Source organism: Ceratotherium simum, chromosome X, assembly GCF_057802395.1.
Source record: "Ceratotherium simum simum isolate JZ-2026a chromosome X, ASM5780239v1, whole genome shotgun sequence".
NCBI lineage: Eukaryota > Metazoa > Chordata > Mammalia > Perissodactyla > Rhinocerotidae > Ceratotherium > Ceratotherium simum.
Window position 1 is genome coordinate 122,303 of NC_141940.1, and position 72,089 is coordinate 194,391.

The 72,089-nt window shown below is 37.4% G+C and overlaps 1 protein-coding gene across 2 annotated transcripts; it reads right to left on the bottom strand.

Moving 5' to 3' along the window:
• Positions 1-661: 661 nt before the first annotated feature.
• Positions 662-43,764, bottom strand: VAMP7 (vesicle associated membrane protein 7). 2 transcript variants are annotated; one of them, XM_087427159.1, is made up of 9 exons: positions 43,643-43,741; positions 43,125-43,178; positions 36,570-36,724; positions 31,330-31,387; positions 28,983-29,120; positions 26,720-26,810; positions 11,885-11,952; positions 4,345-4,437; positions 662-875 (listed from the first exon to the last, which is right to left on the bottom strand). In XM_087427159.1, exons 3-9 carry the CDS (start codon positions 36,713-36,715, stop codon positions 807-809), a joined length of 663 nt encoding a protein of 220 aa, XP_087283285.1. In that variant the 5' UTR covers positions 36,716-36,724; positions 43,125-43,178; positions 43,643-43,741; the 3' UTR covers positions 662-806. The 2 variants fall into 2 exon arrangements, with proteins under 2 accessions (XP_087283285.1, XP_004443629.1); XM_004443572.3 differs by lacking the exon at positions 43,125-43,178 and having other exon boundaries at positions 43,643-43,764.
• Positions 43,765-72,089: the final 28,325 nt, after the last annotated feature.

Consider the following 72,089-nt stretch of genomic DNA (forward strand, 5'->3'; position numbering starts at 1 on the left):
CCCATTCTATTAACTATACATTTGTCCTAAATATCCACTGAAGAAAAAGGAATATTTAAAAAATCACAACCTTCAACGATATTTAAACCAGCATCTTCTCAAATCAACTGCAATGGGGCAACAGAGGACATCAAGCTCTGCGAGGTTTGTAAATGGTCAAACTTTCTTCCTGAAAGTGAATACTAGGAGGACAAGGATAATCCCAAGTGCTTCTAATGGGCTAGCAAAATGTTCCCCATCTGACTTAGATAAAATGTTTAATACTTTACCTGCTTGGGTTCCTAGAAACAAGCAGCACCAACAATTTAATTACAATTCCCCAAATAACAACAATTCTCCATTTATATTGTTTACAAGCACCTAAAACTCTTCAATGACAAAAGACATTAAAATGAGATGTTAGCAATACTATCTGTCTCTTGAATACTTTTGTGTGCACAAAGTTCACCCACAGTTTTAGGAGACAGCTCATAAGACTGGCAGTTTCCACCCTGGTAATAGCTTTCTGCAATTACAAACAAAAATGTTTCTCTAAGTAGATGACACTAGTTAAACCAAAGAAACAAAAAGCCTTTTTAAGGCTACTGCTGCAATAAATGGTTCAATCTGAAGTGCACTGGAATAAAGTGGTTGACAGGACAAAGATAAATCTGGTGGCACAGAACAAGATTAAAACAAGAAAAAGCAAGAAGAGGGTTGAAGAGACCGGCAGACATCATCTGTCTGAATTAAAAGGCTTGAATCACATGGATTGCTTTTAACTTCTTGTTCTCCGATATCCTTGGTTAATGACAACTTTTTCTTTTTTATTTCTTCACACAGCTTGGCCATGTAAATCCACCACAGAGAGGTGACACAATGATATAGATGAACACCTGGAGGGAGGGAGGGAGAAGGCCATTTTATTTTCTTGAATGTATCATAGGCTCCTACATAATATATAAAGCAATTCAAGACCTATTAACAAATATTGGTTCCATTAGAGTAGCAGTTACGTAATAATGCAATGCACTAATCAAGTATTTTTAAAGATAGAAGTGGAATTAAAATTATTCTTTCTGATATAACTCTCACCCACTTGAATTCCACTATGCTTTCTTAAGTGGAAGAGAAAGCAGTGAAGTCATTTCTCTTCACTGGGAGCTAGGCAGAATCCAGCTATATGAGAACCTCTTACTGAAACATCATTAATAGTCATAAAGATAAATTACCATAATTCCCTTTAAGTATGATTTTATTATTAAGTATATTTTTAGGTTTTACATGTGAATTAATTTTTCATTATTAGGATGATAAAAAAAATTAAGAAGCATGAGTAGAGACTACATCTATATCACCTATGAGCAAGAATGTTGCTATGAACCTTTCAGTGGATAATGACACAATAATTATAATTATCAAATCAAAGGAAAGCTGATGACACAAGTAACAAAGCAAAAAGGCTAGTCCTATTATAGATGTATTAGCCTTTTATTTATAGTATTGTAATTTTAAATTATGATATTTTAATAGTATATGCTTGCTCATATTATGATATTCCAAAAATTAGATTTATTTTAAACATTAGCATCACTGCACTAAATTAGTCATTTTCTTTTGCTTTAAATTATAACTTTTTGAGATATTTAAGTGACTGATTTCATTACTTACATGCTTGGGAAAAAATACATTTATGAATTCTATGCCCCCTCCCAAAAGTCAGCAAAGCGTTTTGCCTTACTTCTCTACAAATGTTGGGGGGTGGTCCCAGCAAACTCTGGTTAGTAATGAATAAGTTAAACTACTCACATCATATTCACACACACACAAACACAGATATTTCAGTTTAATATAAAGTTGACTATTTGCCACAGCAGAAACATAAGATTTTTTAAAGCTGAAGCATAATATATCAGGTTAACAACACCTTTTAGCAAAGAATGATATTGCATTTAGAGCAGTGCTCTGCATGTGCAATAAGTAATCAATATAATATGAATTTAACAATAATGCAGCTTCATAAATCAATCTAAATTCATAGATCAAAGCAAGAAGGAAGAAGCTAAGCTGAGAAGCCTCAATGGGCCACCTGAGGATCCTGAGCAAGGAGACATTCAAGGCCATGGCACAATTTCCACTATAACTTTGACAGATCTATGGCTACCCTTCTCTCTGTTAGGTAGGTCCAGCTGTCTAAGGTGGAGGACCTTTGACAGGGGTTGAGAAGTGAAGCCAAGTCAGAGGTATCTGCTTGGAGTTAACTTTGGGCTTCCGCAAATAACAAGAGGATGGGGAGGAAAGGCTTCTTTGACAGGCCACGAACTACCCCCAAAGTAAAGCATCCCCCTCCCCCTGCATAGAACGGTGGCTCTCAAACTTTTGGCTCGGGACCTCTTTACACTCTTAAAAATTAGTGAGGACTCCAAAGAGCTCTTGTTTAGGGGGGTTATAACTATCAACACTTACCATATTAGAAATGAAATTTTTAAAAAATACCTATATAATTCATTTAAAAACAAAAATAATAAACCCATTATATATAGACATAACTATATTTCTATGAGATCAGTTATGTGTCAACTAGCCTAGGCGACAGTGCACAGCAATTTAATCAAACGCTAATCAAGGTGTGGCTGTATTTTGTAGATCTGATTAAAGCTCATAATCAGTTGACTTTAAATAAGGCAGATTATCCCACATAATCTGAATGAGCCTGATTCAATCAGTTAAACGGCCTTAAGAACAGAGCTGAGGTTTCATTGATAAAGAAAAAAATTCTGCCTGTGATTTAGAGCTTTGCTCCTGCTCCAGAGGTCCAGCCTGCCCTTCCTGACAGCCTGCCATTCCGATTTTGGACTTGCCTAGCCAGCTCCTGCCATTGCATAAGCTAACTCCTTGTGATATATCTCTTAATATATATCCACAGAAATTCAAGGAGTCTCTCTGTTAACAAGTACAAATTCCATGAAAAACAAGGTTAAACTAAGAATAATAAGACTTAGAAATTTAAAACATGGCTCTGAAAAATAAATAAATAGAAGAGCTGGATAGCAGAATGAAAAGAGCTGAAAATAAAATTAGTTTGCTGGAAGAGTTAGCTGAATGATTCTCCCAGAATACAATGCGAAAAGAGTTTAAACATATTAAAAAGGTTACTAGACATGCAGGATAGTTCAAAGAGGTCCAATACCTGTTTACATAGGGGTTCCAAAAGGAGAACAGCATATAGACTAATTTATATTTATAAACAACAGAACTACTAAATAAATATTAGAAAATTGATCTCATCATGCATTAATACTACATAATGACCTCTTAATATTTACCCTAGAAATGAAAGAATAATTATAAGTGTATTTATTAATGTAGTTCAATACATTAACATTAAATCAAAATAGTCACATTATCAATTCATTAGGTAGAGAAATATCATTTCCTAAAATTAAATGTCTATTCCTGATAAAACTTTTAGCAATCTAGAAATACAAGTTCTTTAATTTAATAATAAATATCTAACAAGAATTCATAGTAAATATTACTCTTATAAATGAAATATTAGAAGCATTCCAATTAAAAGCAGGAACTAAATAAAGATGCCCACTGACATCACAATTATTCAACATTGCTAGTAAATACAAAAAATATATATACAATTACATAAAATTGTGTAAATGTGTGTATGTGTGTATATATATATAAATATAAATTTGATGAAGTTAAAATTATTAACAGATGGTATCATAATTCACCTATAGCAGCTCACAGCCCCTGGACTGTGAGCTAAGAGTGGTTTTTATATTTTCAAAGGGTTGTTTAAAAAAATGAATGTGACAGAGACTGTATGTGGCCCACGAAGCCTAAAATATTTACTATCTGGCACTTGACAGAATGTTTGCTGATTCCTGACCTACAGCATACAGAAGAATCAACTGACAAACTATTACAACTAATAGGAGATATACAAGGTCACCAGACACAAAATAAATCAACTAGAAAAGAGAAAACAGAAATAAAGAAATAGAATCAACTAGAAAATAGAAATATAATTAGAAAATACGGAATCAATTAGAAGATGTAATTTTAGAAGAATCCCATTTCAGTATCGACAAAAATGTTAAATATCCAAGAATATTTGGAATGCCATGCATGACTACTTAAACTAGAAATTCTCAATAGGGAGATGGGGTTTAAGTAGAGTTAATATTTCATAGTGACTTTATAGGAAAGCCACTTCTTGGTCACGTGTTTCACCATTAAAAGTTATATGCAGCTCATTTCAGAGTGCTGATCATTGAGAAAGAATTCCAGCACCTAATTTCTTAGAGATTGAAGAATAAAATCACACACTAAAAAGACAAAACTTACGATTGATACAATGATGATGATGACAGTGAGCTTGAGATTCTTCATACACATGGCTCGGGCAAGATTTCTGCTGGTTGTTTTGAAGGTGACAGACTAGAAAAAAAGCACAAATTGCTTGATCACTGGCATCGACTACATGATTGATTTGCAGTAATACCTGCAAAATTTTTACTTTCATTAATTCTGTTGAAGTACCAATGTTCTTTACCCCTTCCCTCTCTTCACAGGGAGAGGCTAGCCATTCATAAGCACTAGTTCTCAAAAGCAGGACTCTGCCAGGTCTGTGGTAAGCAGTATGAGCCCTCTGGAATGGTTCCCTCCTTTTTCTTCTACACTGTAGCAATGCATATGATGTCAAGCACCAGAAGTGGTTCTTCCCACTAGTGGAAAAGCCTTTTCCTCTTTATGCTTCCAATAAGAAGGGCTCCTTTTAAGCCAGTTGGCTGCAAACACACTTGCTTATTCTGCCCAGGATAATCCTGGGGTTTTGAGCCATAAAAGCCTGTTCAATTTCCATAGGAAGGTATGTATTTACTTTTATGAGGGCCAAAAGAACTTCACTCCTTCAGTTATCCATTTGCTTTTGCAACATCAATTTCTCAATATCTACTTAACCATTCCCACTAGGATACAAGCAGTTTAAAACAAACAACAAAATTCCCTAATAGCCCAGCAATTCCACTCCTAGGTATATACCCAACAGAGATGTATGCACAAGTTCACCAAGATATAACCCAAAAATGTTTCTAACTGCACTATTTGTCTTATCCCCAAACTGGAAATGATCCAAATGCCCATAAATTATACTGTGTAGTAAAGAACTTAACCTTGCCCAAAAAGGGGTCTGACCTTTGTCCTCAGCTCTTGGGAGGTAACCTTTGCTTGCCTGGGAGCCACGGCTAGCCAAATAGTAACAATGCGATTTAGGGTAGGGACTACTCACTTAATAAAGACCAACTATATGATTTAGGGTAGGGGCTTTGGGTCACACCTAGAGGAACCAGAGACTAGCAACTGAGATCAAGCAAGTGGACAGTCAATAAAAACTGAACACTGAGGCTTGGGCAAGCTTCCCTGTTGGACAAAACTCCATGCATGTTGTCACACATCTATGCTGGGAGAGTAACATGTCCTTTCTATGGGGAGAGGACAACAGAAGCTCTGGGTTTGGTACCTCCCCAAACTCCACCCTATGTGCTTCTTCCCTTGGTTGAGCTTAATCTGTATCGTTTGTCTGTAATACAACATAACTGTGAGTACAATAGCTTTCATTCAAGCTCAGAATGAAAGTCCTTCTAGTGAATTATCAAGCCTGACGGTGGTTTTGGGAACAAACCAACCTGCACCTGGAGTCAGAACTGAAGGTGGTCTTGGGGACTGTGCCCTCTAAACTGTATAGTTGGTGAACTTCTCAGCTGCCTAAACTCTTTGCAGTTACTCACAAACTAAGTCACAATAAAGAATCCAAGAAAGAAGTAGTGAGCAATGAAACCAATAAACCTAAATATAGTTATGTGATTCAATAGGTTGGGGTAGAGATTCGTCCACAATCTTCAGGTCAATATTTGAACACTGACATATCACCTACTCAAAACCAGTTCAGCTCTAAAGAATAATTGTTACACCTTACTAAAGCTTCCCTTGGGGATGACGGGGTGTAGGTAGAAGAGAACAAGAAGATATAAAAATCCCCGTGAGAATGACAAGGGCAAGCTGACCAGCCTAATGACCTCTTCACTCCATGCAGATGGTTTCAGTAGTAACTGATAATGCCTTATTAAAAAATGAGCAAAGGACTTGAATAACTCCTCCAAAGAACATATATGAATGGCCAATAAGCACATTGGAAAGATGCTCAACATCATTAGTCATTAGGGAAATGCAAATCAAAACTACAATGAGATACGACTTCATACCCGTCAGAATGGCTATAATAAAAAGACTGAAAATAACAAGGGTTGGTGGGGATGTAGAAAAACTGGTACCTTGCTGGTGGGAAGGTAAAATGGTACAGCAGCTATGGAAAACACTTTGGCGGTCTCTCAAAAAGCTAAACATAGAATTACCATATGACCCAGCAATTCTACTCCCAAGTATACCCCCAAAGGAATTGAAAGCAAGGACTTGAATAGATACTTGTATGCCAATGTTTATAGTAGCATTATTCACAATAGATAAAAGATGGAAACAACCCAAAGGTCCATCAACAGATAAATGGATAAATAAAATGTGGTATATAAATACAATGGAATATTATTCAGTCATAAAAAGAAATGAAGTTCAGATACATGCTACCACATGGATGAAACTTGAAAACATTACGCTAAGTGAAATAAGCCAGATGCAAAAGGACAAATATTGTAGGATTCCACTTATATGAGGTACCTAGACTAGGCAAATTCATAGACACAAAGTAGATTAGAGGTTACTGGGGACTGTGGGTAGGGGGAATGGAGAATTATTGATTAATGGTTACAGAATTTCTGTTTGGGATGATGACAAAGTTTTGGAAACAGTGGTGATGGTTGCACAACATTGTGAATGTAATGAATGTCACTGAATTATACACTTAAAAATGGTTAAAATGACAAATTTTATGTTATATATATTTTACCACAACTTAAAAATTTATAATGTAATATACCAAAATCCATTGAACTGTACACTTTAAATGGGTCAATTGTATGGTCTGTGAATTATTTACCAATAAAGAAATAATTCAATAAAGCTGTTAAAAAACCAAGAGGTGATAAAATGAAACAATTTTTAAAATACCCGAGTAAACAGAACACAAAAGAAAGAAAAAAAGGAACAGCGAGGATGGGACAAATAAAAACCAAGGAGCAACATACCTTACTTAAACCCAGCTCTATCAATATTTACATTATGTGTAAGTGTAATAAACACTGCAATTATAAATATACTTCATATATTCAAGAAGGTAGATGAAAGGATGCACATGTTAAGTAGACACATGGAAGATATAAAAAAGATCCAAATCAAACTTGCAGAGATGAAAAATACACAAGATGGGAATAAGAGCAAATTACAAACTGCACAAGAAAAGCTAAGTAAACTTGAAGACATAGCAATAGAAACTATCCTAAATGAAACAAAGAAAAAAAGACTGAAAAAAATGAACAGAGCATCAGTGAGTTGTGGGACAACTTCAAGTGACTTAATGTACATGTAATTGGAATCCTAGAAGGAGAGGAGAGGAGAGGAATAGAAAAATCTTTGAAAAAATAATGGCTGAATGTTTTCATAATTTGATGAAGACTACAAACCCACAGATCAACAAACCCAAAGCTGAAGAAACATGAAGAAAACTACACTAAGGCATATTATAATCAAATTTCTTAAAACCAATCATAAAATCTTAAAAATGCCCAGAGGAAAAAAAGATACATTATGTATATAAGAATGACAGTAGAATTTTTGTCAGACATGATGTAAAAGACAGTGACGAAACATCTTTAAAATATTGAAAAAAATATTAACCTAGAATTCTATACTGTGAAAATATCTTTTAAAAAAGGAAGTGAAATAGGGGCCTGTCCGGTGGTGTTAGGTTTGCATGCTCTGCTTCGGTGGCCCAGGGTTCGCGGGTTTGGATCCCGGGCGTGGACTGATGCACCGCTTATCAAGCCATACTGTGGCGGCGTCCCATATAAAGTAGAGGAAGATTGGCATGAAAGGTAGCCCAGGGCCAATCTTCCTCAGCAAAAAGAGGAGGATTGGCAACGGATGTTAGCTTAAGGGCTGATCTTCCTCACAAAAAAAAAGGAAGTGAAATACTTTTCAGACATATAAACACTGAAAGAATTCATTACTAGCAGACATGCACTACAAGAAATGTTAAAAGACATCCTATAGGCAAAAAAGAAAATGACACCAGATGGAAATCTGGATCTACACAAAAGAATGAAGAGGGTTATCAGAAATGGTAACTACATGGGTAAATATAAAAGACGTTTTTCTTATTATTTAAATCTCTTTAAAAGATAACTGTTTAACCAAAAAAAGTAACAACGTATTGTGAGGTTTATAATATATGTGTAAATAAAAGTATGACAAAAATAGAATCAAGGCCAGGAAGGTAAAATGGAAGTATACTATTGTAAGGTTCTTATACTATCTGTGAAGTAGAATAAAACCACTTAGAGGTAGACTATGATAAGTTAAAGACTTATACTGTAAACCCAAAGCAATCACAAAGTAACAAAACAAAGAGTTATAGCTAATAAGCCAACAAGGGAGGTAAAAATGAAATTTAAAAAGTACTCAATTAATTGAACAAAAGGCAGAAAAAGAAGGAGAAGGGAACAAAGAACAGATGATACAAATAGGAAACAAATAGCAAAATGGTAGATTTTTTTTTTTTTAAAGATTTTATTTATTTATTTTTCCCCAAAGCCCCAGTAGATAGTTGTGTGTCATAGCTGCACATCCTTCTAGTTGCTGTATGTGGGACGCGGCCTCAGCATGGCTGGAGAAGCAGCGCGTCGGTGCGAGCCCGGGATCCGAACCCGGGTCGCCAGCAGTGGAGCGCGCTCACTTAACCACCAAGCCACGGGGCCGGCCCAAAATGGTAGATTTAAAACCTTCCCACAAAGAAAACTCCAGGTTGAGGCTGCTTCCCTGGTGAATTCTTCCAAACAGCTAAGGAACAGATAATACCGATAGTACCTAAACTCTTTCGGAGGATAAAGAGTAACACTTCCCAATTTGTCTGATGAGGCCAGCATATCCCTGATACCAAAGCCTAAAAAGAAAAATAAATTACAGACCAACATCCCTTATGAACACAGATGCAAATGCAAAATTCCTGAACAAACCAATAATAAATCCAATAAGGAATTATATAAAAAGGACAATATATCATGACTTTGTAGGAATGCTAGGTTGGTTTAACATTCAAAGCTAAATATTAACTGAATAAAGGAGAAAAACTATGTAATTCTCTCAATAGATGGAGAAAAAACATCTAATAAAATTCATGAATAAAACTCAAATGAGGAATTGAAGGGAACTTCTTCCACCTGATAAAGGGTAACCTATAAAAAATCTACAGCTAACAACATAATTAGTGAAAATATTGAATTTTTCCCCGTAAGATATGTTACATGCAAGAATGTCCACTGTCATCACTTGTATTCACTATTGTGTAGAAGGTTCTAGTCAGTGCAGTACGGCAAGGAAAAGAAATAAAAGGCAGGAATGTACAAAAAAGCTACTAGAACTAAAAAGTGAATTTTGCAAAGTTGCAGGATACAAACCAGGTTAATACATAAAAATCAATTTCATTTCTATATATTAGCTATAAAAATTGGAAAATGAAATTTAAAAATTTGCAATAGAACACAAAAGCATGAAATTCTCAAGGGTCAATTTCACAAACTATGTGTGAGACCTGTACACCAAAAAATACAAAATACTACTGAGAAAAATTAAATCCTATAAAAAAGCAGAGGTATGACACATTTATGGATAGGAAGACTCAGTGCTGTCAAGATGCCAATTCTCCCTAAATTGACCTATTGATTAAATGCAATCAGAATCAAAGATACAAGTTTTTTTAAAGGATGGAAAATAACAAGCTTATTCTGAAACAGAAATGGAAATGTAAAGGATCTAAAATAGTGATGACAATCCTGAATAAGAAAATGTCTTCCAATAATAGTTGGAAGATATGGGGAATTCTATAAAGCTATAGTTATCAATACAGTGTGGTACTGGCATATAGGTAGACAAAATGATCAATGAACAAAATATAGAATCCAGAATTAAAGCACCACAGAGGAGAATGGATAAACAAATTGTGGTAGGTAGATTTATACAATTGAGTAGTACAAAATAATAAAAAAAGAATAAACTATTACTACATTGAACAACATGAATAAATCTCATAAGCATATTGGTGAATTAAAGAGGCCAGATACACATAACATGATTCCATTTCTATACATTTTAAGAACAGGCAGAACATTATCTAGGGTGATTTAAGTCAGAAAAATGGTTACCTCTGTTGGGAAATATCAACTGGAAGGGCATGAGGCAGCCTTCAGAGGTGTTGGAAATGTTTTATATCTTGATCTAGGTGGTTGTTACATGGGTATAAACATATGTAAAAAATAACTGAGCTTTACACTTATTAAAAGTAGTACACTTACTGCACTTTATTGTATGTATGTTATTCCTCCATCAAGATACTTGTTAGTTAATTAACACTTTCTGCTATTTTGGATCATGTAGTCAACAAAATTAAGAAGACTTTTATTTGGAAAGTACAGACTATACTAATACTTACTGGTCAAACACAGACCATTCCAGCTAAATAGGGTAATCTTCAAGGATTAAGAATAGCTAAGAAAAGGCCTAGAAGTACCAAAGAAATTAGCCAGCTGATCTGGGATCATATACATCCCTGCTCTGTTTGCCCTCCAGCAATGGGTTACAAAGTGAGCCATTATAGAACCCCAGTGTTTTGACTTCCTGTATGGTGGCCACTCTTCGTCCAATTACCTTGTGCTTTGATGAAAAAACTGTTATGCTCCTATGACCTACTGTTAATAGATGTCCCTTTAAAACTAACAATAACAATAAACATTTAAATAGCTCTTACTATGTACCAGACAGTGTTAGGTACTTTGCATGCATTATCTGATTTAACCCTCGAAACACTATGAAGTATGTAATCTTCATTTTACAGATGATGACAACTGAGGCAGAGAGGTTAACTTGCCTAAGGTCACACAACTAGTAAGTGGCAGAGATGGGATTCAATCCCAGGCAGCCTAACTCTAGAACTTGTGCTCTTAACCACTAGAATCTAGCTGCCAGTAAGAATGACCATGATCACTCACTGATCCATTTCAAGGTGTAAACTTCCACTGTGCATTTAAATTTGTAATTGTGTGGACCCAAATTGTAAGCGATCTCTGCCCTCCCTCTAATTCACTGTATATCTTATCATCCCACCTCAAAACTTTCATCTACTAACCAGATGGAAAATGCAAAGACACAAGTAATTATAGCATAAGTAGGTCACAGGGACATACTGACTCCTTTAAGGCTCACTGGCCCTTCCCAATCCTTCCTTCTTGCTTGATACAAGGAAAGCTCGAGCTGTCAAAGGTAAGCAAGAAAGTGACTGAATTGTCCAATTTTGAGGATTCATACTGGGTCACAACTGGCCTGCTCATTTATTTGTTCCATGTTTTACAAAATGTACAGAGAACAGACTGGTATATGCAGCTGAGATGCTAAATTATGTAGGCATCAATCCAAAGCTTTAAAAGAATTGTTTCTGTATATTAAGTATGTTTTCCAAACCAAAGCTTCCTTAATGGCTATTAATGGTTCATGGTTTTATTTCTATGCCTCATTATTATCCTCATTACCACCATGGAATCAGATAATGGAGGTTAGAAAGGAAAAAAAACACTAAAGTATTGAATTGAAGACATTTCTCTATTCTGTCAGCCATCAACCAGTTTCTCTACTTTACATCCCGAAAATTATCATATCCCATACTTACCGAATCCACGAGATTTTCTGTTTTATCTATCAATAATTCCAATCTTTCTCCTCGCTGAGCTACCAGATCTGAAAATATTGGGGAAAAAGAAAATACCATGTTTATATTACAAATCTGCTATTTTTGTCTTTGTTTTAAGCAAAATCTAATTTTAATTATAGATGGTATTCTTGACAACTCATATTTACTACAGAAGCGCATATATCTTTAAGACTTTAGTAAAGCTTATCAACCAAAGTGGGGGTTGGCAGTTTTTTCTATAAAGGGCCAGATACTGAATACTTTAGGCTTTGTGGGCCAAATGGTCTCAGTTGCAATTACTCGACTCTGTCAGACATAGACAATATGTAAACGAATGGGCATGACTGTGTTCCAGTGAAAATTTATGTAGAAAAACAGGCCAGATTTACTCCAAGAGCTATAGTTTGCAAACCCCTAAATTAAGGGTATGATCTGAGAGTAAAAAAAAAAAACAGAACTCTTAAAATGAGTGCAGGTTGGACACTTCCAGAATTGTGGTGTAAGGAGCTCCACAGACCCTCTCCAACAAAACAACCGTAACTGGTAAAAATTATAAACACAAACAAACAATAAACACCATTTAAAGTCTCTGAAAACTGTGAATGTCCTAAGGGCATACAGCAAATAGAGAAACAGTTATCCAAGAAAATCAACTAATTCTCAGCAAGAACAGTGAGAGTCTACGGCATTTGAGCCATGACCTACTCCATCCCTCAGCTCAGTGAGATGGAAGCCCTTACTCCTGGCAACTACAGCCTGGGAGCTGTCTTTCTCCCAAGGTCCCAGTCAAAGGCTATGCTTTCTCCCCAGGAGGGGCAAGACATCAGCATTTCTCCTCCCACTCCACCTCACCCCCAGCTCCATGATGCAGAAACTCTATTCCAGCATGGCTAATAGGTCTGGGGCTCCCTTCCTCCACCTAGCCCCCACACATAGGGCAGAAGCTCTACCTCAGGTGGCAGGCTAAGAATACTGGGCCCTGGGTGCTCCTGGCCCGACTTACTCATAGAGTGGAGGTTCCAGAATGGGACAGGCAAACCAAGAAGACCACTCCACTGGTAGAGCAAGGGTGTCACTCTAAGAGAAGCAGTCCACTGTCGCTATCCATAGGTCCAGAGCAGTGGCTCAGAGATTGTTCCCAGGGGGAGAGGCAGGCCTTAAGAATAGAGAGCTTTCCCTAAGAGGACAGACTTTATTTGGAACAGAGTATGGGGAAGTTCAAGCCTCAGGGTGCTGTCAAAAACAATGGAGATTTTGGACGTAAGCAATTAAGATGAGGCTGGTAGCTTCATGAGAACAAGATAAACCATAGGCCAGCTAGAAGTTTAATAGAAAGTATCAGGGGAAGACAGCTAAGAAGAACCCTCCTGAGGTCAGAACAAGCATCTAAGACTGGCCTCAAAGACAAAGGAGCACAAAACTAATTGAATCAGACTGCAGCAATTTATGTTGGGGAAACTGTTGGAAAAAAATAGAGCAATTAGCCTGAAATTAGTGGAAGCTAACAGCTGGGTGAGACACCAATAGAGGCAGACCAGCCAGAAGCTTAACAGGGAGATTAGGAAAAGAGACACTCAAAGAAAGCCGTGTCATTCCAGGGTGACGGTGCGCATGCCCAAGGCTGTTCCCTTTGAGAAGCGACAACAGAGGCTGCACACTGTGGGAGAAACAGACTTCAAAGAAAACGCCCAACTAAACAAACAAGCAAACAACAATCCCTGGGGGTTAGGAATCAGTACCCAGAGTTGTCACAATACATTGTCCAAAATGTCCAGTTTTCAACAAAAAATAATGAGTTATGAAAAGAATCAGGAAAGTGTGACCCACACACAGGAAAAAGAGCCGAGATTAGAAACTTACTTTGAGGGGGCTCAGCTGTTGGACTTAGCAATGGAATGAAATTAGAAATCAGTAGAAGGAAAATTTATGGGATGAAGTGAAAGAAGTCCATAGAAGGAAATTTATAGCAGTAAACGCTTACATTAAAGAGAAGAAAGATGTTCTAAGACTGAATTGTGTCCTCCTAAATTCATATATTGAGGCCCTAAGCCTCTCTCTTTGGGAGATCATTAGGTTTAGATGAGGCCATGAGGGCTTATAATGGGATTAGTGCCCTTATAAGAAGAGACATCAGAGAGCTTGCTCTCTGTCTTACTTTCTGCCATGTGAGGACACAGTGAGAAGGTGCCATCTGCAAGCTGGGAAGAACTTTCACCAGAACCTGACCATGCAGGAACCCTGATCTTGGACTTCCAGCCTCCAGAACTGTGAGAAAATAAATTTCTGTTGTTAAAGCCACCCAGTCTATGGTAATTTTTTATGGTAGTCTGAGCAGACTAAGACAAAAGATTTCAAATTAATAACCTAAATTTCCACCTTAAGGAACTAGAAAAAGAAGAGTAAATTAAAACCAAAGCTAACAGAGGGAAGGAAACAATAAAGATTAGAGCAGAAAAAATTAAATACAGAATAGAAAAACAATACAGAGAATCAATGAAACCAAAAGTAGGTTTTTTAAAAAGATCAACAAAATTGACAAACCTTTGCATAAAGTGACCAAGAAAATACTAAAATAATCACTTTCAACTTTACAGAAATGAAAGGGATTCTAAGGGAACACTATGAACAAGACTATGTCAATACATTAGACAACTTAGATGAAACGGATAAATTCTCAGAAAGACACAAACCACAAAAACAGACTCAAGAAGAAATAGAAAACCTGAATAGAGCTTCAACAAATAAAGAGATTGAATCAGTAATTTTTAAACTTTGCACAAAGAAAAGCCCAGGCCCAGATGGCTTCAAAGGTGAATTCTACCAAACATTTCAAGAAGGATTAACACCAATTTTTCACAAACTCTTCCAAAAATAGAAGAGGAAGGAACACCTCAACTCATCCTATGAGGCCAGTATTGCTCTGGTATTAAAACCAGACAAAGATATCACAAGAAAAGAAAACAACAGATCAATGTCTCTTATGAACATAAACATAAAAAAATACTCAATAAAATAGTAGCAGAATAAATCTAGCAATATATAAAAAGGATTATACATCATGATGAAGTGGCATTTATTTCAGAAATGCAAGGTTGATTTAATATTCAAAAATCAATTGTTATAATATACTGTAGTAATGGAATAAAGGACAAAAACCATATGATCATTTCAATAGATGCAAAAAAGCACTTGACAAAATCCAACACCTTTTCATGATAAAACCACTCAACAAACAAGAGGTGGAAGGGAACTTCCTGAACCTGATAAAGGGTATCTATGAAAGACCCACACATAACATCATACTTAATTGTGAAAGACTCCCTAAGATCAGGAATAAGACAAGGATGTCCATTCTTGCCACTTTTATTCAACAACATATTAAAGGTTCAAGCCAGGGCAATTAGGCAGGAGAAAGAAATGAAAGGCATCCAGATTGGAAAGGAAGAATTAAAATTATCTCTTTTCAGACAGGATGATCCAGTATATAGAAAATCATAAGGAACCCAATAAAAAGAACAGGCAAGAAGGATACTGGAAGAGAGATACTATTAAAGGGAAATTATTCTGACACTTGTCAAAAATAGTAAGAAAGACTTTATTCAACACTATTGCAATAGGGGTCAAGACTATCACAACAGGGGAGAGAAATTGAGATCAACTCAATATAACAAGGACAAGAGGGGTGATGTCAGCATCATGGCAGCATAAGACATCCCTCCTTTTTGTTCCCCCTTTTTTAACAACTAATTAGGCATCCATTCACAAACAAAAGTGACCCTGTGGGAGTTGTAGGATCCAGCACCATATCCCAAGGGACCTGGGAGGAGTCTTGTCTACCTGTGCATCAGTAATAGGCAGACAGATCTCAGTATGGGCTGTGGAACCAGCAGGACCAGTGAACCTGCCCCAAACCCTCTTGGCCACAGTCGGGGAAAACCTGAAGAGCGCTGACTTGGGCAGGCACTCACAGATGAGAGAGAATTCGTAGAAGTCCAGCCTTGCCAAGGGGAGATTCCAGCAAGCCATTGGAAAAAACAAAAACACAAAAAAAGGAGTTTTGACGCATTAGAGAGAGTAAAAGGAACTTTGTCAGCACCAAGCTTCCCCCAAGGCAAAACAGTGCAGGGTTGACCTAGTGGTGGCGACCTTTCCCCCAGGGAAGAGGGAGAACGGTGAGGGAGTGCCTGGCTACCTCAGCTGTGTGACAAACCACTGGAGAAGTCCATTTCTCTCCAGCAGCACCCAGAGTACTGAGGCGGGACCTCCATGAATGGGGGGAGGGGAGGGAGGAGATCAGGAAAGAGGTAGATAAAAATATTAAAGGACATTAAAAGGATGCAGTTTCTGATGACTGCATGCAGGACTTCAGCAGGAAGGCCGTCCACAAGCCTCTGGGAGACCCTCACCTGATGATCCTCTCACTGGTCCCACAGTCACCCCACTGCCCAGAGTGCTAAACCCACACCTTCCCCAACTCTGCAGTCAGTTCCTTATGCATGCTCCTGACTGCAGTGGCAAGAGCAAGCTCCAATAAAAGCTGTGCTCTCAGAATATCAGACCAGGGTCTGTGGGCAAGAAAGAAACCATAAACTTGACCTGTAGTGTCACCTTCTGGAAAACAGAACAGAGGTTTCCAGCAGACAGCCTGGTGAGTTTAAAAATTATACCACATAAGGAAGCAAGAAGCACGGAGCAGGTGTATCCACACAAGGTCAGAGAAAACCCCAGGTATAACAGGACCAACAAACACTATTTCCCATCTGAAGGCAACTAGTAATGTTTGGGGCAGTGTCTGCTACTTCAACGCAAAAGCAGCAACACAAAACTCCAAGGAACATGAAGAATCAAGGAAACATGTCATTACCAAAAGATAACAATCATCCTCCAATAACCAAAATCAAAGACATGGAATTTACAATCTAGCTGATAAAAAATTCAAAATAGCTGTTTTGAGGAAATTCAATGAACTGCAAGAAAATACAGAAAGATAATTCAATGAAATCAGGAAAACAATACATGAACAAAATATGAAATTTAACAGATAGACATCATCAAAAGGATCAAACAAAAATTCTGAAGCTGACAAATTCAATGAATGAAATGAAAAATGCAATAGAGAACATCTACCTTAGAGTAGACCAAATGGAGGACAGAATAAGTGAGCTAGAGGATAGGAGCTTGGAAATAAACCAATTAGAGGATAATAAAGAAAAAATAATTAAAAAGAGTGAAGAAATCCTATGTGATCTAGGGGACTCCATCAAATGTACAAATATCAGAATAACTGAGGTTCCAGAAGGAGAAGAGAGGGAGAACAGGGCAGAAAGCTTAAATAAATAATAGCTGAGAACTTCCGAAACCTGATGACAGACTTGGACATCCAAGTTCATGAAGCTAATAGATCAGCCTACTATCTCAATGCAAAAAGATCTTAAGATACATTATAATGAAACTGTCAAAAGTCAAAGATAAAGAGGGATTTGTAAAAGCAGCGAGAGGAAAAAAACAGATTGTAACCTACAAAGGAACCCCCAATAGGCTATCAGCGAATTTCTCAGCAGAAGCCCTACAGGCCAGGAGAGTGGAATGATATATTCAAAGTGTTGAAAGAAAAAAATTGCCAGTGAAGAATACTCTATACATCAAAGTTATCCTTCAGATATCAAGAAGAAATCAAGACGTTCCCAGACAAACAAAAGCTGAAAGAGTTCCTCACCACTAGACCTGCCACGCAAGAGATGCTGAAAGGAAAAGATGCTAATTAATGACACGAAAACACACGAATGTTATATAATACACTGGTAAAGGTAAATATACAGATTTAGAAAATCCTAATTCTGTAATAGGATGGTGTGTTAAACACTTAACTATAGTATAAAGGTTAAAGAAAAAGCACATTAAAAATAATTCCAGCTACTATAATTTGTTAATGATACACAATATAAAAAGAGGTAAATTGTGACATCAAAAATATAAAAGAGGAGGCATAAATGGGTGGAGCTTTTGCATGTGATTGAAGTTAAGTTGCTATCAGTTTAAAATGAACTATTTTATCTATAAGATGTTTCATGTAAGCCCCATTGGAACCACAAAGCAAAAACCTAGAGTAGATTCACAAAAGATAAAGAAAGGGGAAATAGAACACACAAATACAGAAAATCACCAATTTAAAAACGTAGGCAGAAACAGAGGAAAAAAAGAACAACGAAATTACCAAGCAGCCAGAAAGCAATGATTAAGATGGAATTAGTAAGTCCTTACATATCAATAATTTATCTAACTGTAAATGGATTGAATTCACCAATCAAAAGGCACAGAGTGGCTGGATGGATAAAACGCAAGACCCAACTATATGCTGCCTATAAGAGAATCACTTCAGATTTAAGTACACACATAGGCTCAAAGTAAAGGGATGGAAAAAGATATTTCATGCAAATGGAAACCAAAAGAAAGTGGGGATAGCTAGACTTAAATCAAACAAAATAAGACCACATGCCAAAAATGGTAACAAGAGACAAACGAGGTCATTATATAAGAATAAAGTGGCCAATTCATCAATAAGATATAATAATCATAAATATATACGCATACAGCATCAGAGCACCTAAACATCTTAAGCAAATACTGACAGATCTGAAGGGAGAAACAGACAACAATACAATAATAGTAGGAGACATAAATACTCCCCTTTCAGCAATGGAGAAATCATCCAGACAGAAAATCAATAAAGAAAGGTTGTACTTGAACCATACATTAAACAAAGTGGACCTACCAGACATATAGAGAACATTCCATCAACAACAGCAGAATACACATTCTTCTCAAGTGCACATGGAATATTCTCCAGGATAGAGCACATGATAAGACACAAAACAAGTCTTAACAAATTTAAGAAGATGGAAATCATACCAAGTATCTTCTCTGACCACAATGGTATGAAACTAGAAATCAACAAGAGGAAAGCTGGAAAATCTACAGGTATGTGGAAAATAAACAACACACTCCTCAACAACCAATGGGTCAAAGAAGAAACCAAAAGGGAAATCAAACAGCATGTAGAAACAAATGAACATGGAAACACAACATGCTGAAACCTATGGAATGGTGCAAAAGCAGTTCTGAAGCTCTGAAAGGGAAGTTTATAGAGATAAATGCACGCACGAAGAAAATAGAAAGATCTCAAATAAACAGCCTAACTTTACACCTCAAGGAACTAGAAAAAGAAGAACAAACTAAGCCCAAAGTTAGCAGAAGGAAAAAAATAACAAAGATCAGAGTGGAAATAAATGAAATAGGGCTCAGAAAAACTACAGAAAAGATCAACAAAACTAAGAGCTGGTTTTTGGAAAAGATAAAACAAAATTGTCAAACCTTTAGCTAGACTAAGAAAAAAAGAGAGAAGACTCAAAATCAGAAATGAAAGAGGAGACATTACAACTGATACTACAGAAATGCATAGAATCATAAGAAGCTACTATGAACAATTATATGCCAACAAATTGGGTAACTCAGAAGAAATGAATGTATTCCTAGAAACATACAACCTACCAAGACTGAATCAGGAAGAAATAGAAACTGGATATTCTAATAACAAGTAAGGAGATTGAATCAGTAATCAAAAACCTCCCAACACAGAAAAGCACAGGACCAGATGGCTTCACTGGTGAGTTCTACCAAACGTTTAAAGAAAAATTAACATCAATCTTTCTCAAACTCTTCCAAAAAACTCAAGAGGAGGAAATACTTCCAAACTCATTTTACAAGGCCAGCATTACCCTGATACCAAAACCAGATAAGGACACTATGAGAAAACAAAACTATAGACAAATATCCCTGATAAATAAAGGTGCAAAAAATCTCAAAAAAATATTAGCAAATTGAATTCAACAACACATTAAATGATCATACACCATGATCAAGTGGGATTTATCCCTGGGATGCAAGGATGATTCAACATACACAAATCAATATGTGTGATACACCACATTAACAGAATGAAAGATAAAAATTTATGATCATCTCAAAAGATGCAGAAAAATCATTTAACAAAATACAACATCATTTTGTGATAAAAAACCCTCAACAAATTGAGTATAGAAGGAACTTACTTCAACATAATAAAGGCCATATATGACAAACCCATAGCTAACATCACATGCAATGGTGAAAGGTTGAAAGCTTTTCATCTAAGATCAGGAACAAGATAAGGGTCCCTACTCTCACCACCATTATTCATATAGTACTGAAGTCCCAGGTAGAGCAATCAGGCAAGAAAAAGAAATAAAACGCATCCAAATTGGAAAGGAAGAAGTAAAACTGTCATCATTTGCAGATGATATATTATATACAGAAAATCCTAAAGACTCAACCAAAACACTGTCGAACTAATCAATGAATTCAGTAAACTTGCAGGACATAAAATCAACATATAGAAATCACTGCATTTCTATATACTAACAACAAAATGCCCAAAAAAGTAATAAAGAAAACTATCCCAATCATGATACTATCGAAAATAATAAAATGCTTGGGAATAAATTTATCCAAGGAAGTGAAAGATCTGTGCAATAAAACTACAAGACTTTGATGAAAGAAACTGAAGAAGACACAAACAAATGGAAATATATCCCATGTTCATGGAGCAGAAGAATTAATATTGTTAAAAACGTCCATACTACCCAAAGCCATTTACAGATCCAATGCAATCTCTATCAAAATTCCAATGGGTCTTTTCAGAGAAATAGAAAAAACAATCCTAAAATTTGTATAGAACCACAAAAGACCCCGAAGAACCAAAGCAATCCTGAGAAAGAAGAACAAAGCCAGAGGCATCACACTTCCTGATTTCAAACTATACCACAAAGCTGTAGTAATTAAAACAGTATGGTACTGGCATAAAAATAGACACATGGAGCAATGGAACAGAATAGAGAGCCCAGAAATAAACCCCCACATATATGGTCAACTAAGATTTGACAAGGGAGCCAAAAACGCTCAATGGGGAGAGGATAGTCTCTTCAACAAATGGTGTTGGGAAAACATGATAACCACATAAAGAAAACTGAGGTTGGATCCCTATATACACCACTCAAAAAATGAACTCAAAATGGATTAAAGACTTAAATGTAAGACCTGAAACCACAAAACTCCTAGAAGAAAACATACGGAAAAGGTCCTTGACATTAGTCTTTGCAGCGATTTTTAGGATCTGACACTAAAAGCACAAGCGACAAAAGCAAAAATCAACAAGCGGGACTATATCAAACTAAAAAGCTTCTGCACAGCAAAAGAAACAATCAACAAAAAGAAAAGGCAAACTACAGAATGGCAGAAAATATTTTGGATAAGGGGTTAATATACAAAATATATAAAGAATTCATACAACTCAATAACAAAAAATCAATCTGATTAAAAATGGGCAGAGGAACTGAAGAGACATTTTCCCAAGGAAGACATACAAATGGCCAACATGAAAAGATGCTCAGCATCACTAATCATTATGGACATGCAAATCAAAACCACAATGAGATATCAACCTCATACCTGTTAGCACTTGGCTATCATCAAGAAGACAAGAGATAACAAGTATTTGCGACCACGTGGAGAAAAGGGAACTCTTATGCACTGTTGGTGGGAATGTAAATTGGTTCAGCTACCATGGAAAACAGTATGGAGGTTCCTCAAAAAATTAAAAATACAACTACCATATATGATCTAGCAATTCCGCTTCTGCGTATATATGCAAAGGATATGAAAACAGGATATTAAAAAGATATCTGCACTCCCATGTTCATTGCAGCATTATTCACAATAGCCAAGAAATGGAAACAACATAAGTGTCTATCAATGGATGAATGGATAAAGATGTAGTATATATATACAATGGAATATTATTGAGCCATGAGAATGAAGGAAATTCTGCCATTTGCAACACATGGATGGATCTTGAGGGCATTATGCTTAGTGAGATAAGCTGGACAGAGAAAGACAAATATTGTATGATATTACTTATATGTGGAATCTAAAAATGCTGAACTTATAGAAACAGAGTAGAATAGTGATTACCAGGGGATAGCGGGTGGAGGAATTGGGGAGATGTTAAAGGGTACCAACTTGCAACTAAAAGAAGAATAAGGTCTGGAACTCTAGTGCATAGCACACTGGTTATAGTTAATAATACTGTAATATATACTGCAAAATTGCTAAGAGACTCGTTCTTAAATGTTCTCAGGACAAAAAAGAAATGATAATTTATGTGATGTGGTGGAGCAATTTGCTAAAGCTACGGTGGTAATCATATCGCAATATATAAATGTATCAAATCAACATGTTGTACACCTTAAACTCACACGATGTTGTATGTAAATTACATCTCTAAAAAAAAAAGGACAAGTGGAGATTTATAGCCAACAAGCAGAGTGAAAGAGTGGTCAGCGGATGGAAAATTACTAAGAGGAGACATCAAGGGTACGGGATTCTTGCTAAACTGGCCTAAAAGGATCTCTTTACAGGCAGGCCAATGACTTTTACATCAAAGGTAGGGGATGAGGAACTTGATCATCTATCAAGGGTGATCAGATATCAAGGGTACGGGATTGACTTACCAGAATTCTTGGCTAAGGCCAGCTTAGGCAGGCCAAGGACAAAGCCCAAGATGAGGCCTAGTCAAATAGAGGGCTCAGACAGGCCTGTCTAATGTTTGGTCAAGCAGAGAGTCTTCGTCATGTAAGACTTGTACACTGAAAACTACAAAACATTGTTGAAAAAAATTTAAAAAGACCTAAATAAATGGAAAGACATCTCATGTTCATGGATCAGAAGTTTAATATTGTTAAACTGGCAATACTCCCCAAACTGATCTACAGATTCAACACAATCCCTATCAAAATCCTAGCTACCTTTTTTGCAGAAACTGACAAGCTCATCCAAAAATTCTTATGGAAATAAAAGGTACCCAGAATAGACAAAGCAATCTTGAAAAAGAAGAACAAAGTTGGAAGACTCATACTACCTGATTTTAAAACTTACTACAAATCTACAATAATTATGTCAGTGCGGTACTGGCATAAGGACAGACATATAGATAAATGGCACAGAACAGAGAATCCAGAAATAATAAACCCATACACCTATGAATAATTCATTTTTGATAAGGGTGTTGCTAAGACTATTCACAATGGAGAAAGAAAAGTCTTTTCAACAAATGGTGCTGGGACAACTGGATATACATGTTTGAGAGAATTAAGTTGGATTCCTTTCTTACCTTATACACAAACATTAACTCAAAATAGATCATAGACCTAAATGTAAGAGCTAAAACTATAAAATTATTAGAAGAAAACACAGGAGTAAATTTCTGTGACTTTGGGTTAGGCAATGGTTTCTTAAATATGACATCCAAAGGACAAGTAACAAAAGGAAAAAATCAATTGGACTTCATCGAAATTAAAAACCTTTCTGCTTCAAAGGTCGCTATCAAAAAAGTGAAAAGACAACCCATAGAATACAAGAAAATATTTGCAAATTATATATCTGATAAGGGTCTAGTATCCAGAATATACAAAGAACACAATAAAAGACAACCCATTTAAAAAATGACAGTGGATTTTGAATAGACATTTCTCCAAAGATATACAAATGGCCCGTAAGCACATGAAAAGATGCTCAATACCATTAGTCATTAGGGAAATGAAAATCAAAACCACAATAAGATACCATTTCACACATACTAGATTGGCTATAATAAACAAGACACAATAAATTTTGGTGAGGATATGAAGAAACTGGAATCTTCATATATTGCTGTTGGGAACATACAATGGTGCAGCCACTTTAAGAAAGTTTGGCATTACTCAAAGGGTTAAACATGGAGTTCCCATGTGACTCAGCAATTCTACTCCTAGGTATATACCCAAGAGAACTGAAAACATAGGCTCACACAAAAACTCGTACACAAATGTTCAGAGAAGCTTTATTCATAATAATCAAAAAGTGGAAACCACCAAAATGTTCATCAACTGATGAATGGATAAATAAAATGTATCCATACAATGGAGTACTACTCAGCCATAACAAGGAATGAATTACTGATACATGCTACAACATCAATGAACCTCAAAATCATTATGCCATGTGAAAGAAGCCAAGATATAAAAGGCCACATGTTATATGATTCCATTTATATGAAATGTCCAGAATAGGCAAATCTATAGAGACAGAAAGGAGATTAATTGTTGCTTAGGTCTGGAGGTTGAGGGGGAAAGAGAAGTGACTGTAAATGGGTACAGGATTTCTTTTTGGGGTGATGAAAATGTTCTAAAATTGATTGTTGGAATGGTTGCACAACTCTGTGAATATAATAAAAACCATTAGATTGTATACTTTAAATGGGTGAATTGTATGATATGTGAATTATATCTCAATAAAGCTGTTAAAAAATCAAAGGGAGATGATTAGAAATGTTTTTGCTATATTTTTAATTTGCTGTTTCTGTAATTCTAAAGATAAGTAAGTCGTTTAAAAGGACTTGATTAAAACAGTTCATTTTCTGGGAACTTTATGCATCTGCAATAAATAATACCGTAGCGTTGCCTGCTTCTACTTTCAGGCAAAATAAATACATTTGGTGACCAAAAAAGAGGGAAAATAAATAGTTTTTTTTCCTTTTTTTTTTTTTTTTTGTGAGGAAGATCAGCCCTGAGCTAACATCCATGCTAATCCTCCTCTTTCTTTTGCTGAGGAAGACCGGCTCTGAGCTAACATCTACTGCCAAGCCTCCTGCTTTTTTTTTCCCCCAAAGCCCCAGTAGATAGCTGTATATCATAGTTGCACATCCTTCTAGTTGCTGTATGTAGGATGCGGCCTCAGCATGGCTGGAGAAGTGGTGCCTCGGTGCGCGCCCGGGATCCGAACCCGGGCTGCCAGTAGCAGAGCACACACACTTAACCGCTAAGCCACGGGGCCGGCCCAAGGGAAAATAAATATTAGTAGTTTTTTTTCAATAGGTTCTCTAGTCTGCATCTAGGCATATAATTAAAACTAAAATCAATGAAAGGAAATCACTTCAAATAGCCAATAGACATACATATCAAGAACCGCAAAATGTTTCTGCCGTTTGATTATTAATCCCATTCCTGGGAATTAATCTCAAGAAAATAAGAAAAATATAATAGACACAAAAACATTTATAACAGTACTGTTATCGTAATACAAACCTCTAAATCAGTGCCACCTAAGAGTGTTTGCTACTGCTTCAACTAAGTCTCTAAGCACATTGTTCAGTTTAATTGACATTTTCATAGCAAGACGTTCTCAATGAAGGAAGCACAGCATTGACTTACATTCTGGAGCAAGCTCCTTATCTGGTTATAAAACAGCATTCTGAGTAACAGCACTCTAAAGAACCCAAGTGTCCAAAATAAGGACACAATTGGTAACCTATGATGTAACTCAACGAAATACTGTTTGAGAAGAAAGTAGACTAACAATAGCTAACAATCATTCAGCTCTTACTATGTGCCAGGCACCATACCAAGTGCTTTACATACGTTACTTCTTTTATCCTGGTCACTGTAGGTTCTATTAGCAACTTTTTGCAGATTAGGAAATAAAGCTCAGAGACGTTAGAGGATTGATGGAGGGCTAACAGCAGGTAGAAAGTGAAATCAGCACTCAAACTCAGGCACGTATGACTCCCAGTCTCGATCACTATATTATACTGCCTCCACAAAACTGAATATAAACTATAATTATAACTATGTATACATGTGGATAAAAATTTAAAAGAAAGAAAATGGAGATGAATCTTTAGGATGGTGAGACCAACAACAAATTTTTAAAAATGTCTTTTCATAATTTGTAACTGTTTTAAGAATAAATGTCAAAGTAATTCAAATAGTAAATTCAAGATTATAAGTAAATGGACATTTATTAAATTTGACAATGTCTCAATTAAATATCTTATAAAGCAATTATATAATCATTTTTGTTCAATTTTATAAAAGTTGCCTGTGAGATATTCCCCTTAGAAGATATATTTAAGAGGATATCTTCTAAACTTGAGTATGCATTAGAATCACCTGCAGGGCTTGTGAAAACACAGATTACTGGGCCCCACTCCCAGATTTTCTGATTCAATAAGTCTGGGGTGGGGCCCAAAAATCTGCATTTCTAACAGGTTCCCAGGGGATGCTGATGCTGCTGACCCAGGGATTACACTGTGAGAACCAGTGCTTTAAAAAAATCAGCATCACCCTAAATCTAAATACCATTGCACAATCAATTAAAAAATAAACATGATGCATTTCTCTGGGTTATTTTAATGTGCTAAATAGGTTCCTGACAAAACATAGGCCAATGGAATTTATATCCCAGTTTTCTTCTAAAGAATACAGAAGTTTTTAGTTTCAGTTTTTGATCCAATTCTTTCTTTCTCTCAATCCAGAGCTACAAACTTTCTAAGGAGGTCAAATAGTTATACTTTAAGTATCTACTGATAATATCAGCTATCTGGGTATCTTCAGTCAAAACTGACTAAATTATTCTAAATTGCTGAACTGTTGTAAGAGTTTCAGAAATTAGTCTTGCTAAGCAAACTAACAAATTTAGAATGAAGAACAGTCATAAGTACTAAGAAGAAACCATTGATACAGTAAACAGTATCATAGGTAAGTAATCTCCATATCTCAGCTGACAATTAGCTTTCAATAATAAGAATAAGGAAGTGCTGTTTCAGCCTCTTCAGAATAATTTGACCCCAATCAAGTAATCTATTATCATTTCCCACATGCATGAGGACTATGCCATAAAACATACCTATGTTTCTGACCATGATTCCTTTCAGTTCATCCACTTGGGCTTGAGTCTCTATCACTTTGTCTAGGCCCTTATTCTCAGAGTGATGCTTCTATAAGAAAATAAGATTTGACTTATGGTACACAGACATTATTTACAATAGGAAAACAAAAGAAGAGGAATGACATTAAGGAGTGCTATAAAATCATGTCTCTATTGATACAAAGGATATAAGTCACTTCATTCAAAAATTGTTGCCAGACCTAGGAAAAAATATAGGCAGCATAAAAAATTCTACATATGAAATGTAAGCGTTATACTATAAAAATATCACCTTATTTTAAATAAAATAAAGCTAAATGTATTATAATATAGCAAATATACATCTGAGACTCTTGGGGCAGAAGTAGGGGGTAATATAATCTGTGCTCAGACAAGAAAGAAAGGAGAAAAGAAGACTGCAGTTGGGGCAGGGGGAACAGGACAGGGAAAGGGCACCCTAAATTGTTCCCCACTTCTTGGGTATGATGAGGTAGAGGCTGGCCCAGCTTCTGATCATCTGTTCTTATATCTGCTGAGATCAGAGTGTGTGTCCTATTTTTATCGGCTTCTTACAGGATCTAAAAATCTAAGACATTGATAATAGTGTGTATTTTGAAATTATTACACATAGCTAACATTTATGGAGTCCTTAATAAACGATATTCCAGTCACTTCACTGTGCTAAATGCTTCAAATAGGGGATGTTATCTAAGCCACCCAGAAACTCTATGATGAAGATGCTATTATTATCTCCATTTATAGACAAGGATCCTGGCACAGATTCAGAGGGTCATGCACATATCTGGAGCTAATGACAAACCAGCTAAGTTGAAAGTTCTGCTGCCAGAGTGCATTAGTATATCTTTGTTGGTGATGTTTTACACAGCTGCACATATATGAATGTTTCCTAGTGAAAAGTATGAAAGAAACCAACTGACTGAATAATAAAGATTTATAACTATTTACAAGAACTCCATCCCCAGAGGAATGCATATTTAGAAGCATAATATAGAAGTGAAAAGGAAAGCATTCAGTCACAATAAATCTTTTTTTTTCTGACTCACAACACAATCATAGATAGAACTTACATCTTTGCAGTCAAAACAGTTTCATGGATAAAAGGTAAGCGTTTTTAAAGGTCTCAACATCATCAGTTGTCAGGGAAATGCAAATTAAAACCACAATGAGATACCACTACACACCCACTAGGACGACTAAAATTAAACAGACAGACCATAACAAGTGTTGGCAGAGATGCAGAAACACTGGAACTGCCGGTGGGAATGTAAATGGTACAACTACTTTGGAAAAAAGTTTGATAATTTATAAAATTAAACATTACTCACCATATGACCCAGCAATTCCATTCCTAGGTATTTACCAAAGAGAAATAAATACATATATCCACACAAAGACTTGTACATGGATGTTCATAACAGCTTTATTCATGATAGCTGAAAACTGGAAGCAACTCAAATATCCTTCAACAGATGAATGGATAAACAAGTTGTGGAACATGCATAGAATACTACTTGGCAAAAAAAGGAAACTACTGACTTACATAGCATGGATGAATAGCAAAAGCCTTACACTGAGCAAAACAAGAAAGACACAAAAGAGTACATAATGTATGATTCTATTTATAGGAAATTCCAGAAAAGACAAAAAACTAATTTGTAGCAACAGAAAATAGAGCAGTGGTGGCTTGGGGCATATTGTGGGGGAGGGGACTGACTGCAAAGGGACATGAGGGAACTTTCAGGGTCATGGAAATCTTTTCTATCTTGAAAAGGGTGGTATTTCACAAATATACACATATGTAAAACTTCACTGAGCTGACAATTAGGTTCATATAGATGAACAGATTCTCATATGACTAATTTAAGCTGTTCAAAAATTAAATTTGCCTCATGGGAGGGTAGAAGGTTAATGTATAGGTTAAAAGGCCATTTGGCACGTTGAGTGGATTTATGCATTAGATGGGTAGTTGAAGTAGATGATCTTTAATGTCCTTCCCAATCCTGAGATACTCTGACCTCTATTAATAGAGAATATCACCGCTTATCAGCTTTCCATCCTAAAATGTCCCCTTTAACTTTCTTTATCAGGAAGTTTTATTATGTTGGCATATAATAACACAACCAGAAAAATAGATTGCAGGTCAGGGTCCCCTATATTCATGGTGCTTTAAGGTAATAAAGAAGATAGGAATCAAAATATTATATCCTGAGAAAGATCTTACCAGCTGTGCAGCCAAGACACTTGAGAACTCGCTATTCATGGCATATGGGAGTGCTGTCTGTGCTCTTGAACCATATGTAGTCTGGAACCTCTTCTTTATCTCATTCAGAAAATTAAAGGCTCGGGAACGTTCAAAGTCCTGAATAGAGACCAACACAGAGTTCACATTAGAAAGTAAACAAAGATGATATGGATGATTAACAACAACCATAAGAACAGCTAAACTTTACTGAGCAATGATTCTATGAGGAGGAACTAGCACTGACCTCATTTTACAGATAAGGAAACAAAGGCTCCAAAAAGAGAACTAACTTGCCAGAGGTCAAACAACTAGTAAATGAAAGAGCTGAGAGTCCAATCCAAATATGTTTGATGATTGCCAACTGAAGATAACAGCACCTAGGTTAGCTTCTTTTTTTTTTTTTTTTTGGTAAGGAAGATTGGCCATGAGCTAACATCTGTGCCAATCTTCCTCTATTTCATATATGGGACGCTGCCACAGCATGGCTTGAGGAGCGGTGTGTAGGTCTGTGCCCAGGATCCGAACCTGTGAATCCCGGGCCACCAAAGCGGAGGGCGTGAACTTAACCACTACACCACTGGACCGGCCCCCTAGGTTAGCTTCTTGAGAGCAGGAATTGGGTTTTACTTCCTCCATATCATTCACAGGATCTATCAGAAGGCCCAGCACAAGAAGATGCTTAATAAATCCATAACAGTAGTACAGTCTTTCATACGCAAAGATAACACTACTGACATAAACTTTGCATTGATTTTCAATAGTGGTGGTACATTTGAAAAGATCAAGTGATATACTCTTGTCTGGTCTCAGCCAGTCAAAAAGTGTGTGTGTGTGTGTGTGTATCAAATTATAGCTCAAGAAATATAAGACTCAACTCTGAGCATCCCAAATCTAGTGATATTTCTCATCTACTCCAAGTTTTTTCACATCAGTCATTTCAGATATAGCTGGGTTTTTTAAATAATTTAGAAAATACTGTGAAAACAGGGATAAAAATCATTGTGATGATCATTGTGGTTGGCACTCATCTCCATTTCACTCAAGATGATTAGTCTAAGCTAAGGGTTCTTAAACTGGGGTCAATGGTCCAAATTCAAGGGGTCTATGTACTTGGATAGAAAAAACATCACACCATTATTTTCACCAATCTTTAACCTAAATTTCAATTGTGAATGTAGGTAACAAACCAGAGTAGTATTAAACAGTACCTGTGACTTTGTCACCAATAGAAATCTTTTTTTATATACCACCAGTTACAGACATCTCAAAATATCGTTTATACACATCATCACTTCAAAATTATTATTATTAGTTATTAGACTCATTACTAGATCTTATTTAATGAATTCATAAAGAAGCGTATACATTACTATATAAATTTTTAAAATACTTTGAATACTGTATTTCAATATAATTGGTTTCATTTATAATCATGTGTTTTACTTCATACATTTAAAAACATTCCAGGAGGGACCCATGAGTGTCAAAGGGGTCTGTGACACAATAAAGGTTAAGAACCCTGGCCTATGGCAATCATGTCAGTTCCACGCCTCTTGTCAGTGATCAATTTAGAAATAAATATGTAACCCTAGTCCTAGCTAATAAGACATGAAAGGAAATCCACTTTGAAAGGAGGGAAAGGGGAGGGGAGGGTGTGCTTCTGGGAAAAGTTTCCTCATTCCTACAAGAAACTCAGGAAGACATAATCCCTCTTCTTTGGACACAAATAAATAAGCACGTGGCTCCATGCAATCATAAGGGCAATGTGTCTAGGAAGAAGCTGACACTAAGGATAGTAGAGGAGAGAAAGGACCTTGATAACGTTAAGTTACTGAGCATTTTGGGTCTAGAACCTACAAATACTCGAAAAACAACCCACCAATGTGAATTCAGGTTTACAAAGCTAATCATAATGTACTGTGATTTTGTTGTCCCAAAGCCCATATACATTAAAAAATTCACTAACTATTGATTGGAGGGATGAAATAATCTATTTAATAGTTCAGATAAATAAATTTTGATAGGATCTGATACCAAAGGGTCATAATTATGAACATCAATTCTCACCACACAATAGGATAAATGTAGAAGTTGCAAGAGGTTAAGCTAAAACTCTACCAAAACCAAGCTGATTTGCATATACCCAGATATCAACTTTCCTTGTCATTTGTTGCACTATATGATAAATGCAAAGTATAGAAAAAAATTTCCAGCTATGGACAGTTATATTTGCTTCACCTTTACCCACCACAGATATAGACAATAAAGAACTGACTCTATTAACAGTACACATAGTTAAATAGCAACATGTCTTCAAGTTACTTACATCATCAGTGATACAAAGATATACAATCCTGTCTTGGCAGATGTAATGAAACAAATAACTGTAGAATAAAAGATACAAAACTTACTGTGGTTATAAGCAATATCTCTTTCACATCTATCTTCTATCTATGTATAAGTAAATTTAGTGCTGCCAATGCAACCATATTATTTACAGATATTGTCTATTCTCCCTCTCCCCCTCCTATATATACCTATTTCTCTCAAGTCAAACTGATAAGAATAAATAAGAAATTAAAAGACAGTCTCTACCGTAGCTACATAGCACAACAGTGCACACATTACTCATTAAAATGATAGCTCCAAAAGCACAATTGGACTCTTAAGGCCTGAACAAGAGATGACATCTTAGGAGGGACACGGAATTAAGATTAACACCCAATAGGCCATATGGTCTTCCTTGCCTTCTCGTAAGATCTCAAAGCAAACACCTTTTCTACCAAATACTCAACAATAACATTTGTTTGGTATCTACATTGAGCCAGTTACTGGACTGGGTGCTGAGGATACAAATAAGCAAAACCATCAGTTGCTGCCTTCACAGAGATCACAGTGCAGGGAATCACAGAGCAGCATGGTAAGTAGGATGACGAGGAGTTAAAGGCAGTGGATGGTGCTCTGGGGACAGAGGAGGCACCTAACAGAGTTTGGTGAAGGATAACAGGAAATACATCCTGGAGCAAGTGATATCTGAGCCAAGACTTGAAAAATGAATATGAGAAGGCAAGGTGAAGAGCGAGTGAAGAGTGTTTCAGAGTGAGAGACCGATAAGCACAAGGTCTTGGAGATAAAAGAGCACGCAATGGGTTTAGGAAAGTAAAATTAGTTCACATGACTAGAGTCCACAATATAAGGAAAAAAATAAATTGCCTGTACAGATGAGGCTAAAGAATTAAGCAAATACCTGGTTACACAAGACTTTAAAACCTCACTATGCATTAACCTAAAACAACAAACAAAAATCAAAGGGTTTTAGCCTGGGGAGAGTGTGATCAGATTTGCCATATAGAAGAATGCTTTTACTAGACTGTGGAGAAATGACTGAAAGGAGCAGTAGAGCAGGTAAGAAATGATGAAATAGACTAAAATACTACGGGCAATGAAGAAGAAGGAACAGAGAACAAATAGGAGAACAGAACTTGATTACTGCCTATAGGGGGTGAGGCAGAGGGATAACTCAATTTTGCCTCCCAGATTTCTACCTTGGGCAAGTGGATAGACAGGAGTACCTGTTGAATTATACTATTAAACGTTCACATAGAGGCTAGATATGAATTAAAAGGAGGTATGGGAACTTAGGCAAAACATCTTTCTCCACTACTCTGAAAGTGTTCACATCAATACTACCAATGACTTCCACATTGCCATGTCCATTAGCTCTCTCTGAAACATCTGACAGTGTTGACCACTTCCTTCTTCTGGAAAGTGTTTTCTCTCCACTAGATTTCTTGACACCAGGCTTGCCTGGTTTGTGTGGTAGTCTCTTTCCCTCTCTGTTGATGTTTTCCAATATCCCTGCTTTTCTCACACACACACACTCCTTATGAGGTGGCATCCACTCTCATGTTTTGTTGTTGATGTTTGTTTTCTGCTACCACAATTATGATGATGATTTCCAAATCTATCTCCTGAGCTCCAGGCCTGCAAACGCTACTGTCTGCTAGACATATCCAACTGGACATACTATAGACAACTTAAACAAAACATGTCCAAAATGGAAGTCATCATTTTCCCCACAAAATTTGTTTCTCCTAAACCACACTTGGGAATAACTTGGCGCAAAGCCACAAAAGGTAATGAGGTATGGTCTTGTCATCAAGGAGGCAACAGTCAGGGGACAGAGACAAAAACTAAAGATTGCAATTATAATACACTGTGATAAGTGCTACACTATGAATAAACACAGGATGCTATGGAGACACACAAAAACGGGGCGCCTGGCCCAGTCTTGGAGTTCAGGGGTTTCTAAAGAGGAAGGATCTAAGCTCAGGAAGACAAAGTCAGATTTTTAAAAAGCAAATAAGATAAACACATTCCAGTAAAAGGTAATAGCTATTGCGAAGGCTAGGAAGAGAGAAAGAACCCAGCACTGAAATGTAAATAGCTAAGTATGGCTGGAGAACAAAACTGAGGGCTAAAGTAGTGAGAGATGTGCGAGATGAGGCCAGAGAAAGGAGCAGGGGCAGACCTTGAAGAATCTTCCAAGTCACGTTAAGAAACTTTATCTCGAGGGCAAGGAGTACGATCTGAAGGAAGGAACATGATCAGAACTGCCCTTTCAGAAGGCTTAAAGTGATAATTAAGAAAGTATTTCATTTGAGACCTGTGAAATGAGCAAAAGTTTACCAGGGGGCCTAGGAGGGGAAGGACATTCCAAGATGCAAGCAAAAGCATGAAAAAAATATGCCAAAGCTTGAAATAACACAGCTAGGTCAGGAAATGGCAAGGAGTCCTATAGAGATAAGGAAGAAAGGTCAGAAAAGGACAAAATTGTGAAGGCTGAGTTTGGGCTTTATTCTAAGAGCAATAGGTTTTAAGCAAGAAAGTATAAGCACAGGAATGTGAAATACAGATTTAAGGAGGGAGCAACTAGAAGCAGAAAAACCAGTTAGGAGGAGGCTAGTAGAAATGAGAAACAATGAAGGCCTGAACTAACACTATGACAAGTGGCAACAGAGGAGAGGGAACGGATTGAAAAACCTCTTGTAGGAGAATGGCAAGGATCTGGTGAAGAAGTCAAATAAGATTCTGAAGTTCTAGGCTTAGCCAACTGAATGGCTGGTGATGCTGTTAAAGAAGAAAGGAATAGCAAGAGGAAGATCAGATTTCAGGGGGGAAATACAGTAAAATGGACTTTTTTCTTTTAGTGTACAGTAACAAAAGATATTTTTGATTGGAATGATGGAACATGATTATAGGAAAGTAACCAAAGCAGCAGGTTAAAAGAAAAAACAATTCAGTGATGGAGCCTCACTCCTGAGGATACCAGGCAGGACTGGATCAGGATGCAGGTAGAGAGGCATGGCAGATGGATAACGCTGCCTTCTTGTACTATAACCACATTTTCATTGGATTCCATATTCTAGCTTCCCTTGTAGCTAGATATGGCTATGTGACTAAGTTTTGGCTGATAAAATGTGAGTGGAAGGTATATGCCCCACTTTCCGGTCTTGCTTCTAAAAGGACTGCACGTGCTTTCCCTGGGCATTTTCCTGGGAACTGACTAGAAACACAGATTGTAAGCCTAATAAATTTTTGAAGACACTCTAAAGCCATAGTCACAAGAAGCTGGGATTATTTAACCCTTAAGTCAACCTCTGGACCGTTAAACTACACCAGCAAGCAGCAGACCACAAAACCTGTACAGTTCCCAAAGACGACACACTCTCTAACACCCATTTTGGATGTGGTCAGAGAGGATAATGCAACAGAAAAAGACCCCTGGAGAACAAAGCCAGGAGTCAGGGAGAAAAGATGAGGGAGTTCCTCCAATAAAGCAGAACCACTAACCACTCCCGGGTCAGAACAGGGAGTCTTTGAAACTGCTGTGAAGTAGTTATTTGAATACTGCTAGGAAGCAGTGACTTCTATGTGTTTCTCGTTCTTCCCTTTTCTAAATGGGAGTTTGTAGCTTCCAATGCGGTGATGTTGTTCTTATTCCACCACTGTCTACTGGGTTGCACTGGAGGAGCAGGGGGAACATACAACTTGTCTTTTAGTTTATGGTCAATGGGCCATAGGAGCCACCCCTGGGCCTGATGGAAAGGACCGTGTATCACCCAGATTCTCTGGACTTGGAGCTGGACACAGTGACCAAGTAAGTTTTTGGGGCCACCTCCTGCAGACAGAAGGCATGTTCTATGTTTGGGAAGAAGAGTACACCCAGATATTTGGGTGGCCCAGACGAGCAGACTGGAAGATTGCAAGTTGTCTCCTGATATCCTATAACTTCTTCCAGAGTAACAGAGTTTTAGCTGAGCACAGGGCTGCACAGCTAGAAATGACAAATCCTGGCCTCCCTTACAGCTAGGTTAGCTACATAACTACACAGCGAACAATAAAATGTAAGCAGAAGCTTCTGAACAATAAAATGCCCGGCCACTTCTGGACTTTGCCTTTAAAAATACTGGGCAAACACAGGGAGGTAACAAGAACTGAAGGAGCTGACTTGGCCAGAGTTGCAAAGCACTAACTGAAAATGGCAGAGCCATCCCACCAGCCCCGAAGTACTCATCTCTGGGCTAGCTCATTAAAGTTAACACTGTGTTTTGGGGTCTCTCTTACAATAGCTAAGACTAGATCCTAAATTATACAAGGAGTTAGCCCTGGAAGCAATAAGGACCTCCTTCGGAGATAAGAACTAAGGAAAGTAGGATGGGTTAAGTAATAAAAGTTTTTCTAAGTATTAATGAGAAAGGTTGAGGTACTTTTTATCTGATTACTAAGATTTCCCATCTATGCCCTCTCCAATCCATTCTCCAACCAGCCACCAAAGTGGTCTTTCTAAAGCAAAACCTGATCATGTCACATCACTGCTGAAAATCTTCAATGCTTTCCCACCGCCCACAGGGTAAAGTCCAATCTCTTAACATGGCCTATGAGGCTCTCCATGACTTCTCTTCTACCCATCTCTCTAGCTTTATTTTCACCATGCTGGGCACCAGTCACAGAGAACCATCTGTAGTTCCCTAAACATGCCCTATGATCCCATGCCTCCATACTTCTCTACCAGCTGTTCCTTCTACCTGGAATGCCATTCCCCTATCCACTACCTCCCACCCTCTACTATAATTATCTATGGATTTGACTGTCTCCTTCATTAACCTATCCCCTCTATGAGGGAAAATACTGCATAATTTCTTGTTGTATCCCCAGCACCAAGCAATAGTCAAGTGTTCAGTAAATGTTTACTGAAAGAATGTACAAAGGAATATTATTTATCATATCTGTATCGTTTCACATATCCTGGAGCTCTATATCAGTCATTTTTACATCTAACATTTCCATATCTTTCTTTAAAATATTAATATCACTTCAATGACAGAATAAAATAATTTCAAGTTAAATTTATAATGCACAGAACCAGACATTTCTAAGCTAGTAAATGTTACTGTTCTGTTTGCTTATTCAAATTATCTACTGAGAAGCTAGTTTTCTACTACTCTGATTATAATAATAGAATTAACTTTTTTCCGCCCTCTACCCATGCAGAGCAGAACTCACTTGCCATGTGAGTAGGTTAGTTTGTTATTTTCAGAAGGTATCTTAGCCAGAATCTGCTCTGTCACTTCCAGGAAGTTTCCTCCACACCAAGCATGTTTGGCAAGGATAGTAGTTCCCCTGGCAACAACAGCAAAAAGAATGGCCATGGCTTCAATCTATCAAAAGGAAAAAAGACATACAAGACTTAGAATATTTCTTTGACGTGATCTTTCAAAAGTAACTTACTATCATTTACCAACATCTACATGGAGACAGTAATGACCAAGGTGCTATAACATTAAACATAACAGACTTAAGAAGGTCACAGTCTTGTACAAGCTTACAACCTAAACGTTGATATGTATACATATATAGGAACATACCAAATATGTACACGTATATACAATGTAATGCATATGTGATACACACATATATACATTACATTGATAGGTTGCATTTAAAAATTATACAGCACAAACTGATATCGTTCCTTGAAAAGCAATGACCACAGATAGATGGCAAACGGACATAAAGATGTCTTCATTCTTTAATGCAGTAATCCCATCCTGAAAATTTATCCTAGGGAAATAGTTCACAATAGTTCACAAAGATATCTATTAAGAATAATAATAGCCCATATTTATTAAGTATTTACTATGTGCCAGGAAACATTTTAAGCACTTTACAATTATTAACTCATTTAATCCTTACATCAATGAAATTATACACTATTATGACACACATTGAAATGAGGAAACTAAAGTATAGATGACTTAAATAATTTTCCCAAAATTACAGAGCTAGTAAGTGATAAGAGTTGGGATTTAAACCCAGGCAGTATGGTTCTAGAACCCACAATCTTATCCTCATACTGTATACTGCCTCTACTATAAAGGTATTATCCATAACAGAAACAAAGTGAAAATAACCGAAACCTTCCACAAGAGGGTAATGGTTCTATAAATTATGGTAAGATCCTTCATAAACAAAACATTTCTACAATACAGCGTGAGTTATTTTTCTCATGTTTATGAATTTGTACTATTTTTTCCTACAGAACAGGCTTGTTTCTCTTATCTAATGGCATAAACTTATAAAAAGAGATGACCAAATGCCTTCCTATTCTTCAATTAACTCTTTGACCTAATGTTATTTGTTAACATGTTCAGTTTCATCCAGTAGGCCAGTGGTTCTCAAACTGTAGTGTGAATGAGTCATCTTAGGTGGCAGAGTGAGAGTCACTTGTTAAAAATTCAAATTCTTGGCATCATCCCTTGAAATTCTGATTCAGTAGGCCTGAGGTAGGACCCTGGAATATGTATTTAAGACAAGCCTGTCTGGATTCCCATAACTATATTTGGCAAAACACAGCAACAGACTATAAAGTACTTGAGATTAGGGAATTTACTGATTCCTTCCTGGAATCACAGCACTGAAGGACAGCACAGAGAGCAGAAGCAGCGCTCATCTGTCTCTTAGGCTGACTCTTCTTCATTCCACTCTCTAAATGAGGGCATTCCCCAGGGTTGTGTCCTCAGCCATCTTTTTTCTGGATTTCTCCCTACACATACTTAGCAAGTTAAAACTTCCAAATCACTTTCTGATACATTATATCCCTCGATGCTAAAAGCCTCAACTGACCCTGTAACATGCTCCGGGTACTGCTCCATTTCTTAAAATCGTCATTTACACACTATCTCTGCTTATTCACCTCCTTTTAACCCTTCAACTTACTATAATCTGGCTTTTGCCCTCAACACTCCACAAAACCGCACTTACTAAGATCACCAACAGCCTCTGTTGCAAAATTCAGTGGTCACTTCTCTATTCTTACTTTACTTGACGTCTCAAGAATAGTCAACACCATTGACTAACCCTCCTTCTTGACACACTCCTACATGTCTGGCTCCTTCTAGAGATTAGTTCTGTGCTCTCTTATCCCTAGCTCATCTAGACTTGACATTTTAAACATGATTTATTTGCTGGAGACACATTGCATACAGAAAAAAAAAAAAGGCACAACCAAAGATCAGGGAAAACCAAAGACAAAACTCAAGGCAGGGGAAAGGCAAATGAATAGGGACTTAGAAAGAAGACTGAGGAGGACCAAATGGGAAAGTGAGAGGAAAGCCAGAAGAGTGTGGCAGCCTGGAAGCCAAAGGGAAAGAAAGCTTCAAGAAGGAACAAGTATCAGCTGCTAGCTGTGCTCACTGATGCACAGTATGAAGACTGTAAAACAGTCACTGAAATTTTATAAGGAAGGAGGTCATTGGTTAGGTAAAAGAAACACGCAGTGGGGTGGAACAAAAACACAAAGAAAGAGAGATAAGAAATCATATTGTTCCTGAGACAGAGAGACGAAAAAGTAGCAGCTTCAGTCCCTTAGCAGCTTCAAGAAAACTGAGTTTGATAACAATACAAAAAGACCATAAGTTCATCATGAACTGACATAAGGTAAATTGCTTAAAATGCTTATCTAATCTTAAATTACATTAAGAAACAGGGTGTCTTGATCTCTTTAAGTACTACTGCCATTATACTCCGTGCTGATTAGGACACATGTGGAATACTGAGTTCAATTCTGGGTACAGTATTTCAAGATTGGACAGAAAGGCAAGAGTATGGGGGAGAGACCTGGAGGCTGTATCATTTGAAGAATGGCTAGAGGAACTAGAAATATTTAATATGAAAAAGAGAAGACTTAGAGGGATGATGATAGCAGTCTTCAAGTTTATATAAAGTACAGTCACCTGGAACAGGGAGCGTGTTATTCAGAATATAACTGGAAACAATGAATATGAGTTATAGGGAAGCAGGGCTTTGTTGAATAAAAGCAGTCCCCAATTAAAAAATGTCTGACTGTTAAACATCAGGTACATAGCAACAGAAACTTTACTTTCCTCTCAGGTATCACTAACAGGAATTTCTTATTCTCTCCTATACTGCTAAAAATCCCACCTTTAATCAAGTCTCACCTGCCCCCACTGTAACTCTCTTGCAATAGAATCTGTAATGTATTAATGAGTATTGGGATAATAGAAACAACTGTGGCAGAAAGAATACTACATTTGAAGTTAGAAAACCTGGCTCTGCTAATTATTAGCAGTATGTGAATGTCTAATAAATCACAAAGTGCTATATAATATTCAAGAAGAAAAAGATTGAAAAGATAAGACAGAGAAGAAAAAAAAAGATAATGGAATATAAAGGAAAGCCCTGTCTCCACACTGTTCCTCCCTGTTCTCTTATTCACTTCTTGCTTGGTCCCAAAGCCATCATCCCAATTCTACTTCATTCCTGCTAAGAATCCTGTATGAGTTTCCTAGGGCTGCTGTGAAAAAGTACCAAAAGCTACAAGGCTTAAAACAACACAAATGTATTGCCTCATAGTTCTGGGAGTCAGAAGCCCGAAATCAAGATGTTGGCAAGGCCATGCTCCTTCTGAAATCTGCAGGAGAGAATCCTTCCTTGTCTCTTCCTACTTCTGGTGGTTTGCTTGCAATCCTTGGTGTTCCTTGGCTTGCAGCTGCAGCACTTCAATCTCTGCCTCCATAGTCACATGGTGTTCTCCATGTGTGTCCATGTCTTCATTCTCTGTGTCTCTTCTCTTCTTATAAGGACACCTACTCCAGTATCACCTCATTTTAACTTACATCTTAATTACCTCTGCAAAGACCCTATTTCCAAATAAGGTCGCACTCACAGGCACCAGGGGTCAGGATTCAACATGTTTTTTGAGGACACAACAAACCCCTGTCCTAGAAACTCACTGTTCCTCCAAAATCATTCCTTCCTTCCCCTCTCCACATATTCACATCACCCCAACTTGCCTCCCTCTCCTCTCCAAAACCTCTATCCTGTCTCTTTCCTTACTCATATTAGAGGCGTGTCCTTCAAGCAATGGGCCAAAAGGGCAACCTCCAACAGTTTGGAGTTAGAAAGTCCTGTTTCTACTGCCTAGAAAGGTTCTAAGGAAAGGATACTTTTGTTCCAGTTGCTATGATTCCCAAAAAAAGATAGGCTATGAGGAATCCAAATGAGATTTTGGATGTAGTTTTTTATAGAGGAATTATTATAAATTGTGGTGAAGGTCTTTAGGTCAATTCAATTAAAAGTTAAGTAAGATGCTACTGGTTGGCATAACAACCGAAAGGTCATGAGTAGTATTATTTATAGAGGAAAATGCATCCAGAGTTTCAAACAATAATCTTACAAAGGAAGTTTTGGAATATAGCCATTTGTAAGTAAGGGATTCCCTGTATTAAAAGAAATTGCTAACAAAATAGCACAGCAATGATGCAAACGCTCCTCCTCAGTGGAGGCATTTTCAAGTGGAGGTTGAAGACAGTTTCAGGGAACTGAGTAGGGAAAAAGATCAAATCAGTGTTATTCACACTCAAGTCCATGTGCTTTGAGAAATTTTTAATTCTGTATTTTAATTCTGATAACATTAAAACATGTATATGAATATTCTGGATCATCTACATGTATACCTTATAAATGAGCAATGATCCACAATTTAGTGCTACATTTGCATTATGAAGGCACAGGTGCCAAGAAATGCCCTAAAATGATAGTGCTTAATTTTTAATGTCTTGGAAGCATGTCTGGATGCTCTTAGGTTGGCACATCCTAAAATCATAATGACAATCATGACTCAAGTCTTGTATTCCTATTGTATTTTTTAATCTGTTATAAAGACAGAATTTATCTTTTGCAGTAACAATTTACAACTGAAAGAAATCTGCATGGAAAAAAACTTTAAGAATTGAGACTTTTATCTGACATTCTGAAAATGACAATGTAGCAGAATAACATTAACACGTAAATTATCTCAGGCTAAGGAGAAAATAATACTCAAAGATGTGTTTGTATCAAGTGGAAACCAAATAATACCATAACGTGCTGTGTGAATAAAGGTTGTGAAACTGTTCAAACAGAAAAAGAAGTGGAAGAATTAACTCGTCATGTAGTACATGGTAATAGTCAATGCAAAATTAAAAGAAAGCATTCTGAATCATTATTTATATTATTTAAAGGGGATATATTACGTTAATCCTTGCAACAGTTCCTTAGCAGAATGTTTAATAGGAAATAACACAATGGAAATTAAATTTTTTCCACCCCTGTATCATGGGGCATACTATTAAACTGGCCCATTAAATTAAACGGGGGGGCATGGCAGGTGCTCAGAAAAGAAATGAGAACTCATTTTAAGATGGAGCTATGGAACAAGAGAAGGCACAGAAGTTAGAACAAGCTAGGGAAGGTAAACAAACTAGCCTGATGAGATGGAATGATTCACATTTGTTGAATGAGAAAGTTTAGGGATAAGCCTAATGGCCTTATATAAAGAAGGCCTTGTATAAATTCATTTGGATTGGATCAAATAGTTTTCCTATTTCACTTCAACGCATATGTTCTGAGGGTTTACCATCTGGCAGTCTATGTAGTAGACACTGGAGGTATGAAGATCAGTAAGAAAGGACCTCTATACTCAAGGTAGCCATAGTACAATGGGGAATACAGACATAAACAAATAAATGCAATAAATTGTAATGAGTGAATAATCTACGAATGTACACAATTATTCAGGAGATTTCTTAAAGTTTTGTGATTATCTCACCTTGGATGAAGAAAAAAAGAATGCTGGTGTCAGCCTATGTATTAGGAATTTCCTCAGTATGCTGTTACAATTATTTCTCTTGGAAATGGTGTCAAAGCGTCTATTTTATCCTCACTAGGTTCCCAATGCCCAGTACAGTGCCTGGCATATAATAGTCCCTCAAATATTTGTTGAACAAATGAACAGACACTGAGCATGTTTTGGTTTTAAATATACTATAAATGACACATAATTTTATATTTAGTAGGACCTGGCAAGAAGAGTATTTTGATTACTAAACTATCTCCCCAAGTAAGATAAAGAAGTTGAGCTGAGAGTAATCCAATCCCCAACTCTTCTGCCTGGGTCTTAGGAAGAAATAAGCCAAGGACTGATAAACCACCAATTCTGGTGTAATAACCTTGGAAGAGACAGAAGAATGAAGAACAAACATTGATATAACGCTCTGAAACCCAATTCAATCTCCTTGACTTTCTCAGGATAGGAGCCAACCCTGCCAACAGTCAATCACCTGTTCTGTTTTGCAGTAACCACCACCACCATATAACATCATCTTGATTATTCCTGTTTGCCCACACCCACATACAAACTTGTAAGCTACCAAGAGGAGCGATCTCCTATGTCGTTTCCAGCTATAGCTCTTGCACTTAGAAGAGTGTCTAGCACATATTAGCTGTTCAGTAAATATGTGTTAAACATATGAGTGAGTCTGCTTTCAGCCACTGCTATTCAAAGGGAAAGAAGGTCCCAAACATGACAGTATCCTCTGGGATCAAGGGTGAGACAATGGAGGTACAGGCAGTTGAGAGCAATTAATAAGACAGAAAGAAAAGGACTTGATAACTGATTCTTTGTGGGGGTTACGGGAGAGGGAGATATAAAGTATTTACCAATGAGTCTAGTACACAGAGTTTGTTAAATATTGGCTGATAACAATAACAACAACATACATGTCTGACGCTGAGGAAATAGCACTGGGCGGAGATACAGAGTTCCTATCCGACCTGAGGAAGAAGATGAACGTTAACACTGGGCGGTGGAAGAAGGGCACGCAGAGGGGTAGAAACCCACCAAGGAGCTCAGAAGTAGGAGGTGAAGAAGACAGTGACGTCATCGAAACAAAGGCGTAGGGAGGTGTTTTCAGAAGATTCAGGAGATCTCAAGAGATTCAAATGCTACAGAAAGGTCTTGCAGAATGCGAACAGAGGGAAAGTTAACATTTTTCCCCTCCTGTAACAACAACTTAAGTGACGCATTCTGACACTATTTAACCAGAGGCCTTCTCAGTGGCATAACGCACTTCGCCAAAACTAGACCTGACCGACAACTCGAACTGTCGACATCAGAGAAGCCCAAGTCACCCTTGTCCTGCCTCCTCGCTCCACCCCAGCACCTTCCCGTCGACACCTCCACCCTCCCTCCGGCGTCGTCTCCCCGCCTTCCGCCGAGCGCGCCCCGCTCCATTTACCTGTCCGGGCACCCTCTGAGAGCGCCCGGGCTCAGAACACAGGAGCGCGGGTCAGCACGAGTTCAGCGAGTGTCCGCTCCCAGAGGAGGCTGGGACCGGACGCCACCGGCTTCCGTGTAAAGCCCCCCGCCCACGCGCGGCCTCCTGGGAATGGGAGCGCTCCTCCAATGGGAGCGTGTGGCGGGGCGGGGCCTACCGTGTTCCCAGCCCCCGCACTTCCCCGGAGCCGCACTGCATTCCGGGAGTGGTAGTTCCGACTGGCGTATTGTCGAATCTGTCACCCGCTGGGTCGACAACTTTTGTCGTAAACAACATCAAGTGCTGTTCCTCCGGGAAAACGAGAGGATGCAGAGCCACAAAGAGTCCACCAGCATTGAGTCAGCGGGATAAATGTAAAGCCTAGCTTTCCTCGTCATCTCTCCGTTTAGTCTCAGCAGGTAACGTGGCCTGTTACTTCACAGACGAAATAGAATTCATCTGACAGGCACTCCCTCTACTTTCGCTACGAAATTTTCTAACGTCCTTGGAACCCTCAGCGATCGTTTCTCCCATTCTTTTGCAATAATAATAATAATAATAATAATAATAATAATAATAATAATAAACAACTACTCTCTTTTGATCTAAGCTCCCCCGTCCCCTTTACATCCCTATTCCTTCTTGCCAACTCAAAAGCTAGCTCCACTGATGAACCCTTCTGTCTCGGGACTCCTCAACGGCTCCCTGCTTACTCGCTCTTTATCAGCATTTAAAGACTGTCAAAGTTTCTCTTATCTAAAACATTCCAAACTTACCTTTGTCAACCTCACACCCCTCAAAACCCTCACCACACACAGACTTAACCTTGGGGTCTTTATCCCACCTCTCCTTTCCAGGCAAAATTCTCAACAGTGTTGCTAAAACAAATAGATACTTTTCAACCATTACCATACTTCAACTCTGCAGGATTTTACGTTCATTATTTCCTGCTTCTTGAAACCCTCTGTCTTAGTCAGTTTGGGCTGTTTTAACAAAATACCACAGACTGGATGCCTTAAACAACAGGAATTTATTTCTCACAGTTCTGGATGCTGGGAAGTTTCAGACCAGGGTCCCAGTATAGTTCGGTTCTGGTGAGGACCTGCTTCCTGTATCCTCACATGGCAAAGAGACATCATCTCTCTCACATCTCTTATAAAGGCACTAATCTCATTTATGGGGGCTCCACCCTCATGACCTAATTACTTCCCAAAGGCCCCACCTCCAAATACCATCACATTGAATATCAGGGCTCCAACATATACATTTGAGGGAGGGGGAACACAAACATTCACTTCATAGCACCCTCTATTCTCTTAGCTCTTTCTAAGATGCTGTACTCTCCTGGCTTCCTGCCCACTTCTGTGGCAGCTCCTCATTTTCATTTGAAATGTTCATGTTCCATAGGGCTCTGCCCTACACTCTCTTCTTTTCTTACTCTTCACACTTTTCTTGGGTGATCTTAACCATTCCCATTGCTTTGGTTGTCATCAGTATGCTGATGATTCCCACATATAGGAAGCCCCAACAAGACTCCTGTAACCCAGACTGAAATATCTAATGACAGCTGGGCAGCTCTTTCAAGTACCTAAATCTTAGCAGTAGTCCTCAGTTGACTTAATACATTTCTACTCTCCCCTCTCCCATAACCGGCTCCTCTTTCTCCTCTAATCCCATCTCACTGAATGGAACAACCATGCAATCAGTTGCCCACAGCAGAATGCTGGGTATCATTTTTAATGCTTTCCCTCCCTCAAAGCTCACTTCTAAACAATCAGCAAGCCATATTAATTCTATCTCCTAAATATCTCACTTGTCAAGCTTCAGTTTTCTCATTTTTAAAATAAGGATAATAATAGTACCTGTCTTCAAGGATTGTTGCAATGATTAATGAACAATAGTGCCAGGCAGAGAGTAAGCACTCAAGGACAATAAGTATTTATTGAACAAGCATTGTATTTGTAATTAGTTATCCTTCATTAGATCTTACATAATGATAGCATTTACTTTTATTTAGTTTATATTTAGCAAGAAAGAAAAGGAAAAATCAGAAATGGTGAGATATTTTGTGCAAGTTACCCCCACTCCACTCCTCAGTATTTTTCCAAGCATGACAAAAATATAGTACTGGTCATAAGGCACTATACACATGGTTCTACTCTAATATGTGCAGGATATACCATACTTTATTTATTGTTATGAGTTCTTGGGGGGCTATAGACAAACTGAAGTATATTCAGATAATCCTGACTAAAATGATCCGGGCACTAAAAATCAGAAGTAATGTCTTTGTACCTATAGTATCTCCTTCACCATCCCACCCCCGCCCCCAACTCCTCATCGCTTGAGATTGCTCTATTTAGAACAAAACCTGATCACTTCAAAATCCTACTTAAAACCCTTATTGGTTCCCCATTATATACTGGGTAAAGCCTAAGATCTCAACACAAAATTCATGGCCCGCCATGATCTGACCACTCTCTACCTCTCCTGCTTCATATTCTGCTTCTCTCACCAACACATCCTGTGTTCAAGCCTGCTCTTCTGTGGTGGAATTCACTCATTTATCCATTCATCCATTCCTTCAACAAATATGTACTAAGTTCCTACTATGAGCCAGGCCTGCTCTGGATGCTGGCGATATAGCAGTGAAGAAGACAGAAAATGTCCCTGCCTATATGGAGTTAATACTTCAATACCATGCTCTATCATGCCTCAGTGCCTTTGCACATGCTGCCTCTCCTTTCTATATCTTATTTATTCTTCAGAACCGATCTCAAATATCACCTCTTCATTTTCCAGCAAAGTATATGCTTCTTTTTTCAGCTTTATCCACCATCTGCAAAGGTTTACTTTTCATATTAATATTAATTTCATTTTATTCAATACCTATCCTTTGAGAGACAGCATAGTATCTTAGAAAGTGAATGAGTTTTGGAGCCCGACAGTCCTGAGTTAATAGCTGTGTGAACCCTAAATGTTGCCTCAATTTAGAGAGTTTAAGGCTCTATCAAAGCTCCTCTTCTTACTCGATATTTTCTCCTAAAGTAATCTCATCTGTGCTCCAAAATTTGTATCTCGAGCACAAGCCTTTATATTGGGAAATCAAGGAAGGTCTCTCTGAGGAAATATTTAAGCTGAAATCTGAATGTCAAGAAGGAAGCAGCCACAAGAAGATAAGAGAACATAAATAAAGCCAGAGTGACTAGAGGGTAGTGGAAGTGAGGGGAGAGTGGTGGGAGAGGAGATCACGCCGGCCTTCTTTCTACTCCTCAAATACCCCAAGCTCCTTCCCACTTTATGATCTTTGCACTAGCTCTCTCTGCTTGGAGTTCTGTTCCCTCTTATCGTCTTGTGGCCAGAGGGTCTTGCAAGGCTGTGTAAGCCAGGAGAGGGAGTTTGGATTTTATTTTAGGTATAATGGGACATGATTAGAGAGGTTCAAGCAGAGGATTGATATCATCTGATGTATGGGTTTTTAAAAAGTTATCTGGCTTTAGTTAGCATGCCAATACACTGTATATCCTGGTAATAAATTAATATGTACAGTTTTCAAAATATGTTGGGTAGTTTCTAAGAAAAATACTTCTGGATGTGTACACTAAAGTACATGCAGAACCATTTAAATAGGTGGCTTTATAATTTTATAATTTTCAAATTCAGAAGTTCTGTTACCATTTCATCAAGTTACTGAAGAATAGAATCTCTTTCTTTATAATCCATGATTTTAGATAGTTTGAGTTTATGGAGTAAAGGTTTCAATTTCCATTTCAGTTCCTGCAGCTACCAAGCCTGGAATTATAGAACTGATGATTTTGATAACCTAATCCAGTCTCCTAATTGTACACATGAGAAATCTTCTGGTCTTGACAAAGATTACAAAGCTAAGAAGAGATGGAGCCCAGATTACAAACCAGCTCTTATGTACTAGATGCTCCAGAAATGTCTATTGGGCTAAAATAAGATACATATATCACACAGAGCTCTAGTCATGTCTGGGAGACCCTGGTTTTACATTCTGCTTAACAGGATTGGAACCTGATGTGTTATTTTGTGGTTCACAAACAAATCTAGTGACTGTTGCTTTGGCATCAAAATCATTCACATTATTGCAATTTATCACTGCTCAACAGTGCTGTTTATGCTTCTTTTTTCCTGGATATTTGGACTTGGGCAACTTTTCTTCCTGTTCTTCTATGCTCAAAACAGACCTACCTCAAGAATGCCTGTTCTCCTTTGATATTCACAATCAGCAGAGGGAGCTACCATGTTATCAATGTCTACAAAATCACCAACATTTGAGTATGGCACAGTTTGTTTCTCTTTGTGGCTCATTCTAGTCAGAGTCATCACGTATCCTGCTCTGTGCATCTGAGCCATCAGTGGTTCCAACACCAGCTTTGGCAAAGCAGTTGTGGATTACTTCTGAGGTGTCTATCCTACATAGCAGTGAAATTTCTCATCATATCAAGAACATGCCATTGCTTTGTATCTGCAATAGAACAATGCTTCTCATAATGTACCAAGCACTTCCAGCATCCAACTTTTGATGATTTACTATTTCTCAGTTTAATGGCTACATGTAGCCATGGTGCTGGTAGGCAAAAAAAGACTACAGACGTGTTTTAATTTAAACCTAAAGTGTCACATGCAGCTATCAGTAATAGAATGTGCACATTCTGGTAAGCCATTTTTCTCTCTAAGTGCAGGAGCCATTCACAAACAACCTGCTCGATGTTGGTGCATTTTTGTTAACTTTATATACACACAGGAAAGTTGTGTATACAAAGGAAGTTTTCAAATTTCTATATAAGTGATTCTAATTTCTTGCTCCTCTCAGCACTGTAACAAAGGAAAGCTGATGACCCATCTATCTTTATATATTTACTCTTTTTGAAGACAACGGTCTTCTATCAGAGTGTTTGGTTTGGTTGCAGATTATAGAGGTGCGTTAGATTGGCACATCTGTTCAGATTTGGCCTCCCATTTTCAAGATGATCTTCAGCAAATAGAGTTATTATAGATGCTCCACTTTTTAGGTGAAGTGACATGATATTGTGATAATGCTGAAAGCGTTGTTGCCAGTCATAAACACTTGACATTAATTGACATCACCTTCCATCACCTCCCAATTGCTCCCAAAGCAATTTCATTAGCCTTTTCTAAAAACCAACGAGCATCTACATATAGAAATATCTGCCCTGGTCTGGAAAAATTATTCAAGCATTTTATTTACTCAGTTGGCATATTTTGCCCCTCTCATTCTGTTATCAATTTTATCTCCCTTAGCTGCTTGACTTTTACCTTTTCCTAGTTTTCAATAAACATACAGAATATTCATAAGGAAATTCCAAATTTTGTGACCATTTCACTTTTGGACTTTTCTTTCTTATCCACTAACTTCTAGTTCTGGAGCAATTGGGAGATCACTATATTTTCTCTTTAATGGCACAACTAACACTGCATGGAGTGGAACAGAAAAGGCCTGCTTCACAAAACATGACCATCCTAAAAAGAACAAGACCAAGGGCAAGCCTGAGGCTTCGTGTAGGAGATGGAAGGGCAGCACTGACAAGGCAACTCATTGTCTTAAGTTTCAAAGTTTCTAAAGCAAAGGTGATGTTAAATTACAAGAAGGGCTAATTTGAATTATCTTAATAATCAAGTCAAAAATAATGGATACTAATGACTTTGAGGTAGATACTGCTGCTATCAGATAGCAAGTGATTAGGTTTAAGACATAAAAATCATGAAACAGAGGGAAAGAAAGCACTGATTTGAAATTATCCTTCTTTAAAATTTTGATAGAAAATTAAAAACACTTCCAGTTCAAAGTTCTAAGCATAAAATCCAGGTATGTTCCATCTGTTGGCTCGCTTCTAATTTGATGTGAAGAATCCACATTTTAACAGAATAGCAAACCACAAAACTGGTGTCCCTGTGGAAGAGGCCTGTAACTTGGACTTTGGTTTTTTTCACCTTGGCTCATTCCCAATTGTTCAGGATTTTGACTCCTCAAGCCTTAATCATTTAACCAATTATTTGTTGGTGGAAGGGGCTGGGATTGTTTCTCCACACAAAAACTGACCTTTGTCATAAATAACTTTTATAATGAGAGAACATCCAGGATATATACCCCCATTTTCCCCATTCTCCATCTCTTCCTTGGTGAGGATGAAGATGCCCAAAGAAGTTATCCCTACATGTACAGGGGTATAAATACATGTCCAAAGCATGATTATATTGCAAGTCCATTATTTCCACCTTGGAACAGACCCAGTATGTTCTCACGTTTGAGTTTTTGCATCAGCTGAATCACTAAATGCTGAACCTCCAGATCTGTGCACAAGTCTTTCTTGTCATTCAGGTCCCAGCTTATACGGCCCCTCCTCAGATGGAGTCTGCCTGACCACTGAACACTATAAATTTTACTGTTTTATTTTCTTTACAAAATTTGTGATAATACAAATAATATTTCATTTTTTATTTTATTTATTTATTTATTTATTTTAATTTTTTGTTTATTACGGTAACATTGGTTTATAACATTGTGTAAATTTCAGGTGTTCATCATTATACTTCTATTTCTGCATGCATTACATCATGTTCTCATGTTCACCACCCAAATACTAATTACAATCCATCACCACACACATGTGCCTAATTATCCCTTTTGCCCTCCTCCCTCCCCCCTTCCCCTCTGGTAACCACCAATCCAATCTCTGTCTCTATGTGTTTGTTGTTGTTATTATCTTCTACTAATGAGTGAGATCATACGGTATTTGACCTTCTCCCTCTGACTTATTTCACTTTGCATAATACCCTCAATGTCCATCCATGTTGTCACAAATGGCTGGATTTCATCGTTTCTTATGGCTGAGTAGTATTCCATTGTATATATATACCACAGCTTCTTTATCCATTCGTCTCTTGATGAGCACTTAGGTTGCTTCCAAGTCTTGGCTATTGTGAAAACGCTGCAATGAACACAAGGGTGCATGTATCTTTATGCATTGGTGTTTTCAAGTTCTTTGGATAAATACCCAGCAGTGGAATAGCTGGATCATACGGTAGTTCTATCCTTGATTTTTTGAGGAATCTCCATACTGTTTTCCATAGTGGCTGCACCAGTTTGCGCTCCCACCAGCAGTGTATGAGAGTTCCCTTCTCTCACATCCTTTCCAACACATGTTGTTTACTGTCTTGTTAATTATAGCCATTCTGACGGGCGTGCGGTGATATCTCATTGTAGTTTTGATTTGCATTTCCCTGATAGTTAATGATTTTGAACATCTTTTCATGTGTCCGTTGGCCATCTGTATATCTTCTGTGGAGAAATGTCTGTTCGGGTCTTTTGCCCGTTTTTGGATTGGGTTGTTAGTTTTTTTGTTGATGAGATGCATGAGTTCTTTGTATATTTTGGAGATTAAGCCCTTATCAGATGTATGGTTTGCAAATATCTTCTCCCAATTGTTAGGTTGTCTTTTTGTTTTCTTGATGGTTTCCTTTGCTGTGCAGAAGCTTTTTAGTTTGATGTAGTCCCATTTGTTTATTTTTTCTATTGTTTCTCTTGCCCGGTCAGACACGGTGCTTGAAAATATGTTGCTAAGACCGATGTCGAAGAGTGCACTGCCTATGTTTTCTTCTAGAAGTTTCATAGTTTCAGGTCTTACATTCAAGTCTTTAATCCATTTGGAGTTAATTTTTGTGTATGGTGCAAGGTAAGGGTCTACTTTCATTTTTTTGCATGTGGCTGTCCAGTTTTCCCAACACCATTTGTTGAAGAGACTTTCTTTTCTCCATTGTATGTTCTTGGCTCCTTTGTAAGATTAGCTGTCCATAGATGTGTGGGTTTATTTCTGGGCTTTTGATTCTATTCCATTGATCTGTGTGTCTGTCTTTGTGCCAGTACCATGCTGTTTTGGTTACTATAGCTTTGTACTATATTTTGAAATCAGAGAGTGTGATACCTCCAGCTTTGTTCTTTTTTCTCAGGATTCCTTTACTTATTCGGGCTCCTTTGTTGTTCCAAATAAATTTTAGGACTCTTTGTTGTATTTCTGTGAAAAATGTTGTTGGAACTTTGACAGGGATTGCATTGAATCTATAGATGGCTTTAGGAAGTATGGACATCTTAACTATGTTAATTCTTCCAATCCAAGAGCACGGAATATCTTTCCATTTCTTTGTGTCTTCTTCAATTTCTTTCAGCAATGTTTTATAGTTTTCTGTGTACAGCTCTTTCACCTCTTTGGTTAAGTTTATTCCTAGGTATTTTATTCTTTTTGTTGCAATGGTAAATGTGATGGTATTCTTAAATTTTCTTTCTGCTAATTCATTGTTAGTGTATAGAAATGCAACTGATTTTTGTATGTTGATTTTGTATCCTGCAACTTTACCATATTCGCTTATTACTTCTAAAAGTTTTTTGGTGGATTCTTTAGGGTTTTCTATATATAAAATCATGTCATCTGCAAATAGTGACAGTTTCACTTCTTCCTTTCCAATTTGGATCCCTTTTATTTCTTTCTCTTGCCTGATTGCTCTGGCTAGGACTTCCAGTACTATGTTAAATAGGAGTGGTGACAGTGGGCATCCTTCTCTGGTTCCTGTTCTTAGAGGGATAGCTTTCAGTTTTTCTCCATTGAGGATGATATTAGCTGTGGGTTTGTCATATATGGTCTTTATTATGTTGAGGTCCTTTCCTTCTATCCCCATTTTATTCAGAGTTTTTATCATAAATGGATGCCGTATCTTGTCAAATGCTTTCTCTGCATCTATTGAGACGATCATGTGATTTTTATTCTTCAATTTATTAATGTGGTGTATCACGTTGATTGATTTGCGAATGTTAAACCATCCCTGCATACCTGGAATAAATCCCACATGATCATGGTGTATAATCTTTTTAACGTATAGTTGTATGCGATTTGCTAGTATTTTTTTGAGGATTTTTGCATCGATGTTCATCAGTGATATTGGCCTGTAGTTTTCTTTTTTGGTGTTGTCCTTGTCTGGTTTTGGTCAGGGTAATGTCGGCTTCATAGAATGAGTTAGGGAGCTTCCCCCACTCCTCAATTTTTTGGAAGAGTTTGAGAAGGATAGGTATTAAGTCTTCTTTGAATGTTTGGTAGAATTCACCAGGGAAGCCGTCTGGTCCTGGATTTTTATTTTTGGGGAGGTTTTTGATTACTGTTTCGATCTCCTTACTGGTGATTGGTCTATTCAAATTCTCTACTTCTTCTTGATCCAGTTTTGGAAGGTTGTATGATTCTAAGAATTTATCCATTTCTTCCGGATTGTCGAATTGGTTGGCATTTAGCTTTTCATAGTATTCTCTTATAATCTTTTGTATTTCTGAGGTGTCTGTTGTAATTTATCCTCTTTCATTTCTGATTTTACTTATTTGTGCCTTCTCTCTTTTTTTCTTGGTGAGTCTAGCTAAAGGTTTGGCAATTTTGTTTATCTTTTCGAAGAACCAGCTCTTGGTTTTATTAATTTTTTCTATGGTTTTTTTCGTCTCTATTTCATTTATTTCTGCTCTAGTTTTTATTTTTCCCCGTCTTCTACTGATTTTGGGCTTTGTTTGTTCTTCTTTCTCCAGTTCCTTTAGGTGCATTGTTAGATTGTTTATTTGAGATTATTCTTGTTTGTTGAGATAGGCCTGTATTACTATAAACTTCCCTCTTAGAACTGCTTTTGCTGTATCCCATAAATTCTGGCATGACATAATTTCATTTTCGTTTGTCTCCAGGTATTTTTTGATTTCATTTTTGATCTCTTCGTTGACCTAGTCATTGTTCAGTAGCATTTTGTTTAATCTCCACGTATTTGTGGCTTTTCTGATTTTCTTCCTGTAGTTGATTTCTACTTTCATACCGTTGTGGTCAGAAAAGATGCTTGGTATAATTTCAATCTTCTTAAATTTATGGAGACTTGTTTTGTGGCCTAATATGTGATCAATCCTGGAGAATGTTCCATGTGCATTTGAGAAGAACATGTATTCTTCGGTTTCTGGATGGAATTCTCTGTATATATCTACGAGGTCCATCAGTTCTAGTGTATCATTTAAGGCCAATGTTTCCTTATTGATCTTCTGTTTGGATGATCTATCCGTTGGTGTAAGTGGAGTGTTAAAGTCCCCTACTATTATTGTGTTACTGTCTATATCTGTTTTTATGTCTGTTAATAATTGCTTTATATATTTAGGTGCCCCTCCATTGGGTGCGTAGATATTTACAAGTGTTATATCCTCCTGTTGGATTGTTCCCTTGATCATTATGTAATGCCCTTCTTTGTCTCTTTTTACAGTTTTTGTTTTAAAGTCTATTTTGTCTGATATGAGTACTGCTACCCCAGCTTTCTTTTCATTGCCATTTGCATGGAGTATCTTTTTCCATCCCTTCATTTTCAGTTTGTGAGTGTCTTTAGGTCTGAAGTGTGTCTCTTGTATGCAGCATATATATGGGTCTTGTTTTTTTATCCAATCAGCCACCCTATGCCTTTTTTTTTATGGTTTTTTAATCAACTTTATTGAAGTATAATATGTGTACAATAAACTGCATCCCTTTACTGTGTACAATTCTATGAGTTGTTAGTTTTATACATCTGGAAAAGCACCACCACAATCAAGATACAGAATGTTTCTATCACCCCAAATGATTCCTCGTGCCCCTTTGCAGTCCATGCCTCTCTCTGTTCCCAGCCCTAAGCAACCATTGAAATGCTCTTAGTCACTATAGATTAGTTTGAATTTTCTAAATTTTACATAAAGACAGTCCTACAATAAATACTCTTCCATGCTGCCTTCTTTCATGTCGTGTAATAGTTTTGAGATTTGTCTGTGTTGTTGTATATATCAGTGATTCATTCCTTTTCATTGCTGAGTAGTATTCCATTTATCTTAAAATATATGTAATTTTTACTTGAATTTAGCAGAAGAAACATTTTGGAAATAGAAGGAATTGCAGAACTTCAGGTAACTGTCTTTATCACAAGGGATATTAGTTCTTAAAGAGCCCTCTAAAATGAATAACAAAGGACTATGAGAAATTATGAAAAACTATAGCTGAACATTTAAACATTTGATATTTTTAGACTGTATATGTTGGGTTAGGGTTAGCATAGGGTGGCTGACTGGATAAAAAAACAAGACCCATATATATGCTGCATACAAGAGACACACTTCAGACATAAAGACACTCACAAACTGAAAGTGAAGGGATGGAAAAAGATACTCCACGCAAATGGCAATGAAAAGAAAGCTGGGGTAGCAGTACTCATATCAGACAAAATAGACTTTAAAACAAAAACTGTAAAAAGAGACAAAGAAGGGCATTACATAATGATCAAGGGAACAATCCAACAAGAGGATATAACACTTGTAAATATCTACGCACCCAATGTAGGTGCACCTAAATATATAAAGCAATTATTAACAGACATAAAAACAGAAATAGACAGTAACACAATAATAGTAGGGGACTTTAACACTCCACTTACACCAACAGATAGATCATCCAAACAGAAGATCAATAAGGAAACATTGGCCTTAAATGACACCCTATGCCTTTTAATTGGAGCATTTAGTCCATTGACGTTTAAAGTAGCTATTGATATGTATGTACTTACTGCCATTTTTTAACTTTTTTCTTTCTCAGTGTTTTAGTAGTCCTTCTCTGTTCCTTCCTTCTTCTATACAGAATTGATGGTCTCTTTAGTTTGACCTCTGTCTGAAAGCTGTACTCTTAACTCCCCTCCTCCCTCCTTTTATGTTTTTGATATCATATCGAACCTCTTTTTTGTGCATTTGTATCCATTACCCTCTTATCATGAAATAGATATTTTTTCCTATTTGTGGTCTTCTCTTTTCCCCTTAAATCAGTCCCTTTAACATTTCTTGTAGCACTGGTTTCTTGGTGACAAACTCCTTTAATTTTTGCTTGTCTGGGAAAGTTTTGATCTCTCCTTCCATTTTGAATGATAACCTTGCTGGGTAGAGTATTCTTGGATGTAAGTTTTTTCCTTTTAACACTTTAAATATATCATGCCATTCTCTTCTAGCCTGTAAGGTTTCTGCTGAGAAGTCAGCTGATAGCCTTATGGGGTTTCCTTTGTATGTAACTTGGCATTCTCTTGTGGCTTTTAGGATTCTCTCTTTATCTTTAATTCTGGACATTTTGATTATGATGTGTCTTGGTGTGGGCCTCTTTGGGTTTATCTTGTTTGGGGCTCTCTTTGCTTCCTGTACCTGGATGTCTGTTTCCTTCCTTAGGTTAGGGAAGTTTTCATCTATTATTTCTTCAAATAGATTCTGTGCCCCTTTGTCTCGCTCTTCTCCTTCCAGGACACCTATAACACGGATGTTAGTGCGTTTGATGTTGTCCCAGAGGTCCCTTAGACTGTCCTCACTCTTTATAATTCTTTTCTCTTTTACCTGTTCAGCTTGGGTAATTTCTTCTAGTCTTTCATCCAGCTCACAGATCCGTTCTTCTGTATCCTCTACTCTGCTTTTGAGTCCCTCTAGTGAATTTTTCATTTCCAGTGTTGTATTTTTCATTTCTGAATGGTTCTTTTTTATATCTTCCATTTCTTTGTTGACATTCTCACTGAGTTCATCTATTCTTCTCCCCAGATCAGTGAGCATCCTTAACACTCTTAGTTTGAACTCCCTGTTGGGTAGGTTGCTCATTTCTGTTTCACTTAGTTCCTTTTCTGGAGTTTTGTCCTGTTCCCTTACTTGGAATGTATTCCTTTGCCTCCTCATTTTGCCTCTTTCCCTGTGCTTGTGACTACGTATTAGGTAGGTCAGCCACGTCTCCTGCTCTTGGATAGGTGACCTTATGTAAGTGATGGCTTAGGAGGCCTGCCGTGTGCTTCCCTCAGTTCTCAATGTTCCAGGGGTGACCCCTATGTGGGCTATGTGTGTCCTTCTGTTGTGGCCTGTTTGCTCTCCCTGTAGGTGCCCATGTTGGCCAAGTTATGCTCCTAGACAGCTGTTGTAATGCTCAGCTACTTGTAGTTGTTGTGGGCCCTTCAGTCTCTTTATTGGGTGTGGGGAGCCCCAGCACAGTTGGCTGCAAGTTCTAATAGCAGATTTGTGTTGCAGTATTTCTTTTAAGTGAGTAGGCCCCCAGCATGGTAGGTTCTTAGGCTCAGGGGCTTACAATTGCTATAAGCCTCCAGTCTTTAGGTCTCTTGTCAGCTCTCTGATGATTGCAGCTGGTTGGGGCTGGCTTTAGGCATGGGAACACCCAATTGTTTCAGGCTTTGGAAGGTGGTGCAAACCCCCTATGTGGAAGCACAAGTCTTGAGAAGCACAAGTCTGCAGCTGACAAGCCCCGCTGCGCACAGGTCCACACACACAGTCAACACAGTCCTGCCCCATGTGCACACCCCCACCTCCTAAAATGGACCCAGTACCTCCAAGGCAGGAGCCCTACACACTCCACCACCACCCCACACTCTCCACCTGCTCCTTGCACGTACCCTGCCCCACTGAAGTGGGCCCAGTCACCAGGCTGCAGAGAATCCCATCACCAATCTATGCAGGCCCACAAGTTGCCCGAGGGCTTGTTGTTGGGTGGGGCCAGTCCCTAGGGTGGGCTGCCTGCCCTGGCTGAGCTGGATTAAGTCGGTGCTCTAGTGGGTGGAGCAGACCCTAGGCTAACAGTCTCCAGGGAGAACTCCAATGGCATCTGCCAGTGTCTGTGTCAGCACACCCATGCCAGTCCACAACAATGGCCACCGCCAATGTCCCAATCCCTGGAGAGGTCTATCCTGTCACTGAGATGCACTCAGAGCCTATCAGGTGAGTCTCTTTTCACCAAAGCACTGTGCACCTTTCTTTCTGGTGATTTTAGGATGCTTTCTGAAACGGGTGCATTTGTGCATGGGCCCTTTAAGAGCTGGTTTTAATTTCTTTGTGAACCAGGTTTTCTGGGAGTACTGTCCAATGTTTTAGTAGCAAGCAAGATATTATGCCACTCTTCTCGATTGTGCTGGGTCCACAAACTGACTACAGCGGGAGCACTGCCCAGCTCAGGGGCCCACATCTCCAGGGAGGGCTGCGTACCTTTGTGCTGCTCCCGGGTGGCCGTGAAGCGCTGCGGCTTGTGAAGGTGGCGTTTTTTCTCCCCAGAAGGGAATTTCTGCGTCTCCCACCTCAATTAGGATTGTTGTTTGTTGCAGGAGTTCCTCTTATCCAGTTTTCAGTTCTCTCTCAGGGGTAATTTTTCCATGAGTAGTTGTAAGTTGGCTGTGTCCATGGGAGGAGGTGAGTTCAGAGTCTGCCTATGCTACCATCTTGACTTCTCTCTCAATATTTTGTTTTTTAGTTGTTTATTGTCTTTGTGCCATTAAATTTTATTCAATAATAGAAAATATGAATTCCATATGGGCAGTAACTTTATTGCTCTTGTTCACCATTCTTTCTCCTCAAGGTGGCACAGAGTGGGTGCTCAATTACAGTTTGTTGAAAGAATGCATACTAATGAGAAGGGCTAACACTCCTCTGGTATCAAATAGTATTCTAAGAGAAATACATATTACTGCATTTAATCCTCACAGTAACAGTGTGAATTATTATTATCATCAACCTTGTTTTCCAGATAAGGAATCTGAGGCTCCAAGCAGCACAGAAACTAAGAGGCAGCCAAGGTTTGCCTCCTGTGCTATCTTGGCTTCCTGACCTGGCCCCTCCTGTGTAAATTTCAGAAACTCCTTAGGAGGGAACACAAGGAGAGGTGGACAATCAGTCTTGGTTGACTAAATCGAATAGTCCCAGATCCATACACTATCTGTTTGCTATCGTATGCCTCCTCCATTTACATTCCTGCCTCCTGGGCCAGGTTGCTTTAGAAGACACTGGGATGGGGGAGGGAGTGGAAAGCGCACATTTCACAGCAAAATGGTTGGAAGGCAGCGAGTAAATGCTAGCGAGGGGCGAAGTATTTCGGAGTACACAGCCCAGGGACCTTGGCAGAAATGCCACAAGGGCCGCAGAGCTTGAAGAGGGGTCCAGGACAGAGTCAGAGGACAGAAACCAGGCAGGCAGCTGCTCTGCAAAGGAGGGATGGGGCAGGGCGCCCTCCCTGTAGTTTTCTTCCCTCCAGCGGAGAGTGGACTCGAAGATGAGTCCCCTTAGATACTGAAGTGGTCCCTGAATGCGAGCTCATGATCCGGGTTTGGGAAAGTGGCCAAAGTTTGGGAGAATGACAGAACCTGCAAGCTTCTTGGAGCGGCAAGGGGAGTAACAGTCATGTAGACCAGGTTAGCTTTGGTTTTCTTTTGTCTCTTTCATTGCTTCTTGAAAAGAAAGAGTGGACAGGGTTTCATCTCCTTCCCCACCAGGTTCGGGATTCACATGGAGCACTTCTCTGAAAGAAAGGAGACCGGGGTTAAAATAAAGGTGGAAAACCACTGATGGAGTCCACCCCCATAATATAATACAGTAAGGCTCAAAAGGTTTGTTGTAAGTCACCCCAGAGTTAGAGGCTGCGGAGCTGGGACTAGAACCCCATGCAGTTGCTTTCCAGACCCTTGCTCTTCCCAACTCATCGCAAGGATTTTTTTTTTCTTCCTACTGCAGCCTTCAATTTTATTTCTAATCTGTGGCGGTGGTGGTTCCATGTAAGGAAAAGAACAAAAGCTTCAGATAGCTCACATGTGAAGGTAATGGTTTTCATGTTATGTTCTAGAGTATTTGAAAGCTGTCAGTCCATATGTAACACAAAGGAAATCAAGAGATGATATTTATTTTTAATATGTCCATCTTACTCCCTTCTGGAAAGTAATTGCAGAGTGTTTTGGAAACTCTAAAAAAGTGGCTGGAATTCATTCACACATCCTGTGGCTCACAGGATCACTAGGATACACTCTTGCTCAACTCTGCATTGAAGATTACTACATCTTCACACAGCTGTGCAGACAATTAACTTTGTTGAGAGATGGAAATACCTTTTGTAAGAAGACACTTTCTCACTATAATGGAAAGTCACAGAAATTTAAGAGGATTGAAGCAACATACAGGCTAATGGCTTCTATTTAGCAAGCGTTTATTGAAGCCTGCTGAAGACCAGGAACTGGGAGACTACAAACAAGGATAAAACCATGTGCTCACAATCTGGGTGGAGGTATAAAACAGACAAATACATGTACATGGTACAGTGATAATTGATATGAGAGATATTTTGTGAATAATGTAGGCAGAGGAAGGAAAGGAAACACGTTAACATTTTATTTATTGAACATATATTTATTGAGTTCCTGCTATGTCCAAGATAAATACAACAGTACACAAAACACAGTTCCTGCCCACTTGGAGATTGCATTTGTTAGGTACCTACTAAGTGTCAGGCAAGCTTTCTTACACTATTTTAAAAAAAATACATGGTCTCAGTTAAGATCCAACAACCCCGGATAGTATCATCTTGAGGTCTATCTCTTGAAATTTCGGCAACAACTAGAATTTTAAAAACAATTCATAGACATCTCCTTATGTAGATATATAAAAGGTCATGGTGACAAATGGTGAGAAAACTCAGGTTTAAAGAGGTTAAGGACCTTGTTAAAGATTAATGGCAAAGCTGAAATTCAAATCCAATGTCTATTTTGACTCCAAAGTCCCTATATACCTTTATACAATGCAGCTTCGTGTGGGTCCAAGCCCAAGCTGGCTTCACAGTCAAACTGTATCTTAAAGGATGAGTGGGACAGGAGCATAGCAGAGAAAAAGGTTACTGCATATGTAATAAATCCCACAGAAGGAACCTCTTTTTTTTCAGTCATGAAGATAACATGATTCGGTTGTCCAGACTTATTGAGAGAGTTATTCGTACAATTTTAGCCTGCCAAATTAGAAAGGCCAACATTCTGGGAATTTTTTTAGAAGTTATCACCATGATTTTAATTTTGACTACCTGCAATTAAACAGAGCAGTTCAGTTCAACAAACTTTTGCTGAGACATCACGGGCCAAGACGTATACTAAGTACTAGAGCTACATGCTCACAAGGAACTCAAATAATATACGTAACTGATTCATTAAAAAACGTACAAATGTAAGAGTCATTGTGTTCTGGATTTTGTTACAACTCTAGTTTCAATACAATTCATATGACTTCACCTTTTTGACTCTCATCTGTAAAATTATGAGGTTGTATTAGCTGATCTTTAAGAAAAAAATTTATTATCTAGCTGTATTGGGATCTGGCAAAAAGTTTGCTTTCAGCGATTGCTTTTCTCTTTCAAATTTTGCTGCATTCTATTGATTGGTACTTGATACTGAGGAATAACACTGTTATCTTTTGCTTTTTCTTGGTTGGCAGGTGCCGGCAGTTGATACTGATAGAAATTGCATCACATTTGTATTGCCCAAGGAGTACCATACCCTAAGAAACTCTCTTCCTTATATAATCATGAAGAAGTGAGTGTAATGTCCATTCACCAAGAGTCTGGTAGTTTCTTCCCAGAACGATTGGACTAAAACATTGATTCCCTAACACTAGTATATGGATGGGCTGCATCAGAATCACCTGTGTTGTTAGCTGTTAACATAGATTCCTGGCCTACAAAGTCACATTTTTGAGGGTAGAAGATGGGGATCTGTATTTGTTGCAAGGGACCTAGGTGATGCTGGTAAGCTTAGAAAATACTGGAAAATCAGAGACTATGAAAACCCATTTATTTAGTCCCACAATCTCAAAATAGGATCAGATTCAATCCTAAACCGGGATCAGATTTTTCAATTTGCAGTAGTGCCTACCAGAGTTAACACCACAAATTGTTCGAACGTTTTTTGGTCAATATAACCTAAATCTCTCATTCTGTAGTTCCAAGTACATTTACTGTCCCTAGCAACTGGTACCCTGTAATTCTGGGCTTAAGGACTCTAGGATATACTGCTACCGAGGCCTAATTTCAGTCGCTAGTTTGTAAAACCAATGCAAATGAAATCTGTCACTAGAGACAGATTATAAGCCTCACTTATTTTAAACATTATTCAAAGCCTACTTTCATTTGATGTATCGTAAAAGTTTGTTTTGTTACACAAGTAGTGCATGATCAGAAATAGAAAATTCAAAAAATGCAAGTATGTAATAAGGAAAATATAAAAATTAACCTTAATCCTACCATTTAGGGCATATATCTCACAAGACTTTATATATACATGTGTAAACGTGCGTGTGTGTATAGAATTACTTTAAATTTTTTTCTGAGTGCTTATAATTGATGAGGTTGTATAGGAAAGGAAAATTCATTATACCTTGGAAAAAGTCCCCAATAAATTGACCACTTATAAAATTAGTCCTCCTCAAAAATCCCTCCCTGCTAAACAATAGCATCTATACCCTCCATCACATCATTGGTCCTTTATTGAATATTGAATGCTAACAATGCAAATATTACAAATTAATTACGAGGTAAAATTATAAATCTTGCAAAAGGTACAGGATTTCATCAAGTTAAAGTGGTGTTGGGTAACTGCTTCAACATACCAAAGCCACTGACACAGGAATTAGATCAGTTAGCAATTGAAATGAAGAAAATCTACATGGATAATGAGTGATGGGTATTTTGATATCAAATTAAAGAAGGGTCGTTAGAAGAAATGATGAATTGTTCAAATGTTTTGGCAAAAATGACCCTTTTTATGCTAGGGGGTGAAGGATACTGTATCGTGCAATACTTTTATCGGAGAAATACCCCAACCCCCAAACAATTCTTATTTCATTCTTTGTCCATTCTAAACATTAATGCATAGCTGCAATTAAAACCTAAAACCTTCTACATATGAGATTAAACAAATTTATTTTCATTTCATTTTTCTAGATGAAGTCCCAAACAAACCTTTTTTTTCCATCATTTGTGATGAAATCTTGTTCCCCTTTTAGGTTGATTCCCTTTAGGTAGCATTTTAAGTACCAGTTGTCCTTGGATAATGAGGACTTTCTGTGTGTGTGTATGCATGTTATTATTTTTTTTATTGAGATAAGTGACATGTAATATTAGTTTCAAGTGTACAACATAATGATTTGATATCTGTATATATTGTGAAATGATCACCACAATAAGTCTAGTTCAAGTCCATCATCATGCATAGTTACAATTTTTTTCTTGTGATGAGAACTTTCAAGATCTACTCTCTTAGCAGCTTTCAAATATACCACACAGTATTATTAACTATAGTCACCACGCTGCACTTTATATCCACAAGACCTACTTATTTTTCTAACTGGAAGTTTGTACCTCTTGACCACCTTCACCTATTTTGCCCACCCCCTATCCCCCGCCTCTGGCAACCACCAAACTGTTCTCTGTATCTATGAATTTGGTGTTTTTTTTTTCAGATTCCACATATAAGTGAGATCATACAGTATTTGTCTTTCTCTGTCTGACATTTCACTTAGCATAATGCCTTCATGGTCCATCCATGTTGTTGCAAATGACAAGATTTCCTTCTTTTTTATGGCTGAATAATATTCCATTGTATATATATACACCACATTTCCTTTTCCATTCTTCCATTGGTAGAAACTTAGGTTGCTTCCATGTCTTGGCTTTTGTAAATAATGCTGCAATGAACATGGGGGTGCGTATATCTTTTTGAGTTAGTAATTTCATTTCTTTTGGGTAAATACCCAGAAGTGGAATTGCTAGATCATATGGTAGTTCTATTTTTAATTTTTTGAGGAACATCTGTACTGTTTTCCATAGTGGCTGCACCAATTTACATCCCCACCAAGAGTGCACAAGGATTCCCTTTTCTCCACATCCTCTCCAACAGTTGTTATTTCTTATCTTGTTGTTGGTTTTTTTTTTTTTTTGGTGAGGAAGATTGGCGCTGAACTAACATCTGTTGCCAATCTTCCTCTTTTTACTTGAGGAAGATTGTCCCTGAGCTAACATTTGTGCCAGTCTTCCTCTATTTTGTATGTGGGATGTAGCAACAGCATGGCTTGATGAGCAGTGTGTAAATCTGTGCCCAGGATCTGAACCTTCAAACCCCGGGCCGCCTAAGCAGTGAGCACAAACTTAACCACTACACCACCAGGCCGACCCCACCTTATCTTTTTGATAATATCCATTCTAACAGGTATGAGATGAAATCTCATTGTGGTTTTGATTTGCATTTCCCTGATGATTAGTGATGTTGAACACCTTTTCATGTACCTGTTGGCCATTTCAATATCTTCTTTGGAAAAATGTCTATTCGGGTCATTTGCCCGTTTTTTAATTGGATTATTTGTTTTTTCACCATTGAGTTCCTCATATATTTTGGATATTAACCTCTTATCAGATGTGTGGTTTGCAAATCTTTTCTCTCATTCTGTAGGTTGCCTTTTCATTTTGTTCATCATTGCTTTTGATGTACAGAAGTTTTTTAGTTTGATGTAGTCACACTTGTTTATTTTTGATTTTGTTGCTTGTGCTTTAGGTGTCATATCTAAAAAATCATTGCCAAGATTAACATCAAGGAGCTTTTTCCCTTTTTTTCTTCTAGGAGTTCTATGGTTTCAAGTCTTACATTTAAGTCTTTAATCCATTTCGAGTTACTTTTTGTGAGCGGTGTAAGATAGGAGTCTAGTTTCACTCTTTTGCATGTGACTATCCAATTTTCACAGCACCATTTATTGAAGAGACTGTCTTTTCTCCAATGAGTATTCTTAGTTCCTATGTCAAATATAAGTTGACTGTATATGCATGAGTTTATTTCTGGGCTCTTGATTCTGTTCCATTGGTCTATGTGTCTGTTCTTATGCCACTACCACACTGTTTTGATTTGATAGCTTTGTAATATTGTTTGAAATCAGGAAATGCGATGCCTCCAGCTTTGTTCTTTCTCAGGATTTCCTTGGCTATTTGAGACCTTTATTGGTTCCAAATGAATTTTAGAATTGTTTTTTCTATTTCTGTAAAAAATGCTACTGAAATCTTGATAAGGATTACATTGAATCTATAGATGGCTTTGGATAGTATGGACATTTTAACAATATTAATTCTTCCAATCCTTGAACACAAGATATCTTTCCATTTATTTGTGTCTTCTTCAATTTCTTTCATCACTGTCTTATAGTTTTCAGTGTAGGGATCTTTTGTCTCCTTGGTTAAATTTATTCCCAAGTATTTTATTGTTTTTGATGCTATGGTAAATGGGATTATTTTCTTTATTTCTTTTGCAGATAATTCATTGTTATTGTATATGAATGCTGCTGATTTTTGTATGTTGATTTTTTATCCTGAAACTTTACCAAATTCATTGGTTACAACTAACAGTTTTTTGGTGGAGTCTTTAGGATTTGTTATATATAAAATCATGTCATCTGCAGATACAGACATTTTTACTTCTTCTTTTCCAATTCTGATGCTTTTTATTTCTTTTTCTTGCCTGATTGCTCTGGCTAGGACTTCCAGTACAACAGTGCCATATATATATGTGTATACATATATAGAAAATCTCACATTCACTTCTCCATTTATCTGTCAGTTAACAGTTTGCTTCCACATTTTAGCTATTGTGAATAAAACTGCTATGAACATTGGTGTACAACTATCTCTTCAACACCCTGCTTTCTTTCTTTTTTTTTTTTTGGTGAGGAAGATTAGCCCTGAGCTAACATCTGTTGCCAATCCTCCTCTTTTTGCTGAGGAAGATTGGCCCTGAGCTAACATCAATGCCCATCTTCCTCTACTTTATATGGGACACCACCACAGAATGGCTTGACAAGTGGTGCATCAGTCCATGCCCGGGATCTGAACCTGCGAACCCGGGGCTGCCAAAGCGGAGTGTGTGAACTTAACCACTACACCACCAGGCAGGCCCCTATTTTCTGTTCTTTTGATATTAGCCATCCTAGTGGGTATGAGTTTTGATTTGCATTTCTCTAATGATTCATGATGTTGAACATCTCTTCATGTACTTATTGGCCATTTGTATATCTTTGGAGAAATGTCTGTTCAAGGGCTTTTCCCATTTTTTTTCTTCCCAAGGAAGATTTGCCTGAGCTAACATCCATTGCCAATCTTCCTCTTTTTGTATGTGAGCTACCGCCGCAACATCGCCACTGACAGACGAGTGGTGTAGGTCTGCGCTGGGAATTGAACCCAGGCCGCTGAAGTTTAGAGTGCTGAACTTAACCATTAGGCCAGCAGGGCTGGCCTTGCCCATTTTTGCATAGAGTTATTTTTTGTTGTTGTTGATTTTTAGGAGTTCTCTATATGTTCTGGATATTGATCCATTATCCAATGTATGATTTACAAATATTTTCTCCCGTTCTATAGGTTGCCTTTTTACTCTGTTGGTATTGTCTTTTGATGCACAAAATTTTTAAATTTTCATGAAGTACAATTTGTCTATTTTTTCTTTTGTTTCTTGTGCCTTTGGTGTCTTATCCAAGAAATCATTCCCAAATTCAATGTCATGAAGCTTTTCCCCTATTTTTTTTTCTGAGTTTTATAGTCTTATGTCTTACATTTAGGTATTTGATCTATTTTGAGTTAATTTTTGTATGTAGTGTTAAGTTAGGGTCCAACTTTATACTTTTGCATGTGGATATCCAGTTTTCCCAGTACCATTTGTTTAGAAGACTGTCCTTTCTCCCATTGAATGGTCGTAGTACCCTTGTCAAAAATCATTTGACCATATGCATGAGAGTTTATTTCTGGGCTGTCTGTCGTGTTCCATTGGTCTATATGTCTGTCTTTATGCCAGCACCATACTGGTTTTGATTTGCATTTCCCCAGTGGTTAGTGATTATAAGTACCTTTCCATATACTTTTTGGCCATTTGTATATCTTTTTTGGAGAAATGTCTATTCAGTTCCTTAGCCAATTTTTAATCTGGTTATTATTTTTTTTATTGAGTTGTTTGTATTCCTTATATATTTTGGATATTAACCCCTTATTATATGTATGGTTTGAAAATATTTTCTCCCATTCCACAGGGTGTTTCCTCACTCTGTTGATTGTTTCCTTCGCTATGCAGAAGCTTTTTGGTTTGATGCAATTCCACTTATCTATTTTGCTTTTGTTGCCTTTGTTTTTGGGGTCTGTGTTGGTTAATTTTATGTGTTAACTTGACTAGGCTAAGGAATGCCCAGATAGCTGGTAAATCATTATTTCTGGGTGTTTCTGTGGGGATGTTTCTAGAAGAGATTAGCATTTGATTCAATAGGCTGAGTAAAGAGATCTGCCCTCAACGATGTGGGAGGGGAACATCCAATATGTTGGAGGCCTGAATGGAACAAAAAAGAGAAGGAAAGGCAAATTCTCACTCTTCTTGAGCTGGGATGCCCATCTTTTCCTGCTCTTGGACATTGGAGCTCCTGGTTCTTGGGCCTTTGGACTCTAGGACTTACACCAGTGGCCCCTTGGTTTTCAGGCCTCTGGCTTTGGGCTGGGAGTTACACAATTGTCTCCCCTGGTTCTCAGGCCTTCAGACGTGGACTGAATTATACCACCAACATTCCTGGTTCTCCAGCTTGAAGATGGCAGATCATAGGACTTCTTGCCTTCCATAACCACATAAGCCAATTCCTATAATAAATCTTTTCATCTCTATCTCTATCTCTATCTCTATCTCTATCTCTATCTCTATATCTATATCTATATTTATCTATATCAAATCATCTATCATATTGGTTCTGTTTCTCTGGAGAACCCTGACTAATATAGGGTCATATCCAAAAAATCATTGCACAGATCAATGTCCAGAAGTTTTCCCTTCGTGCTGACCCCATGGCCTAGTGGTTAAGTTCAGTGTGCTCCACTTTGGCGGCCTGGGTTCAGTTCCTGGGTGTGGACCTATACCACTCATCAGCGGCCATGCTATGGCAGCAACCCACATACAAAATTGAAGAAGATTGGCACAGATATTAGCTCAGGGCAAATCTTCCTCACCAAATAAACCAAAGTTTTTCCCTCATGTTTTCTAGTAGTTTTACAGTTTCAAGTCTTATGTTTCAGTTTTTAATCCATTTTAATTTAATTTTGAGTTAGTTTTTGCATATGGTGTGAAATAAGTGTCCAATTTCATTCTTCTACATGTGCATATTCAGTTTTCCCAACACCATTTATTGAAGAGATTTTTTTTCCTCTTTGTATTTGCACCCTTGTTGAAGATCAATTGACTGTAGATGTATGGATTTATTTCTTGGATCTCTATTCTCTTCCATTGGTCTATGTATCTGTTTTTATGCCAGTATGATACTGTTTTGATTACTGTAGCTTTGTAATAATTTTGAAAGCAGGAAGTGTGATGCCTGCATCTTTGTTCTTCTTGCTCAAGGTTGCTTTGGCCATTCAGGGTCTTTTGTCATTCCATATGAATTTTAGGATTGCTTTTTCTATTTCTGTGAAAAATGTCATTGAAATTTTCATAAGGTTGCATTGAATCTATAGACGGCTTAGGGCAGTACGGACATTTTAACAATATTAATTCTTCCAATCCATGGACACAAGATATCTTTCCATTCATTTATGTCTTCTTCAATTTCTTTCATCAATATTTTATAATTTTCAGTGTACAGATCATTCACCTCCTTTGTTAAATTTGTTCCTAAGTATTTTATTCTTTTTGAAGCTATTGTAAATGGGGTTGTTTTCTTAATTTCTTTTTTGGATAGTTGGTTTGTTTGTGAATAGAAATGCAACTGAATTTTGTATCCTGCAACTTTACTGGATTCGTTGATTAGCCCTAACATTGTTTAGGTGGAATCTTTAGGGTTTCCTATATGTAAGATCATGCTATCTGCAAACAGACATTTTTACTTCTTCCTTTCTCATTTTTATGCCTTTTCTTTCTTTTTCTTGCCTAGTTGCTCTGGCTAGGACTTGCAATACTATGTTGAATTGATGTGGTAAGAGTGGGCATCCTTATATTGTTCCTTATCTTAGAGAAAAAGCTTTCACTTTTTTGCCATTGACTATGATGTTAGTTGTGGGCTTGTCATATATGCCCTTTATTATGTTGAGGTACATTCCTTCTATACCTGATTTATTGAGAGTTTTTATCATCAAAGGATGTTTAATTTTGTCATATGTTCTTTCTGTATCTATTGAGATGATCATATAATATGTACTCTTCATTCTGTTAATATGGTGTATCGCATTTATTGATTTTCATATGTTAACCATTCTTGCAACATAGGGATTAATTCCACTTGATCATGGTGTATGATCTTTTTAATATGCTGTTGAATTCAGTTTGCTGTATTCTGTTGAGGATTTTTGCATCTATGTTCATCAGGTATGTAGGCCTGTAATTTTCTTTTCTTGTAGTGTCCTTGTCTGGCTTTGGTATCAGACTAATGCTGGCCTCATAAAATGAGTTTGGCAGTGTTCTGTCCTCTTCAATCTTTTGGAAGAGATTGAGAAGGATTGGCATTAATTCTTCTTTAATGTTTGGTAGAATATACCAGTGAAGCCATCTAATCTTGGGCTTTTGTTTGTTGGGAGGTTTTGATTACTGATTCAATCTCCTTACTTGTTATTGGTCCATTCGGATTTTCTATTTCTCCATGACTCAGTCTTGGTAGGTTGTATGTTTCTAGGAATTTATCCATTTATTCTAGGTTATCCAATTTGTTGACCTATAATTGTTCATAGTAGTCCATTATGATCCTTTGTGTTCTGTAGTATCAATTGTAATGTCTATTCTTTCATTTATAATTTTATTTATTTGCACCTTCTGTTTTTTTTTCTTGGTAGTCTAGCTAAAGGTTTGTCAATTTTCTTTCTTTTCAAAACAACAACTCCTAGTTTTGTTGATCTTTTCTATTGTTTTCTAGTCTCTGTTTCATCTATTTCCGGTCTAATCTTTATTATTTCCTTCCTTTTGCTAACTTTGGGCTTAGTTTGTTCTTTTTATAGTTCCTTGAACTGTAAAGTTATATAATTTATTTGAGATTTTTTTTCATGACGTAGGCATTTATCACTATAAACTTCCCTCTTAGAACTGCTTTTGCTGCATCCCATAAGTTTTGGTATTTTGTGTTTCCAATTTTATTTGTATCAAGGTATTTTTTTATTTCTCATACGATTTCTTCTTTGATACGTTGTTTAGGAGTGTGATTTTTAATTTCCCATATTTGTGAATCTTCTAGTTTCCTCTCATTATTGATTTATAGTTTCATATCATTATAGTTGGAAAAGATACTGATATGATTTTAATCTGCTTAAATTTGTTAAAATTTGTTTTGTGGCCCTATATGATCTATCCTGGAGAATATTTCATGTGTACTTGAGAAGAATGTGTATTCTGCTGCCATTGGGTGGAATGTTCTCTACATATCTGTTAGGTTCATTTGGTCTATAGTGTTATTCAACTGTTCTGTGTCTTTATCGATTTCCCATCCAGATGATCTATCTATTGTTGAAAGAGGGCTATTGAAGTCTCCTACTATTATTTTATTGCTATCTATTTATCACTTCATTCCTGTTAATATTTTTTTATGTATTTAGGTGCTCCAGTGTTAGATGCTTATATATTTACAATTGCTATATCCTCTTGATGAATTTACCCCTTTAACATTATATAATGACCTTCTTTGTCTCTTATGACAGTTTTTGACTTAAAGTCTATTTTTCTGATATGAGTATAGCCACCCTTGCTCTCTTTCATTATTTGCATGGAATATCTTTTTCCATTCCTTCACTTTCAGTCTATGTGTACCTTTAAAGTTGAAGTGAGTCTCTTGTAGTCAGCATATAGTTGAATCTTGTGGTTTTTTTCTTTTAATCCATTCAGCCACTCTATGTCTTTTGATTGGAGAAATTTAATCCATTTAGATTTAAAGTAATTCTTGATAGGTAAGGACTTACTATTGCCATTTTGTTAATTATTTTGTGATGGTTTTATAGTTCCTTTGTTCCTTTCTTCCTCTCTTGCTGTCTTCCTTTGTGATTTGATGACTTTATATCAGTATGCTTTGATTCCTTTCTCTTTATCTTTTGTGTGTCTACTAGAGGTTTTTTCCTTGTGGTTACTATTAGGCTTACATAAAACATCTTGTAGTTATAACAGTCTATTTTAAGCTGATAAAAACTTAACTTCAACTGCATGCAAAAACTCTATACTTTTACTCTCCACCCCACATTTTATGTTATTGATGTCACAGTTTGCATCTTTTTATAATGTGTATGCATTATCAAATTATTATAGCTGTAGTTATTTTTAATACTTGTGTCTTTAACTTTTATACTAGAGTTGAAAGTCATTTAAGCATCACCATTACAGTATTAGAGTATTCTGACTATATACTTACCTTTGCCATTGCCATTGAGTTTTATACTTTCATATGTTTTCATGTTATTAATTATTATCCTTTCATTTCAACTTGAAAAACTCCCTTTATCATTTCTCATAAGGCAGATCTAGTGGTGATAAACTCCCTCAGCTTTTGTTTGTCTGAGAAAGTCTTTATCTCTCCTTCATTTCTGAAAGACATCTTTTCCAGGTATACTATTCTTGGTTGGCATTTTTTTTTCTTTCAGCACTTTGAATATATCATCTCACTCTCTCCTGGTCTGTAAGGTTTCTGCTGAGAAATCCACTGATAGCCTTATGGGGTGTCTCTTGTATATGATGAGTTGCTTTTCTCTTGCTGCTTTCAAAGTCTTTGGCTTTTGAGAATTTGATTATAATGTGTCTCAGTTTAATCTTCTTTGGGTCAATCCTGTTTGATGATCTGAGCTTCATGGATCTGGATATCCATGTCCCTCCCGTGATTTGGAAGTTTTCAGCCATTATTTCTTTAAATAAGCCTTCTGCCCTTTTCTCTTTCTCTTCTTCTGGGAGTCCCATAATGCATATATTAGTTCATTTCATGATGTCCCATAAATCCCATAGGCTTTCTTCACTCTTTTTTGTTCTTTTTTCACCTTGACTGGATAATTTCAAATGATCTGTCTTTCAGTCCACAGATTCTTTCTTCAATTTAATCAAGTCTGATGTTGAAGCTCTCTATTGCAATTTTCATTTCATTCATCATATTCTTGAGCTCCAGAATTTCTGTTGTTGTTTTTTTTATGATTTATTTCTCTTTGTTGAACTTCTCGTTTTGTTCATGCATTATTTTCCTGATTTCATTGGGTTGTCTGTGTTTTCTTGGAGCTTGCTGAGCTCCCTTAAACCAAGTATTTTGAATTATTTGTCAGGCAATTTGTAGATCTGCATTTCTTTGGTGTCAGTTACTGGGAAATAATTGCTTTCCTTTGGTAGTCTTATGTTTCCTTGATTTTTCTTATTCCTTGAATTTTAGCATTGCCATATTTGCATTTGAAGAAGCAGTCAGCTCCTCTGGTCTTTACTGACTGGCTCTGGAAGAGAAAGACCTCACCAGTCAGCCTATTTAGGGACACTGGGGTCTCTCAGACCTTTTCTATGTTTGTACCCACTCAACACCTCTTGTTCCCTCTTAGAGGGGAAGTTT

Coding starts and splice junctions, on each gene's coding strand:
- VAMP7 (XM_004443572.3), bottom strand. CDS start 36,715: ATGGCCATTCTTTTTGCTGTTGTTGCCAGGGGAACTACTATCCTTGCC. Junction 31,388..36,569: donor CTAACCTACTCACATGGCAA/GTGAGTTCTGCT, acceptor TTTATTCTACAG/TTATTTGTTTCATTACATCT. Junction 876..4,344: donor TCATCATCATTGTATCAATC/GTAAGTTTTGTC, acceptor CCCTCCCTCCAG/GTGTTCATCTATATCATTGT.